Source organism: Amblyomma americanum, chromosome 1 (genome assembly GCF_052857255.1).
Source record: "Amblyomma americanum isolate KBUSLIRL-KWMA chromosome 1, ASM5285725v1, whole genome shotgun sequence".
Taxonomy (NCBI): Eukaryota; Metazoa; Arthropoda; class Arachnida; order Ixodida; family Ixodidae; genus Amblyomma; species Amblyomma americanum.
Genome location: NC_135497.1, coordinates 391,052,377 through 391,124,465, shown reverse-complemented (window position 1 = coordinate 391,124,465; position 72,089 = coordinate 391,052,377). Strand labels below are relative to the sequence as shown.

The following is a 72,089-nucleotide window of genomic DNA, read 5'->3' as shown; positions in this document are numbered from 1 at the left end:
TTGCGCGAACGGAGGCGCGCGGCAGCGGAGCGCCTGAAGTAAAACGCCTCTCCTAGCCGCAAGGGGCGCTACCGCGACTTTTACTAGCTCCGCGCCTCTGCCGCCGTGGTGGTCGGGCTGTAGGGACGGCTTAACACTCGCTTTTTCGCGTCTCACTGGTGGTGTTCTAGGCTCCAATTCTGCATCTGTTGACCGGCTTCATTTATTTCTGTCGCACCTGACTGCCTGGGAAAACCATACTAATGGAATGCACGGCTTTTATAATCAAGCCGACAGCTGCAGGACTGCGTGCGACACTGTTTAGCATGTTGTCACTATTGAAGTACCTAACAGAACGTGCAGATTTCAGTTACCTTATGACATGTAGAGTGAGCCAGGATCCGGCTGGGCACCTTATCAGAATTGCGCGCCAGTCGTCGTTCTGGCTGCAATACCCATACCCAGCGTAGGAGCAGGTACGTTCCTGTAGTTATACTGTACGTAATCTGCCTTGCATTTAAAAACCTTTCAAACTGCGTTTCAGCGGGAGACCTCGAGCCTGGCATCCTCATTGCCATTTTGTACGCAGATGCTGGACCCGTCGCGGTGGCTCAGTGGTTTGGGCTCTCGGCTACTGATCCGGAGTTCCCGGGGTCGAATGCGACCGCGGCGGCTGCGTTTTTATGGAGGCAAAACGCTAAGGCGCCCGTGTGCTGTGCGATGTCAGTGCACGTTAAAGATCCCCATGTCGTCGAAATTATTCCGTAGCCAAACACTACGGCACTTCTTTCTTCCTTTCTTCTTTCACTCCCTCTATCCCTTCCCTTCCGGCGCGGTTCAGTTGCCCAACGATATATGAGACATACTGCGCCATTTCCTTTCCCCCCCCAAAAACAATTATAATTATATACGCAGATGTTGGCCAGCAAAGCTGTCCGGTATATGGAGCTTGTCACCTCCTGTGTGCCAGGGTCAGCAGCCTTTCAGAAACCCTTTCGTTGTTTGTCTTGACTATTTTAATTCATTCTTGGTCTCTGCCTTGTACACACTTTTTGTGTGTAGTTTCTCCGGCACATCTTGAACAGTGTTCCTTTCATCCTTTTTTTAGGATCTTTCTAATGTCCATACGCAAAGCCACTCCTAGGAGTGCGTGGGCTGCTGCTGTAGTCTGTTGGGAGATGTCCTTATCTTTTTTTCTCTCATATGCATTTCATTTTTTGAGTATTCGTTTAGGGGTTTCTCTTAGTGGTTTATTTGTTGCATTTTATTGTTCTGAGCTAGCATATTTTTTCTCTTTCATGGCATCCAACCCTGTGGATGACTGACACTAGTGGAGGGACTGCAGCACGACCGGCTTTAAGTAATAAAGCCGGTCGTGGACTTCAGCAGCCGACCTTGTGTAGCGCAGCAGCGCCACCTGCACCCAGGAAGAAGAAATAAAGTGAACATAGCCTGCGATGAGGTCCGACAGGCGGAGCAATGGTCACAAGCTCAAACCTGGAAACAAGGGCTTCCACGGCTTCTCTCACTCCCGCGGTGCAATCCGTAGGGGATAAAAGAGAGTAGTCGGGAGCGACGGGAAGCAGTAGTCCCCAGGCTGCACGGAAGCATTGGCCTTAAGGCGCGCTCACATTATCGAGAAAACGCGCAACGCAGGACGTTTTCCGCGTGCCGCTTTCCGCGCAAGCCGGTTTTTCTCCCGCGGACAGCCTGCTCTGCCGTCCCGCAGAGCGATGGGTTCGGTACCTATTTTTCCCGTGCCGCTGACGAGAACAGCCAATGGGCGCCGACCGTGAACCGTGACGTCGGTCCCAGTTCAGTGACCCCGTCGGCGGAGGCGGAGGCTGCGCGCGTCCGGCCGGCCGGCCGGCCGGCCGGGCACTCGGCGGCTGCTTTGCCAGGGCGACGGGAGGGGAGCTAGCAGACGATCAAGACGACGACGCGAGAAAAGGGTGCGCTTTCCAGTCTTCTCTGGTGTCACGTGACTATCCCCTTCTCTTTCTGCTCGTTCGGGTCCTCCCTCAGCGCCTCCTCTCTCCACATTCCAAGACAACCGCAGCGAGAAAACGCGCGCAGTGTGAGCGTCATTCTGAGGAGCTGCGAGGCAGCGTCGACGTTGACGCTGTGCCGGTGCGGGAAGCTTCCCGCTAGTGTGAGCGCGCCTTTACCCCTCTCTTCCCGAGCTTGCCGTGGACCGTCGGAGTCAGCGTTGTGGTACTGGTGCCGACCAGAAGCCCTCACTGATCCGATGGTTCCCGGTCGAGGCAGTGTAGATATCGCTTACTCGGACCCGCGGACTTAGCATTGCGGGACCGGTTGAACACCGGAAGCCCTCGTTACTTCCACGCCCCCCACCCTCCGATCAGCTCCAATAATAGTTCACGGCAGCGTCCCGCTGCGTTAGTATTTTATACCCCTGCTGTCGGACCCTCAAGCAAGGTGTTGGAATCTATCGCCGAACCCCCCGGTTCGGTTCCCTGAATTCTACGACTCTCCGTCGCAACCAAGGGTGTTCCCATGCTACTCGCGACAAAGTTGTGGAGGTGCGGGGTGCACTCAACCTGTACCATGGATGAAAAAAAAAATTCGCTAACACTGCAACGTCGCGACCGCCGGAAGCAAACTATGGGAAGCCTGAGTCCGCCACGCATCAACCCGAACAAAAAATGGCAAGACTAATCTGAAAATCAACCGAGGTCTCTAAATGAGGGATTTGACCGGCTGTTCGAAATTGCAACCGCGGCTAAACGGCATCAGATTAAAAAAGCGCCGTAAAATTAATGACAAAAGGTTGTATAGAGCGCGTTCTGCGTACCCGCACAATCAAGATCGCTATGGACGGCCGCACTGATACCGATCAGCAGCAAGGGAGGCTTTATGGTCCCCCTCCGCGTTATGGTCCCCCTCCGCGTTGAATACTGGATTCGTCAGTACAAACGCTATTCGGTCCGACGCGCAGAAGGCGAACAACCTCATTTTCGCTTTCGGCGACGAGACCCGCCGGTGGTACAGTGCCGTGCTACGGGAATCGCCAACACGACAGCTCGAAACATGAGACCAGTGCAAGCAGGCCCTCCGCGAAAGTTTTTCCGGAGAAGTTGTTAGGGACTGGGCTTTCATCCAGCTACAAGAGAGGCGGACGCAGCCCGGTGAAACGCCTCGAGAGTATGTGGCGAGCGTACTGCACCTCTGTGCTCGGGCCAACACATCCATGACAGACTCCGAAAAGGTGCGCTGCCTGTTGCGAGGGCTGCGGCCAGAAATGATGTAAAGGGTAGCCATATCCAACCCCAAAACACCAGCCGAGTTCCTGCAGCACTTGCAACGCCTAACGCACGTAGGCGCTATGGCGCGACACGCCATGGCAGCCATGCCAACTCATACCCTCCCAGGCTTTGCAGCGGCCTCGCCGTTTCTACCAGTGGCACCAAACTATTCAAGAAGAACCACTGCGCCTGAACACAACTGGGGGATGCCTCCGAGTCATGAGGCATTGACTGCACGAGTCGTAACGGCCGAAATGTTCGACGCCCTACAAGAGAGCGTGAAGGCCCTCATCAGAGCCGTCGAACAGTTAGCCCGATCCACACCACGCACGTTTCCAGGACGACATCGCGAAATCAGACGGGGCAGGTTCAATGCTACCGATGTGGCCGGTCGGGACATATAATGCGGCAGTGTAACGCACCGTCTGGGCCCACCGTGCTACAAGGCTACCAGTCATCGGTAAAATAGGACGGCGGGGTCCCTCGAGTTCGTCCAGAGACAAAAAAGGTAACTCCTCAAGAGAAGCTAGCTACGCACACCGGTCGCATCTCATCACCCCTCTCCGTGTCAGTAAAAGACCAGAAGGCCACAATGACAGTGGACACAAGCGCCTCTGTGAATATCGCCTCGCAGCGCTTCATATCCAGGATAGATGCAGAAGTAAGCAGAACCACGGCCACACTCAGGAACGTCAACAGAAAGCTCGTCAGCGCCGCAGGCGAAGTGACACTTAATGTGCGTATTGGCCCGGTCGAGCTGCAAGAATGCTTCTTAGTGCTGGATACACTGCCCGGCGACCTCTTGGGTGGAGTGCCTCTGTGTGGAAACTCGGAAATGGTGATCAGTTTCCCAATGTGAGCAGTCACTCTGCGAGGACATAGCATGAAGCTCCGGCTGGACGACCTCGACACGGATATGGTGAACCCGGAAGTCGTCTACTGCCAGCAACATACGCAGATCCCGCCATCCGCTGAGGTCCTTGTTCCTGTCACGGTCCGCAGAAACGGGGCATGCCTTGTAGAATTCCTTAGCCCTCCGCCAAATAGACCCCATCCAAAGATAGCCCGAGCTCTAACTGATGTACAGGATCACACCACGTATATCCGTGTCGCTAATCCAGGATCGACCACCATGAATGTTGCCAAGGGTACAGCACTCGGGAAGACGACACCTCTCCTGAACGTCGACAGCTGCGTAAGACCCCCGTCATCTGTTGGTCCGGAGTAAATGAAGTCCAGTACGGCAGCCAGTTAGACAAAGATCGGCGTCAGAAGTTCCAGTCGCTGTTGAAAGAATATGAACACCTCTTCGCCAATCCAGCCGCGAGCCCCGGCCATACAGACGTGGTCGAGCACGAGATCAACACTGGCGACGCAATACCTGCTCGGCAGAATCCGTATCGCAGCTCTGTGACGGAAAGGCAAAGAATTCAGGAGCAGGTGACGGAGATGTTAGAAAAGAGGGTCATAAGAGAATCCTGCAGTGCTTGGTCGTCCCCGGTGGTTCTCGTTCGCAAGCGGGATGGAGCTTGGCGCTGCTGCGTGGACAATATGAAGCTCAATGCAGTAACTAAGAAGGACGTACATCCGCTTCCTCGAGTAGACGTTGTCGTTGATTCACTGCAAGGCTCCAATTTCTTCACAACATTGGATATGGCATCTGGGTATTGGCAAGTTCCCATCCAGGAGGCTGACAAAGAGAAAACCGCCTTTCCACGGGGCACAGACTCTACGAGTTCAGTGTTGTCCCCTTTGGCCTCTGTAATGTTCCTGCCACATTTTAACGCATGATTAACAGGGTGTTAACCTGCCAGCTCTGGAAAGTCTGCGTTGCATACCTTGACGACATCATCGTCTTCTCTAAGACCGCTGACGACCACTTAAGGAACCTCTGAGGTGTGCTTGGCGCACTGGATTCAGCGGGTCTCCGCCTACAGCCCAGAAAGTACCACATCGCGGCAAACAGTATTTAGTACCTTGGCCACTGTGAGGGGAAAAGGCCCCCCACCAGGTTCGAGCGTCCTCCGAGGTGGGGCCCCGGAGGATCCAGAAAAGTCGTCCCAGACCGTGTACGTCCGTAGATGTAACAAAAATGGTTTACTTAATATAGGAGAGCAGTCACTGATGAGTATGGAGCTGTGCGGCCGAGGGTCGAGGAGTGGCTCCGGTGTTCGAGGAGTGGCTCCGGTGTGAGGTTCCGCGGCCCGTCGCCGGAAAGGCGCCGGGGCCAGGTACCTCCGCAGGGTTGTTCTTCCTGCGGCCGGAAGCCGGGCGCGGAGCACCAGCACCGGTGGCGCTGACGACGCACCAGAAGGGTGACGGCCGCCCAGGTCTGGGCACCCGGGCACGGCCAGGAAGGCACCCTTTCACGGCAGGGGGTCCCAGCCACGGGACGGCAGGCACGATCCAACAGCAAGGCCGGCAGGATCTCCGGGCAGGCAGCACCGGCCTGTTCCCGGCACGGCGCCCGCACTCCGAGGCAGCGAGCGACAGGCAGGAGACACGAGACAGCAGGCTCCTGGTTGAGCAGAACTGGGCGAGGACGGCTTCCCCAGGCCTGGTCACCCGGGTTCAGGAAGCCGTTCAGCCGTGACCTCGCCTGCTCCGTTGCTCGAGCTCGTCTCCTCGTGCCGTTCGCGCCGCGCCCCGCGTCTCACTTCCTTTTCTTCACCTTGCTTCTCCCGCCTGAGCGAGCGTCAGGCCGCCGCTAGAGCTGAGGGAGCTGGTGGCGCATCACAGCCACATAATCGATGGACAGTCGGCAAGACCCGACTCCAGCAACGTCCATGTGATCATGCAAGCGATGGCACCAAAGAACGTGAAACAAGTACGCAGCTTCCTTGTCCTTTGTAACTACTATAGACGTTTTGTGAAAGATTTTGCTCGCATCTCGCGGCAATCACGGAACTCACCAAAAACAGGTAAAGTCTGGGAATGGAGCGGCGAATGCAAAAATGCATTGGAGGAGTTCAAGCAGTGCCTTACGAGTTCACCGGTGCTACGGCTTTTTAATCCCGGATTGCCGTTTGAGGTCCACACCGACGCCTGCGGGTATGGGATCGGAGCAGTCCTTGTGCAGAACATCACAGAAGAGATCGTGGTCAGTTCCGCCAGCCGACATCTAAATAAGCAAGAAAAGAGCTACAGCGCCACCGAAGAGGAACGCCTCGCCGTAGTATTTGCGGTCAGACAGTTTCGACCGTATTTATTTGGGATTCCATTTACTGTCGTCACCGACCAGGCCAGTCTGACATGGCTCATGACAACCTAAAATCCGAGCGGCCGCCTCACGCGATGGAGCTTACTTCTTCAGGAGTTCAACGTCAGCCTCAAACATCGGCCAGGTATCAAGAACTCGAACGCAGACGCTCTTTCTCGGCTCCCACATAATGCAGATGATACCACCCCTCCCTGTGAAGATATGCCGCTTGTCCTTTCGGACGAACAGAGGCAAAGGACAATTAAACTGCAAGAGGAGGACCACTTCTTAAAGGCAATTATCGACCACCTGAAAACCCCGGAAGAGGCGGTGCAGAGAAGAATCCGCCGGACATCTTGAGCCTTCAGCCTACAAGACGGGGTGTTATTCAGAAGAGCCAAAGGTTTCAGGGAAGACAGACTGGCCTCAGCCGTCCCAAAACCACTACGCTGAGAAATTTTGGTGTCCTAGCTGTCACGACGACATAACGGCAGGGCACCTAGGCATGAAGAGAACTCTGGGGAAAATCAGCCAGCGCTACTTTTCGCCAAAAATGTTCTCCGAGATAACGCGATACGTTTTGTCCTGACGAGTCTGCCAGACGCGTACGACCCCACCGACTAACCATCCGGTCTGTGGCAGCCCGTGCCACCCGCTCGGCGCCATTTTCAGCGGCTTGGGATGGATTTCTTGGGCCCCCTGACGCCGTCCTCAGGCGGAAACCGGCATGTGATTGTACTGATTCACTATCACACTAAGTGGGCGGAAACTGTCGCCGTCCCGGAAGCAACGGCTGCAAACGCCGCGAAGGCATTCCTGCAAACAGTGGTTCTACGGCATGGAGCGCCAGAGCAAGTAATCACAGATCGAGGACAACATTTTGGGGCCGATATGATGGAAGAACTGTTCCGTCTCACTCACACGAACCACACGCGCACAACGTCGTATCACCCTCAAACAAACGGCCTTTGCGAGCGCTTCAACCGGACACTCGCCGAGATGATCAGCCAATACGTCGCGTCCGATCACCGCGACTGGGATCAATTCCTCCCCTTCGTGACGTTCGCATACAACTCATCCGTGCAAGAGACTACTGGTTATCCTCTCTTTTTGCTATACGGCCACGAGCCAACCCTGCCGATTGATGCGGCCCTAGGGGCAGTCCCTGGGGATACAATGGGTCCGACAAACGAGGAGACAGCGCGCCGATGGAATAACGCGAGAGAGTTGATGATATAGAGAGAGTGAAGGGCACAGTAGGCAAATAAGCTGCGGTACGACCAAACACACCGCACGCAACAACTGACCACTGGTGATCTCGTTTATGTACGCATGCCTACATTCAAGCGAGGCCGCACGTCAAAATTTCTACATTCCTACCATGGTCCCTTCCGCCTCGCAGGACAAACCGCGGAAAACGATTGGGAAGTGGAAAATCGCCGTGGACGTCGCGACATTGTCAACATTAACCGGATCAAACCCTACGTTGACCGCGATGACAATTAACGCAGCCACTGGTCCCGAGGAACGCAATTCAGAAGAATGCGCCACCATCCGCACTGAGGTTGCAACGGAGCCATGCCCAGAATCGAGCACAGATGAGCTCCCAGTGACAGTGCCGACGACGAGTTCTTCGATGCATCGGACATGGTCGCATGCGACAATGCCATAACTACAAGTGAAAGGACCCGTCGCCATATAGTGCCTCCACGACGTGATGTCTTTGTCTACTATTAAGCACCGTGTGTACATGTGTGAAGTGCGATACTTTCGTGAGTGCGCGAAAAAAATACAAGCAAGAAAGCAAACTGGACACAGGAACCGCACGACATTTCGTGACAGCCCGATCAGAAAAGACAACAAGAATTTTTGTAGTAACAACAGAAATTTTTGTAGTAACAACAAACATTTTGGTTGTCACAACAAAACGTCTTGTCGTTACTACAAACATTTTTGTTGTCACAACAAAACGTCTTGTCGTTACTACAAACATTTTTGTTATCACAACAAAATGCCTTGTCGTTACTACAAACTTTTTGTTGTCGCAACAAAATCTTTTTTCGTTACTACAAACTTTTTTGTTGTCAACAACAAGTTTTTTTTGTCGTGATAAAAAGTGTGTTGTTACGACAAAAATTATCTTGTAGTCTTCTGTTGTTCACGTGTCTGTTGTTGAAGTTCGTGTAGTGACAACAAATAATTTTGTCGTCGCAACAAACGGGCTTTTCCGCGACAAAAAAAAAGAGACTGTCGTCGCAGCAGATGCTGTTTTCGCAACAGAGTGTATCGATGAGAGAAACCACAACAAAATTCGACACTACATATTCTGTAGCGCGGGAGTGAGCTGAAGCAAACTGAGAAAAGGCACTGTACCACCACTATCAACAGAAGTGCATTCTGCACACGATTTTTGTTTGCATGCGGCTATCGCTATACTCTAGGTCTCGAAACACGAATGGTACGTCCGTGCATATGTATACCAATTCATCGGGCGTGGGTGTTGTCGATCGCGCGCAGCAAACGTTCTGATCTTATTTCAAGCCTCGATCGTTTTGCGCGAAGTCTACACCGCAGCTACATGCATTGTCTCCGAAGATTTCGAATATTTGCTGTCAGCGTTTTGGTGCAGTGCGATATCGGTGCTTGTTGCACAGCAAGTCATCGGTATGCTCTCTTCATATGCTCGTAGTTTAATTGTATCCGCACATCTCACGAACTGCGCGCAGCGTAATTCGGTTGTAGTAGATATTACACGCAGCAGTGGGGCGATCAACGGCCGAGCGCGCTCTTCGCCAGTACTTAAAGCTTGAAGTGTATTATCGTGCGGGTATGTGTCATATGCATGAAAAACCATTGCCGCGGGGTGCATTACAATGCGGCTGAAAGCGTTCTCAATGCGACAGAGCATTTTGTGTACTGTTGCCTTAACTGAGTGTGCCAGCTCGGAGGCAATACAGGTGTTTTGATGGTTCGTAGCTGCAATTAAGACAAGCCGCGCGCGCAACTTTGTCTTTCCCTTTTTCCGGCATATTTGAGCCTATTATGCCATAAACAAGTTTTGCCCTCTATGTCCATACAAGCTAGTCAACCAGCAGTTTTATCTTATTCGTAGAACAAGTATATGCCCTTTTTTTCATGCACTGGGGGAGCTTTTATGAATGAACTAGAGCTTAGAATTGTCTTGTAGACAACTTGCAGCTTGCCATATATGCAAAGAAAACACAATGTGGTATTCAAGAAATTACTGGAAAAGTAATTAAATGCTAGGAATTTCAGTTACAGGCAGCTAGCTAACATGAAATGCTTTCTAAACAGCATCGCTGCCAGAGTTGGGGCACCGCTTTCACAGTTACTGTAATGTTTTCATTAGCAACTGGGCTTATATGTTCTGACACTAAGCAAAGGAAAAACTCGCACAGAAACCTTTCATCACTTCAAGTGAATTTATTCTATGCCATATAACATATATGACACACCACACACTTAAGGCATGGCACGTACAACTAACATTAGTATATGCATCTTTTTATTGATTTCATGATTATAACTAGACAAAAATTTCAAACTCAATACAGACCAGGAGCACAGACTGTTGGGCGAGTTGGTGCATTGCAAACACGTACAAGCGCACAAAAACACAAAGACAAGAAGAAGGAGACTGAGACACCACAAGCACTTACTTCCAATTGAAAACTTTCTTCACAGAAACGCACATTATATTGACCTTGCTGCATGACGTCATCTCACCGCACTACCGACCTCAATTGGCCACACTCAGAAAATTTATTTCTTTGGCTGTCAGTGCAACAGATGGTGCGCTGACGCATGACACACCCGCTTTCCTAATCAGATCTGCTTCTATTATTTCTCTTACATCCTGGCATTTATGCTTGGCTATACTATCTTGCATGCGCTGAAGAACAGTTTACATGGCTTTCTGTTCTTTTCAGCGCAGTCACAGCAATTTACAGACAAATTTTCATCCCTGTAATTGCCTATTTTCCTCCTGTGCTCAAGTACTCTTTCATTTAGGCATCGGCCAGTTTGACCTATGTACCTAGAGCCACACGAAAGGAGAATTTCGTAGACCACACCTGAAGCACGTGCCACAAAAGGATCACGGCGTTTGATAGTGCATGGCTCTTTGGGATTTTGGAACAGATTAGTCATTTTCACCAGCTCTCAGGAGCAGAGAGCACCTCTGACATTACTGACGAAAATCTGTCTGTACATTTCTATGACTGCGCTGAAAAGAACAAAAAGCCATATACACCGTTCTTCAGCACGTTCAACATAGTAGCCAAGCATAAATGCCAGGATGTAAGAGAAATATTAGAAGCAGATCTGATTAGGAAAGCGGGTGTGTCATGCGTCAGCGCACCATCTGTTGCACTGAAAGCCAAAGAAATTAATTTTCTGGGTGTGGCCAATTGAGGTAGGTAGCGCGGTCAGAAGACGCCATGCAACAAGGTTGATATAATGTGTGTTTCTGTCAATAAAGTTTTCAGTTGAAAGTAAGCGCTCGTGGTGTCTCAGTCTCCTTCTTCGTATCTTTGTGTTTTTGTGCGCTTGTACGTGTTTTAATACAGACTTATCATGCATAAATATTGCAGCAGCTAATGCATGAAGGTATGCTACAATGAAATGATAAACCATAAATAAGGAAATGATAAGAAAGCGCACAAAATCGAACAGCCTATTTTGTACGTAGGACAAAATTATAAAGCAGGTAAGGTCCCCGCAAAAGAAGAGGGCATCAATTACTTCGTGTCACAGGTATATGGACTAAGACAGCACAGCACACTGAGCAAAAAAGGCCGTGTAAAGAATACAGAAGGCTCATGCTTGATATCGGCATCATTTCAAGCAACGGAAGGTTATTTTTGTGCAAGCGAGGAGAAATACAAAATGGTGCATAAAATATGCAGCTGCTTGGGCGCTCATGTCCATTTCAGTTGAGACATAGAAACGAAGAGATATTTCTAAGTGGAATAAATTGAAACTTGCAGAGAATGCCAAAGAAATGAGAACAGCTTCTTACCACACAGTACAGTACTAACAGCTTTGCAATCTTCAACATGCTCAACGATTTTTAACATTCCATTAAGGGAATACATGTATTTACAAAAGGTATAAATACACACAGAGGGTGGCAGGAAAAAGAGCTGAAGAGCAAGGACGTTCGTGAACCTTTTTGCCCGTGCAGCAACCAAACATCATGACCTCTGGGTTTCAAAAGCACTACACCATAGAAGTGCTTCCAAGACCTTTATGATGAAGCTGAGCCATACTTACTTAACAGACATGGTACACATATCAATGTCCATTACAAGACTGTGAGTACCAACTACATGCACAAAACATGCCACAACTGACTAGAGATTCTTTCACCCTTTGCATCCCACATGATATCAAGAGCAGCAGGGCTAAAGGCAAAAGTGAAAAGTACAAAATGGCAGTGCAGCAAAGAAAACTTGCAATTCAAGAACACTGAACACACTTAGCCATGAAGCATACGGAAGTTTTCAAGTTTTTCAAACAAGAGCAGCAATTTTCAGTAAAAAAACTTCTTAAAGTTGCCAAAATAGAAAGTAAAAACAGCAAAATCAACTGAACTAGGCACTAATCTAAAGTACAAAAGTACACAGCAAAAGCTTGCTCTAAGCCACTACCACAGCGGTGGCCAAGTGATTTGAGCATCCGCCACGCAAGTGAGAGGCGTGGAGGTTTGGTATCCAGTGCTGCTGGATACCCACCGATGATACAACGGAAGCTTTCCCTATGGCCTAGTCCTCGGTATTTCTGAGGTGGAATGCTTGGAAAATGCTAACTTCTCAAAGCATCTGAGACCACATCAGAATTGACAGCTTTCCTTTGAGCTGAGTTCTGGAGTAAACACTATGATGCGAATAATCTATTCTGCAATTGCTTGGCACGTCAGAAACGAAGCTAACATCAACACCATCAATAAAAACACACTGGGCGGAAACATCATCACTTGAGTAAAGGCGCAGATTTCTCCCTTGTGGAGGGCAGTAGCACTTGTGCATGCAAGTCACTCCTCTGAAGTTGCTGTCAGATGTCATTAGCTCTTGACAAACTAACACTATCTTCCTTGTATCCAGTAATACTGAGCATATATTAGTCACAAGGCAGTAGATATCATCGCTCATTCTCACAAAGGAAGAAAAAGTCTTCTCGGCCCGGGTGTATGAAGTGGTAGTACCTGGTACCTGCCCGTACTTTCGAATGAAAAGTTCTTCCACTGTACTGTCTAGTCGCGCAGACAGCAGTGGAGCTCCAAGAATACAAACTCTCGACTTCACAAAGCGGTGTGCGTTCATTATCTTGATAAGCTTGCTCTCTAGAAACGTGGGCAGGCTGACATATTTGTTTGCGGTCCTTAACCAGTTCCTCATGACATAGCGTTCTTCAACCTGGAGTGGAACTCCCTGTGCTGCTTTTACATGCTTAACAAGCTGGCCGTTGCCATTCTCAAAAGCGAACGTAGATGTGCCCCAAAGTGGGCCCTGCATCTCAACGCTTTTTGAAAGATGGACCAGTTGGTTCTTCCAAGACCTTTATGATAAAGCTGAGCCATACTTATTTAACAGACATGGTATACACATAGATGTCCATTCCAAGAATGCATAAGCACCAACTACACCCTTCTTTGTACATAAAGTTCCGGGACGGAGTCCATTAAAAAATTCGTTAAACATTGAAATCATTTGTGCAGCACCCTTTCGAAGTAGTCTCCATTTGAGTCTATACACAGATTCCAACGCTTTTTGTGGTCTCAGAAACAGTTGGAAAACGCTTCTTATGGCAGGGCTGTCAGCTCCTTTGTCATGGCGTCTTGAATGGCCTGCACGCTCTCCATCCAGCGACTTTTAGTGCTCTCTTCACATGAGGAAACAGGAAAAAATCGCATGGGGAGAGGTAAGGCGAGTATGGCAGATGGGGAAGTACAGTAATGCTGTGCTTGGCGAGAAGTTTTGTCAAGCTGAGAGCAGTGAACGGCGTTGCGTTATCGTAGGGAGGGCTCCATTGTCCAGATACCCATAAGTCAGGGTGACGGCGTCGCAGTGCATCACGCATGTGTTGGAGCATGTGGATATAAAACTCCTGAATCACCGTCTGCCCTTGTGGGACGAACTCGTGGTGTATGACACCTCTAGCTGGCTTCAGAAAAAAAACTATCAGCATCGTCTTTGTTTTGGTCTTTTGAAGCCGCACCTTTCCCGACGCTGGAGAGCTTGTGGACAACCATTCGGCGCTCTGCCTCTTTGTTTGAAGATCGCTTTGAAAGCACCATGTTTCGTCTTCAGCAGTGAAGATGTCGGCAAATGTAGCATCCTTCTCTGCCTCGGGAAGCAAATAAGCGCTCACTGATGCCCGCGTGTCCTTCTGGTCCTGTGTGAGGGAGTGCGGCACAAGTATGACATTCAGCTTTCCTTTCCCCAAGTTCTCAGCAAAAATTTGGTGGCATGTTGTCTTACTAATGTCGAGAGCATCTGATAGCATGAAAACTGTAATGGTGCGGTCTTGCGGTACGATTTTCCTGATCCGAGCCATGTTGTTTTCATTCCGTGAGGTTGAATGGCGCCCCTGCCTTGTGTCGTCTTCCACCGACGTTCTCCCCGAAACGAACCTCTTGAGCCACTCGAAAACTCGCGCCTGCGATAATGTCTCGTTGCCGTAAGCGTCACGAAGGAGCTCATATGTCTATGTAGCTGTCTTCCCAAGCTTCACACAGAATTTTATGTTTACACGGTTTTCTAGGAGGACGTCCATCTCTCTACATTCGCTCACAGTATAGAATGTGCAGACGACTAGAGACAATGTATTTTTCTACATGCAGTGCGATCTAGCGGCTGCCACAGCAATTAACATAAATAGCTCAGGTTAGCCCACAAAGATTGCGCTACACAAACACAGCAACACTTGTTTTGGGGAATCATTTCTAGAGAAGAAAATTAATCAATCTCGAAACTTTACGGACAAAGGTTTTACATGCACACAACATGCCATAACAACTGACTAAAGTTTCTTTCAACCTTTGCATCACATATGATATCGAGAGCGGCAGGGTTAAAGACAAAAGTACAAAATGGCAGTGCAGCTAAGAAAACTTGCAATTCAAGAACACTGAACACACATAGCCAAGAAGCATATGGACCAGTTTTCAAGTGTTTCAAACAAAAACAGCAATTTTCAGTAAAAAAACTTCTTAAAGTTGCCAAAATAGAAAGCAAAAACAGCAAAATCAACTGAACTAGGGACTAATCTAAAGTACAAAAGTACAGAGCAAAACCTTGCTCTAAGCCACTACCACAGCGGTGGCCATGTGATTTGAGCATCCGCCACGCAAGTGAGAGGCGTGGAGTTTTGGTATCCAGTGCTGCTGGATACCCACCGATGATACAACGGAAGCTTTCCCTATAGCCTAGTCCTCGGTATTTCTGAGGTGGAATGCTTGGAAAATGCTAACTTCTCAAAGCATCTGAGACCACATCAGAATTGACAGCTTTCCTTTGAGCTCAGTTCTGGAGTAAACACTGTGATGCGATTAATCTATTCTGTAACTGTTTGGCACATCAGATACGAAGCTAACATCAACACCATCAATAAAAACACACTGGGCGGAAACATCATCACTTGAGTAAAGGCGCAGATTTCTCCCTTGTGGAGGGCAGTAGCACTTGTGCATGTAAGTCACTCCTCTGAGGTTGCTGTCAGATGTCATTAGCCATTGACAAACTAACACTATCTTCCTTGTATCCAGTAATACTGAGCATATATCAGTCACAAGACAGTAGATATCATCGCTCATTCTCACACAGGAAGAAAAAGTCTTCCTGGCCCGGGTGTAAGAAGTGGTAGTAATGGTTAAATTATTAAGCTGAAAGCGTGAATAATGGGTCATGCCTGGTACCTGCCCGTACTTTCTAATAAAAAGTTCTTTCACTTTACTGTCTATTCGCGCAGACACCAGTGGAGCTCCAAGAATACAGACTCTCGACTTCACAAAGCGGTGCGTGTTCATTATCTTGTTAAGCTTGCTCTCCAGAAAAGTGGGCAGGCTGACATATTTTTTTGCTGTCCTTAACCAGTTCCTCATCATATAGCGTTCTGCAACCTGGAGTGGAACTCCCTGTGCTGCTTTTACATGCTTAACAAGCTGGCCGTTGCCATTCTCAAAAGGGAACGTAGATGTGCCCTAAAGTGGGCCCTGCATCTCAACGCTTTTAGAAAGATGGGCCAGTTGATGCACATTAAATGTTGCAGCGGATACCCCATATAGTGTATACACTCTGCTCACAAAGGACGACAAGAGATCATCTGCTTCCTGCAAATCAGCATCATAAACAGAAGCTTGAAGGAGGAGGAACACTCCCTGGCAGAGCATATTTAAGTGATTGAGATATGTAGATGGCAGTACATCTGTCAAACAGGGCAGCGAAAAATACAACAGCCAATAAAGCCATTCAGTGGCCTTCCAGTGAGCTCGTTCAGAGACAAGCCGTGGGAGCCGACAAAATGAACTAGAGGGCTTCATTTTTCGAATACGGCTGTCAAGGTCCCTGATGCGCCGTCCAATATAGTAGGCTTCTCCAGTTGCAGAGAGCCACAGGTCCAGCACCTGTTTTGTGACGCCTTCAAGGACACAGTGCATGACATCTGGTGGCATCATCCACACAAGGTTGAAGCCTTGCAACTGAATAAGAGGCGATGGCCCCTTCATTCCGTGCACTGGCTCCTTGCGCAGGTGAGCTTGACGCATGTCCTCAAGCACGCCCGTGTGTGTGCGTTCTGGCACTGTTGTTCGGCCCGGAACATAGCGAAGGTCCCCTGAGAAAACAGAATTGAGATTAGGCTTCTGCCAAAAACTATGGCTACTCTTGTGTTGAATCAGCTGGCACTATGCAGCATCATAGATCCAAATTTTGTCATAAAGAGTGCATAAAGGTCCTATTAAAAGCTAAGGCCTTCATTTTCAGGTAATTATAGGTTCTGGTCACATGAAAATGAGTAGCCACTACACATGCACAAAAGACACGATGATCCACGAAACCAAAACAAAGAAGACAACATATACGTTCTCCCTTGGAAAGTCAAAACTGCGCAGTTATCCATACAGATGTCTTGAGCGCAGGCGTCACGCTTTCATTGAGTGCATATACGATAATGACGACTGGCTGGCACACATGATACAGCTTTCAAAAGCAACATAATTTAAACATTATTCATGATATGGCCTGGTGCGAGCCGTAGGTCATTTGAAATACTAGATTATATTCCATGGTGCGCCATTTCAGCGCTCTAGACATGTATGTGCATGACTCTATGTGGAAATGAGAAAAAAATCCGATGAACAAGTAGCGTGATAAAAGATACAGTCAAACCTCATTAGAAAGAACACAGATATAGCGAATTGTCGGAAAAAAAGGAAAAAATTCGGTTTGGTTGACCCACGCACTTTTTCTATGGGAATTATATCTGTATAACGGAAAGAAAAATTCAAAACATGATGCTCAATCGTTCATAACGAAGTAGTTTTTTCGCATTCACAAGACTCAAAGCAGCCGAAAAAACTTCAAGGAATAGAAAATTGAGATCGTCTCAATTTGCCCACAGGAAGAATCATGTTTGAATCGCCCGTGCATTCACACACCGCGCTGCACTCTGTTGACTTCATCGAGTTTATACTGTCAAATACCGTGAAGTGCAGCCAAAGATCAAGCCACTTTTAAAATAAATATGTTTGTGCGCATGACCAGAATCCCTAGTTGCGTGCTCATTTCTGCTCTCCAGCATGAAATGAAAGGTTAGGTTTCACATGTCTATACAATAATTTAAATTAAAAAATTGTGCATTTTTGTAATTTTGTGCTTTCCATCTTGGACGCCCCTTGCTTCAGTTTACTGGCAGACTTTTTGTGCTGGAATTTGTAAGTGTACTTTCAAGATGAATATCAGATATAATGAATTTTCGCTTAAAAATTTGACTTTGTTATAACGAGGTTCAACTTGGATTACACCCTTAATTGAACAACTTTCATACCCAAAGACAATTAACATTTGAAACGTATGTACTGTGCGACTGGACAGAAGCAAACATTACAGCTAGCTCCATTCACACACTACTACCTTTACTACTTATCTCCTTTCCATGATGTCTTAATTTCTATCAACCACATTGTAAAGGGACCGTACGACTCGCGGTGTCATTAGAACCGGTCGCCCGATCGTCGTCTCCCTGAGGCGGCCTCCTATTTGAAACTCTCCCACTCTCTTCGGTGGCGGGCGGCGGCGGGGCGCCGCACTGAAAAGGAGAGCCCTTGGGGTCAAGAGCCCCTGACAGCGACGGTCAAGCGCTTTGACCCTCGCATTGTTCGGTCCCCTCGCCAGAACGGCGCCAAACGCGATGCGACCTTGCGACAAGCATCTCGTGAAAAGGGTAAGCTCGTCAAGGAGGGTCGTAAATAAAAACGAGCAGACGGGCTGCACCGCAGAAGCGCCCCGCTGTAGTCCGATGACAGAGCTAATTGCGGAACAGCTTCAGTCAAGGGAAACCGAGAGTCAAAGGAAACCGCTTGCACGTGCGGGTATGATATGTGGTTGTTTGTGTTTTTTTTTCTTCTGAGGGAGAGAGTTCGAATCATACTGTGGAAGTATGGGGCGTGGCACGTAAACCTGGTGGGCCACTCGTTTCGAGGGTTCATTCACGAAATCTACTTTCTTATAGCGATTTTGATGCTCTTTTCCTGCTGTGTATTTTAGGGAGAGGGTTTTGAACCTTGCCGAAACTGGAAGGCGTGCCATGCAGTTTGTAAACCAATCATGAGTTAGTTTGTTGTGATTGGGTGATGCAAGGGATGGGCTGGGCCTTTAGGTCTTTAAAACCAGGGCCCGGAGCCCTGGAAAATGTTCTGGGCTAAGGTCAGATGTAATGCATCTTCGGCTATGCCGAGTAGGGGCCTCCCCTAGTGTTAGCCAGTTCCACCTTTTTGCTCTTTAACCTTTTTACCGTTTTCAATTTGTCTCATGTATATCAAAGTGCTTGCAATGTAAACATTTCGTATAATACAGTCAATTCATACTCCCCTTAACGCCTCCATTCTGAGTCGTCGCAATACCGTCTACGACGGAGCACCCCTGGTGCGGAAAAGAAGTCTGCGGTCATCCAACAAAGCAACCGTCTCGGGCGGTGGGCACCTCTGGTGCGGAGAAGAAGCAACTCAAAGAACCTAGTAAGGTCTGCAGCAAAGGAAGAGACCTTACGACGAAGAACGTTTAGTGGCGCAGTCGACAAGAATCCTGCCGCTATCGGAAGACACCGCAGGAGGAAGACCAAAAGACAAGCAAAGCGCGACGGGGCCGGAACAGCCAGCCAACGGCAGTTCGGGAAGGCCAGGTGCAGGAGCGAGCAGCAGCGTTCAAGGAAGGACCTGCGGAGAGACGGCGGCAAGGGCCAACGCAGCGGACCAGCGAAGCAAGGCAGCCGGCCGGGAAAACAGAGCAGCGACCGGACCGCTAAAGAGCACAACCGAGACGGCAGCAGCGGGCTCGACGCCATCGGCAACACGGAGGTGAACTGGCGTCTGTAATCAAAGGGTGAGTCCCTTCTCGTTGCGCGTTGGCGCGAGCGTTGCTGTCCAGACAAGCTTGAGTGAGGTGTATGGATACGCGCTTCGCCCATTTAAACCCCGATAAGCAAAAAGGAAGAGGGATGAGCACGCAGAGGACGCCGGGATTGTCGGAAGCGGGGCGAGTTATACAGGGACACCGGAGATGCCACAGGTTAAGCAGAGGAACGAGAAAGTGCCGGACGAAGTTCTGGTGTTACAAGAGAGGTGTCGGCTGGCCGAGCTGGAACTGCGGCTTGCTCAGCAGGGACAGCGAGGAGGCGCTGGAGAGAGCTCCAAGGTGGAAAAGAGGCATGGCAACCACAGCGAGTTGTGGCACTACACAAAATTGCTTGCGGGAATACTGCCCAAATTTCCGAGCGACGCAGAAGCGGTGTCAGTATGGTTTGAGGCGGCGGAGAAGAGGCGCCGGAGAACGCACTGAATGCATACGAAATGCCAAAAGATCGGTGGGGCCAAATTGTTTTCCCGCTTGTTGCAGACAAGCTGCAATTTCTGTCAACCCGCTTAGCGCCAGCACAGCACAGGGATTACGAGGCCGTGAAGAAAGCGGTGCTCGAGGAGCTTAAACTCTCTGCGGGAGAGTACCTCAGCAGGTTTCAGGGCGCCAGGAAACGGAGCACTGAAGGATGGAGAGCGTACACGACGCGACTCCACAGTTACTTGCGCTTCTATTTAGATGCGCGCAGCGTCAGCACCTTCCAAGAGCTGTTAGAGCTGTTAGTAGCGGCCCAACTAAAAAACAATATTTCTGAAGCAGCATTAAAGTACGTTACGCTGCAGGAAGGGAACGGCTGGCGGAAGGCCACCGAACTGGCCGCACTACTGCAAACCTTCGAGGACGCAGAGGGGAAAAACAGCACCGGCAAGAGGCCAGAGCAGAAAAGAAAGGACGCTAAGGAAATGCCTAGATACCCTCCAGGGAGGCGGCCACAGGCACCGCAGGCAAAGTCAAAACCTAGAGGTTGCTTCTCCTGCGGAGCAACGGGCACCAAAGAGCGAATTGCCCGCACGCGAAAAACGGGACGCCGCAAACGCTTAACGAAAGTCGGAACGGCCTCTCGGCCCGCGTTGCAATACGGGAGGACTCAGCGGCACACCAGCGCGAGCTAATTACGCTGACGTGTCAGGATAGAGAGATTGAGGCCATTCTAGACACCGGAGCCGTCGTAACAATAGTTCGAGAGAGCGTAGTGCCGCCGGAACTGGTCAAGCCGCACGGAACGATCAATCTCATCTCCGCATTCGGGGAGAAGATACAGGTGAGGCTAGCAATCCTGCCCCTTACGTTAAAGAGAGACACCGGAGTCTTCGCAGACATTCGCGAGGTCGTGCCGGTCTTATGCGCATTGACAGACAGGCTGGTGTCCCAGACCAATTGTTTGCTTTCGGAGGAAGCCTCGGAGTCGCTCACGCAAGAGGGGGAGATGCGAGGGATCGTCGCCGGCAGAGAGAAGCAGGGCGAGAACTACACGCCGCTAGAAAAAGAGGATTATCCGGGGCCCCTATCAGAAGCGGTAGTGACGAAGGGGAAGAAAGAGGCCGCGGTCGCCCAGGTAACAATGCATAGCGAGGGTGACGAGAGCACGAGCTCGGACGGCGGCGACGCGGAAGCCCCGATGGTAGAAAAGAGAAGCGCGTCGGAAATATTCCGGGAGAACCAGATGAGTGACGCGATGTTACAGGGGGCATATAAGGACGCCAGAGCAGGAAAGAAAGGCATGACAGTGGTAGACGGGATCCTGTACCACAAAGATAATCTCCTGGGCCAGACAGTGATGCAGTTGGTGTTGCCAGAATGCCGCCGCGGAGAAGTACTACAGTTGGCGCACGAGTCAAATTGGGGAGGGCATCTGGGCTTCAGGAAAACCAAATCCAGAATTAAAATCAGCTTTTATTAGCCGGGTATGGAGGACGAAGTCAGGCGGTATTGTAATAGCAGTCATAACTGCCAAACGAGATCGGATCTGCGTCGAGCAGACAGCGTGCCCATAGAGCCGTTGGTGAGGCCACGGTATCCGTTCCAGCGGGTGAACGCCGACATCATCGGACCCCTGGAACCAGCCTCGGTTAGGGGCCACAGGTACGCACTATGTGTCATTGACCTGTGCACGCGCTGGCCGGAGGTTGTGTGTCTATGTTCACTCAGTGCTAAAGCAACCTGCGACGCCCTCCTCACGGTGTTCAGTAGGACAGGCATTACAGAGGTTGTATCGTCGGACTGTGGAACAAATTTTACCGCGGAACTCACCCAGGAGTGTTTAGGAAAGCTGGGGTGCTCTCCTCGGTTTTCGACACCTTGCCACCCGGAAAGTAATGGGGCGGTAGAACGCTGGAACAAGACGTTTAAAAACATGCTCTACCATGTTATTCAGGAAGATGGGAGGAACTGGGACAAGTTTGTACCTTATTTGATGTGAGCATACAGAGAAGTGCCTCATGATACGAGGGGGTACCGCCTTTTGAGATGCTTTATGGAAGGCAGCCGACCGGCCGGCTTAGCATACTAAAGAATACCTGGACAGGAGAGAGTTAGTCTCCGGTAAGTTTGGGGCCTTCGCCAGCTCAGTACATGCTAGACCTGAAGGGACGCCTAGAACGAGCGGCTGAAGTCGCAAAGGCCGTAAGCTTGAGGCAGCAAAATGCGTACGCCACGCAATTCAACAGGCGAGCGACCGCCAAAGACTTTGGGGAAGGAGAGACAGTCTTAATATTCGACGGACAGCGCCCAGGCAAGATGTTCCCGAAATGGAGCAGCCTGGAAGCGTAGTTGAAAGGTACCGAGACCACTCTTATTTCGTGCAAATGCCGTACGGCGGAAGGAAACTAGTTCATGCAAGCAAAATGCGGCCCTATATGAGAAGGGTAATGAACGTGGGTGTAATGTTCGAGGGAGACAGCGCGTTCGGAGAGGTTGAGTACGCGCCCCGACGGTCAGCAGCGCGGTCAGTGGAGGGGCGTTTGCCACGAGACGCGGTGGCCCATTTTTCAAAGCATGAGCGAGACCAAATCCTGGGAGCGTTCGCGGAACACGAGGGGCTTTTCAGTGATCGGCCGGGAGTGGCATCGGTAAAGGAACACGAAATTGTGCTGCAGGAGGGGTTTACACCTAAGGGTCTCCACCCTTATCGCGTACCTGGGAGCCTAACGGCCGAAGTGGGAAAGCAGGTAGACGAACTGCTGGCGTTGGGTTTAATCTTTCCTTGCGAAAGCCCATATGCGCACCCGCTGGTTTGCGTGCCTAAAAAGGACGGCACTGTCAGGATGTGCGTAGATATCCGCAGGCTGAACGCCGAGACTGTAGCTGACGCCTACCCGATGGTGCTGCAGCAGGAGCTGATAATGAAAGTAGGGAGAGCGAAATATATTACCTTGCTGCACCTTCGGAGGGGGTATTGGCAGGTTCCGCTAGCTCCATCGGCTCAGCTGCTTACCGCTTTCACCTGTCACCGGGGTCAGTTTGCGTGGAAGGTAATGCCGTTCGGGCTCAAAAACGCCGCGCAGACCTTCCAGAGGGTTATGAACGGGCTGTTGCTCCCACACTCGGACCACTGTTGCGCATACCTTGATGATATCGCCGTGTTTAGCGAGACGCTTGAAGCGCATGTGCGCCATTTGAGAGAGGTGTTCAAGACGCTTGAACAGGTAAATCTCAAGGTAAAGCTGGAAAAGTGCCAAATAGCACGAAAGTCCATTCGATACTTAGGGCACATTGTTGGTTCAGGGCAGCATGCACCCGACCCAGAGAAGCTGGCAGCGATAAGGAGGTTGAAGGCACCGGCAGCGAAACGGGAACTCCGCAGCGTGCTAGGACTGTGCGGGTATTACCGCAGCTACGTACCGAACTATGCAGAGGTGGCGCGGCCGCTCACAGAGCTTACCAGGAAAAGGATTCCGAATAAGATCCCATGGTCGGAAAAAGCTGAAAGTGCGTTTCGACAGCTCAAGGCTGCGCTCTGCGAAGCGGTAGCCTTGGCTACTCCGGACCCCAATAGACCATACTGGCTGCACACAGACGCGTCTGCGTTTGCCGCGGGAGCCTGCCTTTCACAACGAGCCGAGGACGGCTCGGAACGGCTGATTGCATTTGCGAGCCACAAGTTCTCCCCTGCGCAGACCCGCTGGTCTACCATCGAAAGGGAAGCATTTGCAGTGATTTGGGGACTCAATAAGTTCAATCACTGGCTCTTCGGTGCCCCTGTCACTGTTGTCTCTGACCATAATCCCCTTGCGTACCTTACACTTAGCACACCTCACGGCGCGAAGCTGACACGCTGGGCGCTAGCGCTCCAGCGGTACAACATGGTGGTGCAACACCGGAAGGGTAGCGAGCACGCCAACGCTGACGCCTTGTCCCGAGTGAGTAATGATTGCTGGGATCTGGACAGCGGCGCTCCGCTGGCAGCGGAGCGGGAAGGGGCTCCCCTTGCCACTGCTATGTGACAGCCACGAGAGTGAACTCTGTGCGCGAATGTGTGTTGGGCAGAGTGCGTACGTGGTTGTAGGTGGACTGGATACAGCCTAGCAACTTGGACTCCGTTTCAGGGCGCCCGGCAAGCATGCCACCATGTGTATTTGGGTGTGCATGTTTTTTTTCTCTTCCTTTTTGTTACCTGGATATTCATGTTGTTCGGTCCCAGCGAACGGCGAGGGGCCTCTTTACTAACAAAACCAACCCTCCCCCCTTCCGGCGGGCGGTTTCGGGGCTGTTTACGATCCCTTCTTGGGTTATGATTCTACACGTGCCATTTGGGCCCCTGGTAAAATCTTGGGAAGGGCGTGTAAAGGGATCGTACGACTCGCGGTGTCATTAGAACCGGTCGCCCGCTCGTCGTCTCCCTGAGGCGGCCTCCTCTTTGAAACTCTCCCCCTCCCCTTCGGTGGCGGGCGGCGGCGGGGCGCCGCACTGAAAACGAGCGCCCTTGGGGTCAAGAGCCCCTGACAGCGACGGTCAAGCGCTTTGACCCTCGCATTGTTCGGTCCCCTCGCCAGAACGGTGCCAAACGCGATGCGACCTTGCGACAAGCATCTCGTGAAAAGGGGTAAGATCGTCAAGGAGGGTCGTAAATAAAAACGAGCAGACGGGCTGCACCGCGGGAGCGCCCCGCTGTAGTCCGATGACAGAGCTAATTGCGGAACACCTTCAGTCAAGGGAAACCGAGAGTCAAAGGAAACCGCTTGCACGTGCGGGTATGATGTGTGGTTGTTTGTGCTTTTTTTTTCTTCTGAGGGAGAGAGTTCGAATCATATTGTGGAAGTATGGGGCGTGGCGCGTAAACCTGGTGGGCCACTCGTTTCGAGGGTTCATTCACGAAATCTATTTTCTTATAGCGATTTTGATGCTCTTTTTCCTGCTGTGTATTTTAGGGAGAGGGTTTTGAACCTTGCCGAAACTGGAAGGCGTGCCATGCAGTTTGTAAACCAATCATGAGTTAGTTTGTTGTGATTGGGTGATGCACGGGATGGGCTGGGCCTTTAGGTCTTTAAAACTAGGGCCCGGAGCCCTGGAAAATGTTCTGGGCTAAGGTCAGATGTAATGCATCTTCGGCTATGCCGAGTAGGGGCCTCCCCTAGTGTTAGCCAGTTCCACCTTTTTGATCTTTAACCTTTTTACCGTTTTCAATTTGCCTCATGTATATCAAAGTGCTTGCAATGTAAACATTTCGTATAATACAGTCAAATTATACTCTCTTAACGCCTGCATTCTGAGTCGTCGCAATATCGTCTACGACGGAGCACCCCTGGTGCGGAAAAGATGTCTGCGGTCATCCAACAAAGCAACCGTATCGGGCGGTGGGCACCTCTGGTGCGGAGAAGAAGCAACTCAAAGAACCTAGTAAGGTCTGCAGCAAAGGAAGAGACCTTACGAAGAAGAACGTGTAGTCTCATAATATGAACTAGGATAAGAGGCACACTGGAGTTTTAGTTACAAAGAGCTTCGATGATCCTATTTCTCAGGCTGATACTGTAATCAATATTTTCACTCAAGAGATACTCATTGAACAACACAGTTTTACTAACCACTGCTTCTAGATTAGCAGTGCTGCACCTTAATGAAGAAAAATTACATGCCATACACTTACCATCTGTAATAATCCCTCTCTTCAAGGCACCAAGGGCATCCAAAAAGCCATTAAATTGCTTCGTGTTGAGCAAGGCTGCCCTTTCGGGCGAGTCCACAGAGCAGCACGTCGCATACAATTCTGATGCCATTGTTTCCCCGGCGTGCTTTCAGGTGATAACTCCAACTTTGTTGAAGGTGTCAACAAATGCTTTCATAAATAGCAATGCTGGTGTGTGCCGTTTCGCGAACCATAAGGCTCCAATGAGGACGTCTTGAAATCTTAAGTTGAAAGGCATCTCATTGATTAGAAGCTGAATGGGCCATACAGTGGGCTTATTAGAATTGAAACCACTTCATCTTCAGCTGGCGCCTGATGCTCCTGTACATACGACCATGCGTGATGTCACCATAGACCCATAGGCTGCCGAAGAAAGTGCCTTCAAATTGCTGTAGAGTTGTTCAGAATGAAGCTTTATTCTGCCATACAGCTCTCTCCTCAGGTCGAATATTAAGAAGAAGCTCCCTCTTCTTACAAGTTCTTGAACGCTGAAGGAACGCTCACATGGTGCGCAAGTAAAACCTTGAGGGCTTCCGTTGGCATTTTTACGCCAAAGTAAGCCAGACATGTGCTACAGTAAAAATGCATATTCACAGACTCCATTCTGTCTTTCCACAGTTTTCTAAACATGTACTTGCTCTGCGGCAAAACTTCAGTGCCACAGAGTGTGCTAACCAGAATTAGCAGGCCCTCCACTTGCGTCCACGACAGCCCGGAATGCACGCCATAGGTTAAAGCAAGCATCAATGCCTGTGCCTTCGTTAATGTTTGGTTCGGCAATGTTTCGGTGGAGCATCTCTCAAAATAGTCTTTCACCTCGTCGTTTTCAAGACCAGCGCTGTCTTCCGCCTCTGCCTCACTTTGTTCAGAGCTCTCGTCGCAGTCAAAGTAATCATCACGGTCATTCTGTGACGGTGATGAGGTGACATTTGCTGATGAGGTCAGGTGAGCTGGGTCATGAGGACCACTGGAGGTACCGTTTGATGCGCTTTCTCTTTCATTTTCTGACGAATCAGTGCTTCCGTCGTCTTCAAGATGCTGCTGCTCCTGCCTCATGCGTTGATTGCGCACAGTCTGCTTCGGAATCCGGCAAGGCTCTCCTGGCTCCAGATAGCGGCGGCACCTTTTTTTGGTGGCATGTTAGAATTGTTGCAAGTCAGGAAAGCGGCGCGCACAAACTTGCAAAACGCAGACGCAGATAAAAGGCGTAGGTCCGCTAGTCTTCGAAGAGATATAAAACCAATGTCCTGCGCGAAAACATCCAAAGAAAAGAAAGGCCAGAATTCAGACACGCATGCGCTAGGTACCTTGGGAACACTGCCACGCTGCCTGGTGTAGCGCAGGGATTACTGCTGTGAGCTAACAGATTGACGCTTATATATATTATATATATATATATATATATATATATATATATATATATATATATATATATATATATATATATATATATATATATATATATATATATATATATATATATATATAAGCGTCAATTATGGATGCTCAAGGATCACTGTAGCACTCGTGGTTGCGAATATGATGAAATTAAAAAAACAACTAAAACGCAGCTGTTCTTTGATTGTATATTTGTTTTATAAACTCAGTTCAACGGTGCTGGTGTGGATGAGCGGTACCGTGCTCTGCTAAGAAATAGGTGATACGGGTTCGATCCCGCGATAATCTTGTGATTTTTTTAAAGGCTCTTTTTCTACTTTTCCGCGCATACTGTACAGAAATTTCTCGCGTATTTGAAATATTTCGTTCACTTTGTTGCTTTCTATCGATTCATCAAGATGTATGTATACCTACAGTAATCAATATTTTAATATATTAAGTTAGTACTGCTCTAGAGTACTCGAAAACGGCCAGCCGAGGATGCCATGCATTAGAAAATATGTATACAAGATCCCCTGCTTGAACTGCTCGGCGACATGCGCTGGCCAAACCATAAACTTCGCCGAAAGAATGAAGCAGAACAAAGCGAATGTCATATTAACAGGGAACAGATCGGGGCGGCAGAATATTGCGAGGCGTCTGACCACAAGATTGACCTGGAGGGTACCGTTGGTACCATATGCTGGACACCGCGTGGCACCCGCGCAGAAGGTTTTGAGTCATGGTCCATTCAGCTGACGCGGGGCACTGTTCACCGCTCCCTTGGTACCATTTCCCCTTTATACATCCGGTCTGCTTTCTGTGACCCGGCAGATGAATAAACGAGGGCTTAAAATTAGGGCAAGCTGGCTGTAACTCGCCTGCAGTCACACCTGATTAAAGAACTGAGTAGGTGCTTTTTATAAATTTAAGAGCCTTGCTTAGCTGCCTCGATTTTGCCTGCGGGTGGGGGCAGCAGTAATTGAGCAAGGTGCGTAGCGAACACTTCAGAAAGAATTACATTTTAAAATGTGGTCGTATTGATGTGGGGGCATGAAGGTTTGAATTGTTTTTGTAATCCAGTATGATATTCGTGTAGCTAGTGCTCAAACTTATGGTTCCTGACGAAATGTGGAATAATATTTTTGATAGATAATGTGATGACAGATTGAGGCAAGGTAGATCAAACTGATTTTTAAAAAAAATTTTAACGTGCGAATAACTCAAGCATTTTAATCCTCTGGCCTCGTTTCAACTCCCGCAAGAGCATTAGCAAGGTGAATGTAATGTGGATTGTTGAGTATTTTAAATGAAGCTATACGAGCAATGTAAGCCTGTAATTTTGGATATTGTATGGCATTCAACAGTACTTGTGGCTTCTCTAAAATTACATCAAACAACTAAGTACCAGTAGTGTTTGACCAAGTGTTTATTTTGCCCTTTTTATTTTTTGGTGTCATTTGAACCATTTGCAGGTGCAACTCGGGAATGGTGTTCACGTGAGTGCAGACGTGTGGGCGGCACTGATGATGCAGACCGCAGACGCTGCATTTTGCAAGCGCCTCGCTGTTGCTTTGTGGGGTGTAAAGGTGCTTGCAAAACGCAGTGTCTTTGGGAAGCAGAGCAATAAAGATATTGCAAAGGGCAAGACGATGGTGCATCCGCCTCTTTCACCTATGAAGTTGGTAGGAATGTCCTGTGAGTATATGCAGCAGTCTGTTATGATTATCTTTGTTTTTTTTCCGCAGCTGTAGGATGACGAACATTCTAGACATAAAACATGCAGCACAAAAGTACAATCAGTGTCAATGACAAACAGGAGTCCTGAGACCTAAGCAGCGAAACGAAAAAATTTCAATCAAAAATTGATGTGATAATAGTGCACTTTATTCCTACTTCTTTGGTATAAAGTGATGCGTGGAAATGTTATTTCACCTCGTCTATAAAATTTTTCTATTAGTTAAAATTTACATGATATTGCTTTCGCTTTTCATTCGTTCACTGGTGTACATAACATTATATATTAAAACTCAATTTTGTAGCCTATTAGAGTGTGAGAAATTTATCACAGGTACTCTGCTTTGCACTTTTGTTTCACATACATTTCTGGTCAAGTGCGAAATATAAACCTGTTCATTTTCTCTTGTGATGCAGCGACCACTGTTACTAAATATAGAAAGAGGCTAAATGTTGCCATAAATATTATACACAAAGGCCGGAATGTGTCTTCAGCATTGAAGTTTGTCATTTACTTGGTTTATTTTTTGTTTAGCTGCCTTTGCTCACTTCCTTAAGGAGAAAGAGTGCCCCGAGGAGGAGCTTGGAAAACGCCACAAGCAGCTTGTGCGATACTTTGCACAAAAGTTTGCTGATCTGCGGCGCTAATGAGGTACGGTTCATACCAGGAGTTCTCCAACTGGCTTCTGCAGAACCCCCTGGCCTCCAGAGCCCCAGTTGTTCTCGTCAGGAACAACAGGTGCTCTATCCTGGTTTCCTCTCGTGTTGTCTGGTTTTGGCAGTTTCCAACCTTTATTATGCCCTTGGAGCGCTCTGTGGGGTTCCCCATGCATCTATTCCAATGCATACCTCATCCACCACCTTTTCTTTACGCACTTAATACTGGAGCTGGATATACTGCGACTACTTTTAGCCAACTGCTACTATACAACCCAATCTTAATTGATTTTAGCCATCTTTTTGAAGACCTGTTCACCGCATACCCCTTTTTATTCCTTCCATGCGAGGCAAAAAGGAGTGAATGCCAAGATACGGGGTGGCGGGGGTGTTCCTCAACCCATTTTAGAAACCATTAGGGTGAATATAAGTATGCATCTTGTTGGCATGTAATGTTTTGCCTGGGGGTATGCAAGCATGTTCATTTGTGTGTGCTTTAAATAATGCAACATGTAAAGGTATTTTGGGCTTCGAAGCACTCGCAGTATTGATTTCTGGAGCAGCTCAAGTGATTTCTTTTTTTGAGCAACCGACGTTTCCGCTCCTTCAGGACTGACTGGATTTGGAAGAAGGGACGTGCTGCTTTTTAACCTACTTGCGAACTATGTTTGGGGGTTCATCGTGCGAGTCACGTGAGTCACTGTCTATGTCTCCAAAAGACCAATCCCGTCCCCAGAGAGGTGCGACTGCCCTGTGAGATGAGTTTTTGTGTGAACAGTGCCTAATCATGGGGCAGCGAGGGGCAGGCTTTGTGATGTAGTGCAGATCAGGCACATATGCTGGTGATTTACGTTTCAAAAAGTGTTTTGCACTTTGCTCTCAGTCATAGCTCCAAACATGGTTGCTATGCCGATGAAGCCTTTGAGGAAAATTCTCTGTTTTGCCGATGTAGCTGGCAGGAGAGTCAGCACTGGGTTTTTTTGTAGACGATGCCGGATAGTCGTTCCTTTGGTGCACGGTGTTTCGAGTAAGGCATGAAGCGCATAAGGGTTGAAAATATGTGACGAATCTGTATTCCTTGCTAAAGAAATAGGCGGGCCAGCATATTACTTGCACCTTTGACGTATGGGCTGGTGATGTGGGCTGTTTTGTTGACCTGGATGCTCTCCTGTGGTCTTCTTTTTATCGGTCAGCTCACTATATCTGTGCTCGTTATAATGTGGTTTGACTTTATTATCACTAGCACATGTGTTGTAGCAATAGTTATTGTGTGTACCCAGCAACTGAATTTACTTATCAAATCTTATGTCCTATGCAGGCTCACAAGATGAATTCAAGGCAGCGCAACCATCATCATGAAATAAATCATCGAATGTTAAGTAGCTCCTTCCATGCGTGTCATCCTTTCGGTGCTAAGGCAGTTCTGAGGCTGCCTTTTGCATGTTTTATTAAACCATATGTCTGCTGCAGCACAGTGCACAAAGGGAAAAGTTCTCCGTAAATTTAAGGGCCTTCTTTATTACATTGTTATAAAAGAAAATGCAATAGCATTTAGGTTGCCTGCAATAGTGTCCACATTTAACGCGTTTTTGCGATTTTTCTGCCAAGCATCTGGCTGGAATCTATTCCATTGCCCTTATATAGCATGCATGAGTTGTCACCTTATAGAATGTCATTGGATTATATGTAATTGTACTAATCCGACCCACTTATCCACCATAATCTAGTTTCTGGAGTGTGCCTACTTCCAAAATTTTGTAGAGTTTGGAAGTTTTAGTGGTCCTCAGATCTTCAAATTTGGCAGCGCTCTATGATAAGTCGAGACTGGTGGTCACAAGGTGTTGATGACGTCAGAGCCCTCTCAATCGAATTCATAGGTTGTAGGGAGTCGTCGCACCACTGCTGGCATTGTGGTGCAGTGGTTGAGCAGTGCGCCAGTGCCTAGGTAGGTGGCTCAGCCACCAGTGCGGCTTGCGGGAACCAGGTTGCTCTTCTTGACCTTCCATTAAGGCTCATGTGTAGCCCCATGATAGGTTAAAGTGGGAATTGCATTGCATTTATTTGAATTCCTTTCATTGCCATGCACCATGGGGGGAAGGTAGCTCACAACGCACAGTGGACATGAGGTTGGGATGATGTCGCAGTGTCATGTGACTTCTTTCGAACGCCTGAGGAATTTTGTGACAGAGAAACCGGAAATTTTTTGTGAGAACAACCTAAATGCTGCCGTTTTAATATGCATGGCATAACAGCACTGAATGCAAGGTGATAGGAGGGTGAGAGACATGTGCAACAGGATTTTGTGGGCTCCATACTGCTGCAAATGACACTACTACAAACTACCCAGCACGACAAGCAACAATACGACAAGCAACAACACGACAAACAACAACACGACAAACTACAACACGACAAACAACAACACGACAAACAACAACACGACAAACAACAACACAACAAACAACAACACAACAAAAAACAACACAATACTACAAACTACAGAACATTATAAGACAAGGTCCCATTATACGACAGGTTTGTTTCTTGTTGTATATATTTGTTGTTTTTTTACTGGGAGCAGACATTGTGACATCGTGACGACATTTTTTGTGTGCGCGTACGTGCGTGAACAAGTGTAGAGTGTGCGTGGATGCGTCCGTTTTCCAAAGGAACAGTCTATTTCGGCCCCACTTTTTTTCCCCTGTATCCCAAAGCTGTGTAACCATAACGAACATGCGCGTATAACAGATGATCACGTGAACGAATGTGACTGCGCCACAACGCGCTGTGAAACAATTCCAAGAACTACCGCCTTATCTACCGTGTATTTCAGCGTTGTGTATTACGTTGCCAGTGCAATAAGCATTGTTTTGTGATCGCATTATTTTTGTATCGAGAACTAGCGAGTGAGGACACTCGCCGCTTTTTTGTACAGGGGAGGAATGTAGCGCAGCTGCGCCACCTGCACCCTGGAAGAATAAATAAAGTGAACATTGCCTGCGATGAGGTCCGACAGCTGAGCAACAGTCACAAGCTTCCGCAGCTTCTCACTCCCGTGGTGCAATCCGTAGGGTACAAAAAAGGGCAGTCGGGAGCGACGGGAGGCAGTAGTCCCAGGGTTGCACGGAAGCATTGGCCTTACCGCTCTCTTCCCGAGCTTGCCGTGGACCGTCAGAGTCAGCGTTGCGGTACTGGTGCCCACCAGAAGCCCTCACTGATCCGATGGTTCCCGGTCGAGGCAGTGTAGATATCCCTTACTCGGTCCCGCGGACTTAGCGTTGCGGCACCGGTTGAACACCGGAAGCCCTCGTTACTTCCACGCCCCCCCTTCCCCGATCAGCTCCCCTAAGCGTTCACGGCAGCGTCCCGCTGCGTTCGTATTTTATACCCCTGCTGTCGGACCCTCGAGCAAGGTGTTGGAATTAATCGGCAAACCCCCCGGTCCGGATCTCTGAATTCTACGACTCTCCGTCGCAACCAAGGGTGTTCCCATTCTACTCGCGACACTCGCATGGGATGGCATTCTCTGGTCTCAGGCACCTATTCCCCTTTCCAGGCTACTGGCTCAAGATTGTGCCAAGTCGGCACCTTGGCCTACAGGCAGTGTCGCATTAGGCCCACGTCGGCCAGGACTTCCGTGCCAAATAAAGTATTCCTACCGACACGCCTTGTCACTAATTAATGAAGCGTATGAATAAATTAGTAACAACTTCGTTGGCAGTATAGAAAAACCGCGTTACAAAGCCGTTTCCCAGTAAAAAAAAGCATTCAGAATTCCCATTGGAACCAATTGATTTTTGGACACCTTTGCAACCACTTTGGTTAAAACAAATTAAAGCCAATTGGCTTTACATTCAGTAGGTTTAAGTTGGTCTTAATGGTGTCCAAAACTCAACTGAACCCGATTGGAACCAATTTTTTTCTCAGGGCTGCAGAAGACACTACTTTGTGCTAAAATTTTTACAAGGGAATTCAAATCATGCGAATTTCACGCTATTAGAGAAATGAAGTGAAGCAAGCAAGGCTGCATCCCAAAAACACACTTTTCCTCCCACTTATATCCCTTTGCACCCCAAATTTTTTGTGAGTTTGGCGTCACGAATGACATTCGGTTCGAAGGGATTTGAAACGCTCGTGTAGCAGTGGTATAATACGCCACTACAGTGGACATAAAACATTATCGCATTGCAAATATACCATTCATAACTAGGGCAAGCTTTTTACCACATTGTTTCAAATGCAGTTTAACTCCCACAAATTTATTTATTTGAACTGCGTGAAAAGTAAACTTTAAAAGAAATAACTTACTATAGGACGTCGCGCATAGCGTTCTGTTAGCGAACAAAACCGTTTAGCCGTTACAACTCTGTGCTGCCCTCCTAATAATATGCGGCCGAGAGAGGAACTACCATGATTGAGATATTCCTCGTCGCTTCCAGAAGCAGTGGAAATGGTTTCGGTTTTGATTTTGGCTTTGTTTGCTTTCTTCGGTTTCTTTTTTTCTTATGTACAGTGCACTGGTCGCTGGGTCTGAAAGGGATATACTCCAAGCGCAGGACTCTCCTGCTGGAGCCTGTGGCGCTTGTTAGTTGAGCGAAATTATTTTTTATTCACGCTCATGTGATGGTGGAAATGATCAAAACAACTGCAGCGGATAAAGGTGCGCTTATAACTTTCTTACAAAAACCCTGTTTTAGAGCAGGGTTTTCAAAATCTCCTTTCTTGCAGGATTGTTCATTACTTATCTATCACTTCATTACTTATATATCACATATCTTCGTGGGTTTATTACTTTATTTCACAGTGAACATTTAATGGGAAGAATAATACCTTTAAGCTGAACTGAGAGTGGAACGTTTTCACTTATGGGCTTTTAAATGCTTATTTAATGCTCCCTTCTGTGTGAAGATCTTCGCAGTGATCAAAGTGATTAACGTCACTATGCCTATAATGTCCCCCGCATGATATCAGTTGTCCATCTGATCCTCATAGATGTTCATATCTTCATGAAGATCATATACAATCTTCGCTTTCACGAAAGTAGACGTCCATATAACACTGTTATTACACCCACATGTGATGATCATGAGGCATTACAGCAATCTATCTTTTTGTTTGTGGTGAAATCCTGAAGACTTTTGCGCCCTGTCTTATGCGTCCGAGCTCGTAGCTGATGCCCTGCTATATTTACTACAGGCTCGCTTGCATTCGAGAAATTGCAAAGCGTCGAGGAAGTAATAGTAAATCTTACTATGGCAGAACAGAGAGATTCAGCAAAACTGTTGATTTTAACCTAGAGTAATGAAGCAGTAAACATAAGCCGATGCAACTATGCGCATATGTGAAATGTAAACAGAGCAGATGTGTAACAACCAATGACAAAAAGTAGAAATAGTCACTCCCCAATGATTTTTACGATCGAATACAAACGTTGAGATGACATTTTATAACGTGCAAAACAAAGATGATGCAGATAGCTTCACAGTGGAAAGCAATATTAAGGCTGAAACGTTTAAATAAACCTCTCAAGAAATCGTTCCCACAATATTAAAACTCCATAGCATTCCATCCTAGGGCACAATTCAAATTCCTTTGTGCACGTGACCATGGCCATGCAAAATAAATAGTCACCAGCCTGTGGTTGTAACTAATGCATTCAAACCTCATTAAATGTTGAACGAGCGCTGGAGTATTTATATCCAGGAAAAGTACCTGGGAGCAGAATTTTATTTTCCCAAGGAAGGCAAATCATCAGTGGCAAATGTTTCCATGATTGGAGAAAGGCCAGGTACCCCATCTAAAGAAAAGCTGCAACCAATTAAAACCAACTGGTTTACCATATGGTCTGCTTGGACAACCACTTAAAAACCAACTGATGTACCATTTGGACTGCTAGGGCAACCAATTAAATCTAACTGGTGCACCATTTCACCTCAGTTGGAGAACCAATTCATCCCAACTGGTTGGGGCCCAATGGGTGGCATAAACACAATTGGTTGACCAATTGGTTTCAATAGAAAAATTTTCAATTCAACCCATTGGTTATTTTTGACTGGGTTTTTTTAAGACCATACCCAGCCACCACATTGTTTCCGTTGAGTAACCTACTCATCTTTGTCTTGTGTCGCATCACAGTCTGAAGTGTTGCTGCAGAACCGCATATTGCCTTCCTGTTTATGCCATTGCAGCAGAAAATGCTACACAAGGCTAATGAAAAAATTTCACAACATACTGCTTTGAGGCAACTGCTAAAACGGTGATGAAGCCCACTGAAAATGTAAATCAGGTAATGAACAGGATGTTTGTGGGAACTGCACGTGCTCACCCATGGGAGGGGGCGGTTTCAACTTTTTTACAGCTGGGTAGCGCCTTTTCTAATTCCATCACCACTGAGTGTGGGATGCTTGTACCCATACCACCGCCTCACTCGGCAATTGAGCATTGACCGTGCTAGAGAAGCTCTTGCTGAACCAATTGTAATCGAGGCCCTTTGAATTGAGTGTTCCTTGTAGGTATTTTACAAAGGCAAGGTAACTGTCCTAGCAGTGCTACTGGGATTGCAACACGCTGCAAACGAGGCGTATTCTATAGCACTGGGCCCTTGCTGGCAGTTTGTGAAATTGGTATCACCCGAAACTGCACTGTAAAAGAGCATAAAGAAAACGATGTCTTCCACCGTAATTCATGCCATGCAACATGACATGGAAATCATCACATGGCCTGTTTATACAGTAATGCCTTCAGGTTCAAGACATCTGCCAGATTCTATAGGGACGTAGCTTCAGACTGTTTCACTGGAAAACTACATTAATTTCTCTTGAAGGCACTTTTTGAGCAGAATTGGGTTTAACCTGGTTTTCATGATTTATGCGTCGGGTGCACAAACTGGGTAATATCGGGCTTTAACTGCTAACAAAAGGCCCTAAATGTTTGGTAAATTTGCTTTATAATCTTCTCTTACTGTTGTGACATATCTTTTCTCAAGCAGAACAGTGGCCTGAGCTAGGTGTCTGAGTGATTAATTCGCATCACCTCTTAATGTCAGATTAAATTTTTTTCTTGATTCTAACTATTCTCAGCTGCTAAGGGCCATTATTGCCAGATAGCTATGTAATTAAGCTGCGTACTGTACACAGACAGGGAAATCGCTTAATTCAAGCCTGCAGTATTTACAAACTGGCACTTCGCTCCCGTCAGAATCGCGTATTTCAGTGCAACAAAGCTGCCGGTAACAAAAGCGTACGCAACGGCCGTACAGATTATTACCTGTCCTGATCACCGATGAAGCATGGCAATGCCTGCAGCGTTCTGCATGCGCGGCCATCGTGGAGAACCACTCGTCTACTGCCCCCTGGCACACGGTGCTTTCGAAGTGCAGTTTCTCTCCCCAGATGCGCTCCTGTTCCTGTCACGACGTAATACCAGTTCATTTTAGCACATGCGGGGCTTAGAGAGTGGAATCTATGAGGCGCCGTTATTATATAATTCTGTCAGTGCTGATGAGCTGTCGCATAAAATTAAAAGACCCGTACCAACCCTTGGTCGGGCTCTCAAATTTATTCCGAACTCTGCTTAAAGAACTATTTTTAGGTCCCTTACCCGTCGTTTCTAATCAGCATAGTTTAAACAAATTTTCGGTCCCTTAATAGTTTGAAATATCGAGGCGCCGAATGCCTCACCATTTGTATGTGGCCATATATATATATTTCCCATCCAATTTGTCCCTAAACGTAATGACCATTCAATGTATTACCGCATGCAAGAAGACACCAAAGATGCAGACTTGGACTATGCTCTTGGTTTATGCTCGGCATCAGCAACATTTCAGAGGCTGATGGACACTGTGCTCTCAGGACTCAAGTGGTAAACATGCCTGGTGTATCTTGAGGACGTGATCGTGTTTTCGGCAACCTTCGAGGAGCATCTACGCCGTTTGGTAGCTGTTTTTCAGGCCATACGATCTGCGGGCCTCACACTAAAACCCGAGAAGTGCCACTTTGGTTACGAGGAGCTGCAATTCTTAGGACACGTTGTTAGCCAAGAAGGTGTCCGGCCTGATCCCGAAAAGCTCTCCGCAGTCGCCAAGTTCCCAACACCTACGGACAAAAAGACGCTTAGGCGCTTCCTGGGGCTTTGCGCCTATTACCGTCGATTTATTGCTGGCTTCTCACGAATTGCCTGGCCATTAACTTCACTGACACGCGACAACGCTGTCTTTCGCTGAGGTGAAGAAGAGCACCAAGCTTTTAATGAACTCCGGAGACGCCTACAGACGCCACCTGTCCTGGCGCACTTTGATGACGACGCCCCTACAGTGCTTCATACCGATGCAAGCAATGTGGGTTCAGGTGCTGTATTGGTGCAGCGCCAGGATGGTGTGGAAAAAGTGATTGCTTATGCCAGCAGGACTCTGTCTAAAGCTGAAGCGAACTACTCGGCAAAAGAAAAAGAATGCCTTGCAGTTGTATGGGCGGTTATGAAATTCCGACCTTACTTGTACGCTCGCCCCTTTCAAGTCGTTAGCGACCATTATTCTCTCTGTTGGCTGACGAACTTAAAGGACCCTTCAGGGAAACTCGCGCGTTGGAGCCTTCGGTAGTTCGATATGACGATTATTTACAAATCCGGAAAGAAGCATGCGGATGCTGACTGCCTTTCGCGAGCACCAGTCGAACCCTACACAATGAGCGATGAAGACTGCTTTTTTAGGAGTCATAGATGATGCAACTTTTGCCCAACAGCACAGAGAGGACCAGCAATTGCTCCCTCTTATTGGTTTCTTGGAGAAACGAACTACGGATATGCCTAAGATTTTCGCCCGCAGCCTCTCGTCATTCTTTCTTCGCAACGACGTAATTTACTAGAAGAACTTCCGTCCTGGGGAGAACAGTCATCGTAAAGCGACGGCCTATCACCCCCAAACCAATGGATTGACGGAACGCCTCAATAAGACGATCACAGACATGCTCTGTATGTACGTGTACGTAGACCACAAGAATTGGGACGAAATTCTTCCCTACGTCACGTTCGATTACAATACGGCACAACAAGACACCACTCGCATGACGCCTTTCAGCCTTCTTCATGGCCGACCAGTGACAACTATGCTAGGTGCAATGCTGCTCATGAATGCCGACGGCGACGATGTCGATCAGGACGCCGAGGAATTCCCACAGCGCGCAGAGGAAGCTCGCCAACTAGCGCGTGTGCGCATCATAACTCAGCAGGAGGCTGACGCACGACGCTACAATCTTCGCCACAGACATGTCATGTATGAACCTGGCGACAAAGTGTGGGTCTGGACGCCTATTCGCCGCCGTGGACTCTTCGAAAAATTATTACGGCGGTACTTCGGGCCCTATGTTGTGCTGCGACGTTTAACCGACGTCACGTATGAGGTAGTGCCGGACGGGTTATCGACATCCAAGCGACGCCAGCAACACGTCGACGTCGTCCATGTTGTACGTATGAAGCCGTACTACACGGACCGATCTTGACCTCCTACTTCCTTTTGTTACCATCGAGATGATGCTTCCTGAGGAGGGGGGAAAATGGCGCATGCAAGAAGATGCCAAAGATGAAGATTGGTTTATGGTTTATGGGGATTTAACGTCCCAAAGCGACTCAGGCTATGAGAGACGCCGTAGTGAACGACTCCGGAAATTTCGACCACCTGAGGTTCTTTAACGTGCACTGACATCGCACAGTACACGGGCCTCTAGAATTTCGCCTCCATCGAAATTCGACCGCCGCGGCCGGGATCGAACCCGCATCTTTCCGGCCGGCAGCTGTGCGCCGTAACCACTCAGCCACCGCGGCGGCTCCAAAGATGAAGACTTGGTCTACGGGCGCGAGGCAAGAAGAATAAGAAGCTGAAGTGTGCAGGGACTTTTTCTGGTTAACCAGTAAACCGTTTTACCTTCAGCTCTTTTCGGGGTTCTACCGAGTCCTGACAATATTGTCTGCATCTTCAAAATACTTGTCGCAAATCTCAAAAGTTTATTATAGCGACAAATTTATATAAAATACTGCTCAAGGGGAGCACGGCTACAAAACCAAACCGCCGCACACACGTGCGTCCACTCTTGGCGCTCTTGATTCAGTTCCAATAGATTGACCGAAGGTTTTAGCTATATAAAAGCGAGCACGAAACAACGAGAGTTCACTGGGTGAGCATTTGTTTGAGGAAGGATCGAGCATAAAAGGTTTTACCACTAAACGCACTGATCATATGGTGCTTGCATGCGGCACAGCGAAACGGTGATAGAGATATACGAGATGGAATTCCGCAGCTGGCTCTTCTAGCCCTCGCAATAAAAAGAGGCAGGATTGACTTTTCCCTTAGCAAAACAAAGATCCAGCAGAACCCCGCTGTTACGTTGGCGGTTGCTTCGTTTTTCCCGGTGCTACGTTTTTTTTTCATGCCAGAAAGCCCAGCTCCCACAGAAGCTTCTACAACAGAAACTCGACCGCCTATATCTGTTACATAATGCAATTGTTGCATAGTTTCCTTGTCGTACATCGCCAAAATCATCTCACGATGGTAGTTTACACCGTGCCGGAATTCGTTCAATGCCCGCGTAATGGCGACGCCGGCTAGAAAAAGCGAGACTATGCACGTAATCTATGTAGGCGCTTAATTTTTGTTCGCCGCTGCTTTCGGCGACTTCTGGAAGGAAGCACCCAGGCCAACGCCAACACACTTACAGACGATGTGGCTTTTGGTGCGTCTGTTTTCACAGTTACATCACCGCTGTGACGCTAGCGCGAACGACAGCACAAAAACTGAACTATGTCGCGGCAGACGGCACAAGCAGCGCTGTACGAAATGCGGTTGCGTGGGTTGGCTCCGACAATTTTGTTTCTGCCATCCGCTTTATTCTTGTCACCTGCACCTTAAAATGCACGATTTCTAGATTCCATGCAATAGGCGATGATTCTATGACATGCGGCCACCGCGAAAGCAGCGAAGAAGTTCAGCCGGTGTCAAAGAGATCTCTTTAAGAGCTATTCCTTATATCAAAAAGAACTAACAAAAACTGGGACACATCCCGCACACGAAGATTACAGCAGAAGCCTTAACACAGCTGTAATGCATGCCCTCAGGCTTTTAACTGGTACCCACTGAAAAGTAGACAGTTTAATCTGACATATCCGAGCTGAGACCACATAGAACCCTGTGGTTTCCATATCTGGAGACCATTGGAAACCTGCCGTGCTTATGAAGTTGACCTCCTGTTGGTCCAAGACAGAAGCGTCTAGCTTCGATTAAGTCGATAACTGGAACTATTTGCTGTTATGTTTCAGGGGCGCCTGTTTTTATTATAGTTTCACTTAGTTCTAACTGGAACAATGCTTTGGAAGACAAGGTGTGCCATTGCCTATAAGCAAACAACTATGATTCTTTGTTTAAACTGTGGGCTACAGGTTTCTGGTTGAGACTGGGTGATCTTTGTTCATGTGAGCTGCATGCGACTATGCAAATTCTCAATTTAGGATATTTCTATTGCGTGTATGTAAATCCAGATGGCAATTAGCAAGCGAAGTCAAATTATATTTCACCTAAACTAGTTGACATTATATCTTCTCAACCGCAGAAAAAAAATAGGTTTAAAGCTCCTTCATGTTAGTGCTGTAGCAATATAAGACCCATTTAATTTTCAATGAAAGATATGAAATTTTTATCAAGCACAAAGATACAATAGGGATTAAACTGTAATGCGGGACATAGGTCATATGATTACTTGGGCATTACAAAGTCGAACTTTTCTCATTAAATAGAAGCAGAAATAATCTGCTTACTATTAAGATGTCAGGTTGAAAGCTCTTGACATTTGTTCTTATCAAAGCTGCTGAGGTAGAAAACTATGTAAAGCATACAATGTACCACATTAAAGGTGAAGCATGGAGGAATATACACCAGATGAGCCTGTGCTTAGTGCAAAAATGATGCACACAGCACAAAAATTGCCAGCAGCCTTTTTAGAAGAATTTAAATGCCCAGATTGCAGTATAAATCAATCATAAATCAATATGTTTGGAGCAGTGCCTGAATACAAAGTTTCAAATCAAATCATATATTGAGCAGAACAAAATAAAATGTACTTCACTTGTCCTGTCTATACACTGATGGAAAGGCATGAATGCCTGTTAATGTACCAGACCTCTTTCCTATTTGTCTCCCAGACTGACAATTCTAGACCCATCAGATAAGCCAGACTATATAATTACTGCAACAGGAAGCAAAACAAGAATGAAAAGAAGCAAAAGCTGCCAGGAACAATTCTCCCAGGCAAAACAAAGTTTTTTTTCTTTTTGTAACATTGCAGCCAAACTGATCATAGTGCACTCACAGTGGAAATGTGATTTTGCAAGAAGTGTGCTTTCAACTAGAATTGCTTTTACATGACATGGTTTGTATTGTGCCATGGTTAAACATTTTCAGTCCCACCTTATCTATGCTCTTTCCGAAGATACCGTCTGGGAAAGGCACTTTCATTTACCTTCCACACACACATGCACACAGACAACAGTGGCTTTTTCACTGCCAGAAGACTGCGAGTGGTAATGCAGTAAAACGTTAAAAATTAATAGAGCAATTTTAGTTGCACCTTCAGGCTGTGCACACATGTCACAGTAAAGAGCTCATTGGGTGACCCATCAACGTTGTCAGGTACGTATAAGCCAGAATGTTGCCTTCCTGTGCCTAGCTAAACTTTGCAGTTCCACAACTTTCGATGAGAAGTAGATCTTTTTTTAAGTTTGATTTCTATAAGCGCTGATGAGTAACTATTTGTAAAAAGACAATGAAAAGATGTAAGACCTAGAAACAGGAAAATGTGACCAATGGATGACATAAGATAGCTATTAAAAACACATATCAAATATTCTTCAAGCTATATTGTACACATGGCAATATCAACATGAAAAAATTGAAACAAATTTTGTAATACCTTATCTAACAGTGGTATGTCTGAATTTTTGCGTTTCATTTAATGAACACTAGCCAATGACTTCACATTAAAGAGCAACCATGGAATCTTCCGTAATGTGATGTAAACACAAATGAAGTTGTCACGTCATAATAAACTAGTACTTCAGTATCAAAGAATATGCCAGGATATTGGATTCAGTTCACATGTTCTATTAGTATACCGCTGCAGGAGAGAGAACCATGGCTAAGTAAAAATACCACTCTATCTATAAGCCTTCCTGAAAAAGACCATTTTCTTGTGTTAACTGAACTTCTATTGTCAGAAGACTATTTAATCACACAATTCACGTTTTCCTGCGACTAATGCATTGCTGTCTCAAAGTGTGCTTGATCTGTGAGAAAAACTGTGCTCTAGATGCACTGGAAGACCAAGCACCTTACGTTATCGAGCTGAAACCATTAGTTATTAAATTTTTTAAAAGAATACGGGCGGTGAAATAGAATCCAGTGGTTTACCAGCCTTTATGTATTGGCAGTTTATCACCAGGTTCGGTTTGGTTATTTAATCTAATAATAAACGGTCATGCAAAAAATTCTTAACGATAGCGAAAAAGGGACCTCAAAAGCCAAGTGAGTACAGTTTGCTTGGTAAAATCTCATAGCTCACCGCATCAATGATTTTCTGAACATTGAGAAAGAAAGCGCAGTCAAGCAATTTCTCAAATGACGAATACAGCGCATCTGCAAATTGGCCAAGAATTAATGCAATGCTCTTTCCTGTAATATAGCCATATTGACAATTCGAAAGAACAGTGGATGTGGAAAAGTTTTGTCATGCATTAAAAAAGCATTTTTCTAGTATTTGTGATGGAATCAACAACAGCTAGGTTATTTTATTAGTTGTTCTCAATGCATTCTTTTGCATTCCCTTGAATAGTGACCCATATAGAAGCTTTAAAGATCATATTAAAGCATTTTCCTGAACCTCATCAATCAAAAATATCAGAATGTTTGCAAAAGCACGATGATTTTATGGTAACAGTGAAGTGGGCTTATTTCACCAGAAACTGCACTCACCTGGCCAGATTCCCTTTCGAGAGCCTCAGAAGACAGGTTGAAGCAGGTAAATGTTCTTTTTAGTGTGCAGATGTTGTTGAGTTATTCCCATTCCCGCTGCAAGCCTGAAACATTAACTGAAATTATCAAATTTTTATGGAGGATCATGCAGCAAACCATCGGTGCAAGGCGATATCTCTTCTGTGAAGGAGCTAATGTGTGACATCTTTGCAGGGGTTTTTTCTTCAATTAATAATAACAGTAACCATAATAATAATGCCTTATAAGCATTAAAGCAATATTATGTCTAAGAAAGGCTTCTAAAATACTTCAGATGAAACTGCGGCACAAGCACCCAGATTCACATCAAGCCGACACAAAAGAATCGTCTAGTGGCAACATAGAGGACCTCTTTTGTAGCTTTCCTGTTCCAGACAAACCTTTCACTGCCCTCCAACTTCGTATTCTTCAGTGCATCCTTTTCAAGATACACAACTTACCCGTGGCCATTGTATCGTCTACCAATCTCAGAGCCTTCCCTGCTTGCCCCATTAGCACCAATTTCTATGCTAACCTGGAAAGTTCGCTTTCCTTCTGCCCCATTGCCTTCCAATTACAGCATTGCCCACAGCCTCAGACGAGCTGATATTGAACAGCTGGCTTTGGTGACCCTGGCACAGGATGTCCATGGCGCTTCGTGTTGTGTCATAATAAAGCTGTTTCTCTCGCTCTTACACACACACACACGGCTGCTGCAGCATTAATCTATGCGTGTCTTCCTTAATTGGAATGTGGATGTTTGTGCTGCAGTTACACCCAAAGTATCAAAAAACTTGCCTGAAACATCGTTCTCCTCATAATATATTTTGTTTACTTTGATTATATTGCAGTGCTTTCTATTTTTTGGCTTGGTGGGTGCCATTTATCAAACTTTCTTCCTTCTGTATAAATTAAATGGATGATTTGTTGCTTTGTCTGATGTCATTAAATAATGCTCCTCATCCACCTACTTCCTTTTTTGTACCGTATATAGGACAGTTGGCCACATGCTTTTTTTCTGGTGTTCAATATGCAGGCAGTGAGTATGCGCGCTGTTTATGTCCAAGTTGAACGAGCCTACGCTTGTCTATGGTTTGGCTTTATGGGGTTTATCCACCCAAAGCGACTCAGGGTGTGAGAGAAACTGTAGTGGTGGGCTCCGGATAATTTCGATCACCTGGGGTTGTTTATGACTTATTGCACAACAAAGGCCTGTAGCATTCCATCTTCATTGAAATGAGGCCTACAGGGACAGGATCAAAGCTATGCCTTTCAGGTAAGCAGCTGAGCACCATAACCACTAAGAAACTTCGGCGGCTTGCCCATGATTTTAATTTAGTGTTTTGGTGTAGACATTGCATTCGTCATCACCTTTTGGGTCACCTCATCAAGCCACTAAGAGCAATAGCTTTTTGAGGCTGCTCCCTCCTTGCACGAGAAGAAAATTCAATTTGATTTTGAAAAAAATTATGTATTAAAATATTTTGTTTCATCATCTTGCTTATTTACTCTCAAGGTTCAAGGGCATTATTAAGAGAAATGGCTTAATGGAACAAATTATTAACACAACAAATCAGTTAGTTTTCCTTAAGGTGATGCTATTGATGATCACAGCGATGAAGGGAAAAAAGGTGCTTGCAATCATTACTTGTGTGTTGAAAAAATGAACTAGAATATATATGAGTATGACATGAGAGAGCGCAGTCTTTAAACATTTGATCATTACGGGATAAAATGTAGGGCTCATTATAGTGCTCATGAAAAGCTGAACATCAGTGGACAAGCGGAAATAAGTAAATGTAAAACAGAAAACAAGACTGACTGTAGTGTTCAAAACTGAATGGTAAAAAACAGGCAAAAATGTATATTAAAGAAAAAGAAATATACACATTCAGTCATTACAAATTTGGCGTCACAGGACATTTGTAATGTTTAAAACATTTTGGCATCCTAATATCTCCTCCAAATTTCAGCAGGAATTGTGGACAATTTTAGAATGTGCTATAAAATAATTATTTTGATCCAAGTTTAATATATGTCTCTGCTGCTTTGCTAATGCCAAAGACTTAAAATTTTTCTCAAAACTTGTAATAACTTTAAGTACAGTTTGAAACACTTTATGTATACCATGACCATACCTCTTAATTGTCAAGTTGAGACTCTAGCTAGGGCATTGCCAAACGTGTCTACCACTCATACTAATAAGAGAGCAAGAGCTGCATTACAACTATCCAACAATAAAATAATCACTAAAATGCAAAATCAAATGGTCCCAGTTGAAGGATGCATTCTGCGTCTGTAAATTCCAGTGGTTCCCGTTAAGCTGGTCCTCAGATGTGATCCCAGCTCTTTTAACAGCACTTCAACAAACCTTAACAGAAGCTCAAACTTAATGCCATGAAATTGTGGCTGGTCATGTGCATGCCGAGGACCTCATTCCTATAGCAAGTACCATATAAAATATCGACACAGTAGCAAGATTTTTTAAAATGAACAAAAGTTTTTCCTCGATGCCCACCTATATGAGTTTGCCAATTTTGAGTCTCTTTGTGACACTTATGGCAAAGTGAAACATGCCTTCACAATTACTTCTGCTTATATACATTTCTTACAATGTGACTTATAGCGAAAGTTGGCTTACATCTGAAGAAAGGATATCAGTCTGAGCAGTTAAGGCACACAAACAAGGAAAGAAAATATGATAAATAAGCTGCAACAAGCCAATTGATTTCATATTGAGACTGAGCGCTCGTGTCTCGTGGTATTCCTATGTGATGTTCTTCCCTTGTCTAGAATCTAGCGCTCCCCAATCTCAGTATGCACGACCAGCTGCCCCTCTACAAAGTTTTACTGGCAATTTATTTCCTGCTCATATTATTACACTATTGTACCCAGTATCCTAATCTCTTAAAAGACGTTCAGTCTCATAGGCAAGTGAATGTGCTTTAAGGGGGGGGGGGAATACTCCACTGTAATGCCATCTAGCATGAACTAATGACAGAAGTATCCCCACAGAACACCACTGCAGTACATGAAATGTCTGGAATGGTTTTTCTGCCACCCTTGCTTCCTGCCAACACAAAAAGTGCATGGATTCAGGTAGGACAGCTTAAGAGAAGTGGTACAAAACGAATTCCTAAACTCCTTTTTGACATCAGTTGTGGAATATATTGTGGGAGCAGTGCACAACTCCTGTTAGCTTAGGTGCATAGGACACACTTTGTCGCGGAGTTCCCATTTTCTATTAAAGGTAGAACGAAACTTGGGTAATGCACTGACCATGCCGAACACATTGATTTACATTTCGGAACCCTTACAGGTTTCCTGTTCACAATGAAGGACCGATCATGAAAGAAGAAGTTTATGTAGCCTTAACATATCGGCGCAACGACTTTACATAGGCCTGGTAAAGGATTCTCTTTGTTCTGTTGAGTGTATTCAGCATGGTCTGTATTATTAAGGATTCCAGGTCCAGCTACACTTACGAATTTCTTTCAGTGGCAACAATTTCCACATTATCGCGAGCAATCTCAGGCCCTGTTTGCACATGTTCTCACACAGCCCTTGAGGTTGTTTGACTTGTGCCAAAATCATTGCAGTGCTTTTAGCCGCCTTGGTAGATTTCCTGTCTCCCCGATGTAGACTGAATTACGATTCTCGCAAGGTATCTTGTAAACGAATCCAGGAACTTCTAATGAGGCAGAGCATCTTTAACATTTGCAAGATCCCCGCGCAATTTAATAGTTGGCACGTGGGCAATATTCCCCTTGTGCCTTTCGAAGACTCGTGCGCTTCGCTTATGTCTAGAATGTACAGGGCCGTCCATCATTAGTATGAATACAATGGATGGATGGATGGATGGATGGATGGATGGATGGATGGATGGATGGATGGATGGATGGATGGATGGATGGATGGATGGATGGACGGACGGACGGACGGACGGACGGACGGACGGACGGACGGACGGACGGACGGATGGATGGATGGATGGATGGATGGATGGATGGATGGATGGATGGATGGATGGATGGATGGATGGATGGATGGATGGATGGATGGATGGATGGATGGATGGATGGATGGATGGATGGATGGATGGATGGATGGATGGATGGATGGATGGATGGATGGATGGATGGATGGATGGATGGATGGATGGATAAGGCTGAACTCTGAAAATCGTGTGGTGGTTCAAGCCACCTCGCCATGACATGTGAAGTTTTACTCTTGTCTTGATTTTAGCCATCAGCCAGATAACCTTCGCTTGGTTACTTCAACACGCTTAAAATATACTTTTCCGTCACTGTCCTTAAACTGCAATGCTTTGAATGAGTCAGCCCCGCTGCTTTCCACTGCAGGGTGAAGCCCTTTACAGAGAAGTATCAAGTGTTCAGACGTTTCATTCTCGTCTCCGCACACAATGCACAACATTTCTATCCCGTGCTACCTCACTCTATATGTCTTAGTCCGCAAAACTCCCGTCCTGGCCTCAAACTACAAAGAGCTTCCCCTACAGTTATCATAGAAATTTTCTTTGGAAATTTCCTGCTTAAAAATCCTGTATGTTCCCAGTGTCGATTTCGTCAACATCCCTGTTTTCCAAAGAGCTCTCTCTGTTTCTTTAACATTTTTCTTAACCGATAATTGCTGATTTTCTCCCCGACTGCTGTCCAGATATGTGCTTGTCAATTTTCTAGTTCGCTTTCTTCATTTCGTGTCCACATTCCTTATGCACAGGTATCTGAAAACTTTCCACTTATCCCCCAATTTTCTCAATCGCTCCTCAAATGCTATCTTAATGCTAGCATATCTGCTGTGTTATCTCAGCTCTTGAACGATGCCCATCCCATATCGCTCTGTATTCCCTGATTTGGTGTATCGCCATGTGCTCCCAAAGCTAGCCTCCCTATGCCGCGTTGTTTGATTTCAAACCTTGCTTGAACTTCTGGTATCATGCACAGTACCGCATTGCCAAAAGTCAGGTCAAAAACCATCACCTCTTTCCAGATCCCTCTTACCACTTCATACCTATTTTAATTCCACAGAGCTCTATTTTGCATGAGAGCTGCGTTGCTATTATCTGTATTCATTACATATTTTTCATGCTCTGTCAGATACTCAACACCGTTATTTATCCACACCTCAAGATACGTGCACTCACCAACCACTTCTAGCGTGAACTCCTGTATTCTATGCCCGCCGTCCTCATCAAATATCATGACTGCAGATTTTTCCGTACTAAAATCGAAACCTAATCTATCTCACTCTGCACCAAAAATGTCTATCAACTTCTGAAAAAATCTTCCTTGTTCTCAGCCGTTAGCACTACATCATCCGTATACATAAGTCCCGGTAATGAACGTTTAATCTATTCTCTTAGCTTGAAAAAAGAAGAGTTGAAGCCTAGTCCGCTCCTCTCTAGTTTGGTCTCTAACCCTTGCAGGTACAAAATGAACAAGAAAGGAGACAGACGACATTCGTGCCTATGCACCCTCTGTATCTCTAGAGGCCCCAATACATTTTTTTTAGATTTTATAAGCACTCTGTTACTGTTATGTATACCTTTAAAAAGATTAATTACTCCATCTTCCACATCCAATATGCCCCGTATGTCCCACAAATCCTCTCGAATAACGTTGTCGTAGGCTCCCCTGATATCTAGAAATGCTACCCATAGGGGCCTGTCTTCCTTTTCAGCCATCTATATACACTGTGTCAGTAAACAGATTGTCCTCTAACCTCCTCTGTTTCCGGAACCCTATCTGTAGCTCCCCTAGCACCCCTTCATTCTCCTCCCAAGCTTGCAGTCTGTCCTTTATACTCTGCATCACAGCCATATAAACACCAAATGTCACTGTTATGGGACGGCATTCGCTTTTGTCAGCTTTGTCCCCCTTTTCTTTATATATCATCTTCATTCCGCTTGATCGCCATTCATTCTCGGCTTTGCCATCCACGACCATTTTGTTCACTACCTCTATTATTGTTTGCTTGGATTTTGGTCCAAGCTTCTTCATTAATATAATCGGAATACAATCTGGTCCTGTCGACGTGCCTCTAATAACCTTCTCTTGTCGCAACGCGAGAGCATGTTTGCGCTCTCTTGAGGGCCACTGCGTCCGACACGGCCAGGCCGGGCGTCGAAGGCAAAACGCTAAGATGCCCGTGTGCCGTGCGATGTCAGTGCGCGTTGAAGATCCCCAGGTGGTCGAAATTATTCCATAGCCCTCCACTGCGGCACCTCTTTCTTCCTTTCTTCTTTCACTCCCTCCTTTATCCCTTCCCTTACGGTGCGGTTCAGGTGTCCAACGATATATGAGACAGATCCTACGCCACTTCCTTTCCCCAAAAACCTATTAATTTTTGCTTCTGACGTGCACTGCACTTATGACATTTCATTGTTATCTATATGTAGTGCTGAAATGAATGAGCGCGTTGTTCTGTCTGTGTAAAAAAACTAATGCACGCCAAGAATATTTAGAAAACAGGTCAGTAGCGTTTAGCACGACAATTGCATTAAGTGCTAAGCACAGAATAGACTCAGAACAAGGAAAGTTTGTAGGTAGCTTAATTACCATTGCGCGATGACACTGCGATAGCACGGAGTCTTCTGAATTTTGCTGTTTCTAATCTCCCGCCATTTCTTGCGGTTTGCTGCATGCTTGTTTGATGACGCTTCCATGCGCACGGAAGGAAGATAATGAAGACCACGCTTTCAAACTACAGCGTGAGAGACAGGCAGTTTAAGAACACGACGACATTGCGAGCACAGCTCGAGAGCTTGGCAGTTCGTGCAGGGCAGGATGTCAAGATTTCTCCGAACTAATTGTTCATCTGGGCGAAGTGTATGAACCGACAGACTTTAACCGACCGGAGTGTCACTCAATCAAAATTGCCGTTTCCGCGCTGGTCTTTTCGGAGTGTCACTCCTTTTTGGTGATGTGCGCAGACTTACCTCGTGTCTAGTGCTCTGTCGCTCTGTCTTTTTGCGATGTGTTTCGTGGTGTTTCCTAAAATGTTTTTGTGTCGTTTGCTGCAGTCTGCTCAAGCGATAATTTCATATATTTCGTTTTTTCTTCTCGTAACTGTCAACCTAAAACCATACCCTCAAACCTTTAGCCTTGCGTACACATAGCAAGCCTAAGAATCTGAAAGGTTCCACCGAGAAAAAAATTTCGTGTCGTTGTAGGAAAGTTTTCATAAATAATGTGTCGCGTTCCTACCTCCATATTCGCATCTGCTCTACAGGTATTTCCGGCGCCTGTTTCGTGAGGAAAGCATGGGGCAGGAAAAACTTTGTGCTTTCTTTCTCACTTGCGCTTCAGTGGTTTCAATCAAGCGCAAGAAAATAACGTCGTTTTGCAGTATGGGGCTCAAACTCTGCATTTGTAAGTTAAGTAAACAAGTTTAAGTAGGCTTTCTAGCTTATATAATATCGCTTCACTGTGATGAACAACACCGTACTTAAACGGGTTTTTCACTCAAGGACGGCAATAGCGACGTTGTTCAAACGTCCGACTCAGTATCATTCTCGAATTATCTTTCCTTCGACGCTGGTTGTTTACGCGACGCCAGATGCACATCATTAAAATTCTTAGTGCCTTCTTTCACTGTCCTTGATGTTATCTCGCGCAGCAATCTCTTACTCGGGTTTCCTCGCCCCTCTTAAATAGTGTGCACGTATAACTAAGTAGGCCAACAGTGAATTTTGTTTTGTGAAAATGCTAATATTTAAGGAGAAAAAAATTGCAGACGACGTCCTGGCAAAGGCATCGTTTTCCTGCATAGCTCAATTTCGCAAATTTGCAACGACGTAAAAATCAAGACGTGAAAGCCATGACGGATATATATTGCATGCTAAAAGTACAGGTGATAATGAATACGTCATGCTTATTTTTGTCATTGTGAATAAGTTGTCGCTGACTAAACATTTCCAAAGTGACGCAACTCTCAAATGAGGCTATTTCCAGGAATCTTTTCAACGGAAATATCAACCACATGTCCTTCAAATTTGCACAATAGATAAGAATCAAGGTGCTAAAAGAGTGTACCGACTTTAATTGCTACTTAGAATAGGAACGTGCAAGAATTATCGTCCTATATCTGGCATTTTTGAGCAGAGTAGTGCTTTTCAAAAATCAAAGTAAAAAACCAATCCCCAATTTATTTTATTCCTGAAACAAATCTATTGAAGGGCCCGAAAAAAGAATATGAAAGAATATGTTGCATTATTTTGTTTCTAACAATGTTATCCAAGCTCAAACTTTGGCTTCTTGAGCATTAGCAGGAACGCCTAAATGAAGGGGCAGAAGCAGTAAAGACAACCTACGTTCCTCTAAATTCTCCCCAAATCCCAAGACTGAGACATGTTCTGTCGAAAGAGTACATACCTAATTACATTATTGTGGACAAACACGCATCTGTGACGTAAGCAGGATTTGGTGGCATTGCTATTGGCAAGCGCGGGTTAACAGCTAGGAGTGCGGCCCTTAAACTAATACATCTCTCGTGGAATTACCCAGTGATGAGTACGGTGCCATAACATTTCGGTTGAACACCAGAACCCCTTCTGCTGTAGTGGGTGGACTTCCGAGTTGCTTACTCAGCATCATCGCCACCAGCTCCGGTGAACTGTGCACATGTGAGCTCCGTTGCCTGTCAGAGCTTCCAGAGATTTTCACTTCATGAGATTTTCACGCCATAGAATAGTGCATGCGTTTGAGAGGATTGCACAGGTTATCCGAATTAAGCAGCTATTGAAGTAACAGGGTCAAATCAATTACAATCATATAAATTAAGGCACGCTGGTATAGGTAGGCGTGATGTCCATATCACTCGGTGACTGTATCACGGGTTCTCTGGCATCAACATCGGGCAGTTGTCAAGTCCTCCAGCCAGCACTCGGCTCGCATATCATGGCTGCGAAAGGCGGTCAAGTTCTTCCATGAGCTGTTGCTTCTTCAAATGAAGTTGATTGAGCACTCCTTGTTGTCTCTCGCCTTCTCCTCTAAAGATCTGGCTGCGAAGTGAAGACAGAAATATTGTACGAGAAAAGTCAATATGTGTCTAGCTAAAAAACTCGCACAACAGTCAAGCTGCAGAATTCACAGGGCTTATTTTTCTATGAGAAAGTATTCCATTATTCCAGCCAGCTGGTGCCAGGTGCTTCAGGTAAGTTGCTTTTATTTTTGTGTATCACCAATAACTACAGTTGAACCTCGATATAATGAAGTTGAGGGGGCCAGGCGATTTATAGCCTGTATTGACCAAGCTTCAAAGGGGAAGCGTTATTCCTTCGTTACATTCATTATTTTGTTATAACCCATTTCAATCTAACGAGGTTCGACTATTTCCCGACACTGTTCAATGGTTTTCTAGAAAAGCAGCGCTGAACAGACGAGGACAGAGACGAGGCGACAAGGACGGGCGCTGAACTGACAACAATTTTTTATTGAAGGAATTCACATTTATAAACGTAGTGCAGCTACCGTTCGCGCATGCTCAGGAAAGTCAGCTCTTTTGGTGAAAGGGCGATAGAGGCTGTGCTGACGCAGCCGTCTCCCAGGCTATATATCTGATTTGATTCAGATATTTCTCTGGTCATACGTACACTGCTCTTTCTGATTATGGAGGTGTCACCGAGTGCAGGAGTACAATCTAGGCAAGTGATACAGTGACTTGCGAGGAAGCCTTCAAAATCTTTTCCCTCGCGTGCATTTTTCACGTTCAAGGCATGCTCTCTTAACCTCTCGTTCACGCATCTCCCAGTTTGGCCAACATACGTCTTTCCACAACTTAACGGAATTTTGTAAACTACACCTTCTGTGCAATCAACATAAGGCCGCCTATGTTTTTTGCCACAGCCACGCTTCTGGGTCGCCTCCGGATTAGTGATCCTGCAAAGCTTGGACAGCTTGTGAGGGGCAGAGAAGACCACTTTCACGTCGTAACGCTGGGCTACCTTTTTCAGATTGTGCGAAAGTGAGTGTATGTAAGGTATAACAGCTACCTTCTGCCTGCGCTGTGCGCGGCTATCGCACGTATGCCTAGATTGTACTCCTGCACTCGGTGACACCTCCATAATCAGAAAGAGCAGTGTACGTATGACCAGAGAAATATCTGAATCAAATCAGATATATAGCCTGGGAGAGGGCTGCGTCAGCACAGCCTCTATCGCCCTTTCACCAAAAGAGCTGACTTTCCTGAGCATGCGCGAACGGTAGCTGCACTACGTTTATAAATGTGAATTCCTTCAATAAAAAATTGTTGTCAACGCATTAACGAATAAAAAATTGTTGTCAGTTCAGCGCCCGTCCTTGTCGCCTCGTCTCTGTCCTTGTCTGTTCAGCGCTGCTTTTCTAGAAAACTATGTACCAACACGCCCAACTCGCCGCATTAACTGTTCAATGGCTTTTAATGAATTGTCAAACACTGACCCAAGTTTTTTCAGACAACTAGTGTGTCCCACATTCCATATTTCAGAAACTACTTTCCCAGTTTTGCTCGAATTAAATGGTTTCTACTGAGTAGCGGAGGCAGGAAAAAAATTTGCCTGGAGGTTGCAACTTCAACTGCCAATCACAGTGTTCAGGACACATTATAAAAGGAAAAACCCCAGAACACAAACTTTAAATGCACAAGTTCTCATGGTCAGAACAGCAGCAAAGACCTAGTAAGTTGTACTGTGCCAATTTATTTCTGAGAACAATGCTTCAATATGGAAGACGGGGACTGCAACACATGCAAGGATGTCTTTACTAACATGGTGCACAAAGTACATTTTTCATCTTTACCGTCGCTACAATTGAACACGATAATTTGCGGAATGTGTATTGTGGCACCCTTAGTGTGACAAACACACAGAGCTCAGACTGTACAGACAGCTCCTGGCATCTTTTCTATGAATCTTGATGACAAAATCACGGCCGACATGACTTTGGGTACGATATAAATTTGTAAAATTCCATGGCCGCAGTGTATTGTGTACAACATGCAGAATTTCGGGTGTTCCAACACGCTCCTGTGCTGATGTGGAAAATATGAATCCAGGAGCTGCAACCGTTGGCTGCAATGTAAGGAGGCCACAACAGCTCAGATTTTGGTGGTGGCAGCATGGAAAGCTCTAAACGGTGCAGCCAGAGTGCAGGAGTAGCAAGAACACTGGGTGGTTAGGATATTGTGGGCTCTACGCACAAATGCTGCGAGCGTGCCAGCCAAACATTATGCATCCGTGAGCACCACGCACTGCCCTCACATTGCTGATCCTGCGATCGCAAATCACACAGTATGCAACTGCAAGCATTGAGCCATGGAATCCTTGCTACTGCATCGGCATAGAAGGATGTGTGTATGCTCATGGGTTCAACTTCACAACCACTGAAAATGTTTGAGGATCTGCATCAGCCCTGCATTACGGCTTCCAGGATTCCTCACAGCCATGTATTAATGCATGTGAATGCATTTCCAGTGCTTCAACATACTGATTTTTTTCATATTCTGACAATAATAATTTTGGCTGATACAATAATTTTTCATGAAATTTGCATCACAAAAATTTTATTGTACATACAATGCTCCCAATCATTTTCTCGTTAATGATCAAATTCGTTTTCTCTGAAACATATTGGAAAGGGTGCCTGTAATTTTAAAGCCAGCCAAAGGCCCCAAGTTAGCCCAGCCTGCTTTCACAGGGAAACTAATTTGACAGAATGCCAATCTTGACAAATGCAACACCATTTTGCCTCCCGAGTCGGTGCAAAATAAGCTCTACAAAGGTATAGAGGACGAGGAACTGCCACCTTTGCTTCGAGAAAATTAAAGTGCAGCATAAAGCCATTGGGTCTTTGAATGGGGTGTACCAGTGCACTTTCACAACTAGAGTATTTGTAATATGTACATCGTGGACCTGACACCATTCTATGTCATGGATGATGCTCACTCGCCCAGGAGTTCCATGCAATGTTTATCCCACTGGTGGCATGCAACTGTATTTTTTCTACTTTCTAAACAGTTATCTGAGAGGCAAAGTATGTTGACACTACTAATTTCTCGCTGCTCAACACGCAATCACGCATGCACATACAAAACATTCCCCTATGCTTTCCGCGGTTTCAACGACTATTGGCTTCCTTCATATGTATGCGTCAGAACTAGTAAGTCATCGTCTACGCTTGTTAATTTAGAAAGGCACAATCTTTGGATTGCACAGTAGCAACCACAAATGGTGTATTCTTGCCATAAATTTAGCGTAAGCTGCAGCTCCCGACACCTGATCAGCGCAATGCAGACGGCCAAATTTGTTGGTTCTCTACTTGACAATATTGAAATGGCATCCTTCATGAAGCTTAAAGGAAATGGAAGTTGAGATGGAATCAAGGATGAGGAAAATATGGAGAATTTAATACAGTCTACTCACAATATATAAAACTCAGATAATTCACACTGTTGCTTAATTAAAACACTCAAACTTTTGCTTGCCCAACCACACTGTACCATGATTTCACTTCATTAAAACTTTGTCTTGCTTCAACACTCCCGGTCAGCTGAACAGTATGTGGCCAAGGGTACATACATGAGGTTAGTGGTGCCGCATCAGCTGAAAATTAACCGGTTGTACCTTGACACTGCAAGCTATCATTCAGACATCCCTCCTCAAGCCCGAAATGAAAGACATATTGTTGGCCATACAAGCTTTCATATGCGTGCAATGGCAGGCATGGTGACAATCGAAGGCCACTCGTTGCTGCATAGCTTTGTTTCCCGAGCTTCGTTAGCAGCTCGTGGCGAAAATGCCTATAGGCCTGCATCAACCAGCCAAGCGTGTCTGTAGTCGTTCTGGTGCCAATTTGCATTCTCGAGCTCGTGTTTGTCCGTGTGGTTCCTCCCGTGCACTGAAACTGCGTGCTCATCACGAGCTGTTCGCAGTTTGTGTGGTGGACGCCACCACATGTGCCAACCGCTACCACGGCTGCCAACCAGTACCGTGGATACCAACCGCAACCCCGTTGCAGAGAGAAAGAAGCCGCGGAGGCTCCTACCATATTGGAGCTGTTCTGTTTCAACACTCCTTACACTGTGCACACATGTGAAAAAATCTTGGTTTAATGAATAATCCAAAGTTGATTACAGCTCCTATCGAATGGCTTCAGCTGGAATGAATCGAGTTTCTTAAGCCAGTTTGATCAGTCAGGACAAGTTATGAATTTTCATAGCATATACGAAACTGTGAAAATCACTGTTACACAATTTTTCCACAGGAGCAGACGACCATAGCCCATCTTTTAATCCCTTAAATTTTCGATGATGCGAGATGACTTTTGGCACTGTTTCTAAGAGTCATTTGATCATTCGAGTTTCGGATAATTTGGACTTTTTTCAGCCACTTGAATTTAGTTAGGGTGGTTTTACTCGACTGGGTTACCAGCAAATTACTGATAGCTTTTTGCCTTTTCAAATACACAACCATTAGAGACTGCTGGCAAGCCAACAGCTCGTTCTATTCTAGAATAAACAAATCTGCCTTTTACCCATATTTTATATATCGTGCTAAAACTTTAAGGTCTTTTTTCACAGAGCAAAGGTTCAAAACTACAACCGGTATGCATAGATATACACAGTGAAAATTACATTCAGTCTTGAATAATATTAAGGTACACAATTAAATTCAAACAACAATGTCTGGTCTATTGAACTTTAAATCCTTGAGAGTCTACTGTACCATATATTGTCATTAGGCGACAACAACGGGAGTGAAAGCATGCATCTTTTGATGGTAATGAATGCAGTGGAGCAAGTGTGGTCTTTATTCAGAGATTGTGTCATAATAAAAAGCGTCATAATCTGCCGCGGTGGCCACACCCGATTAGTCGAAACGTTGGACGTGGATGGGGTGGTTTGATACACTGAAAAGGGTTGAAGAAACCAGGCGGTGACGTCAAACAAAGCGCATACTGCTCAAGGACGGCCAACATTGCGGCGTGCTCTGAAGCGGAGCCTCTCGCTTTGAAGTGAGCTCATCGGTGTTACTGCGTCTTTTGGCACGTGAACTGGCTATAAACTGGGTACGGGGCTTTCGCTTCGTCCTACCTTGTCTATAACAAATCGGATAGACGATAAATTTGGCCCGTTTTTTATTTCGTTGGACGATTCTGTAGCTAATAGGCATAACGAGCACTGGTTTATTCTAGAACATGCCCTCTTCATTCGTCATCTCGTCAGCGTACGTAGATTGATGTAACATAAACCATATCGTCCCACAGAATGCTTGCATTTACTGTAGTTTACTGCACGAAAACATGCATTTCCTATTCTAGAACTCTCTAGCTGTTGAAGGGTGCTGCATCATGAACGTGGCAGCATGAAACCGCTCATGTGCACGGATGTTGCCAATGACGCGCTTCTACATCGATGCGTTTGACATGGCATAGGCAGTTTTTCGGCTTCCCTTAGTGTTTTCGATAGCCGCGGTGGTGTGGTTCTGCAATGAGCTCACGGTTTAGCTTGCAAGGAAGTTTTTGGGCGTCAGTGTGGCCATCAATAAAACTTCTTTTTGGGCTAGTTAGTGCATTTTGAAACTAAGAAAAGGAGCAGCACCAAAGAATGCAACCGCAGATGAAGAAAGCGTTTATATCTTGTCCTTTCTTTCTTGGGCATGCGTGCGCTTCGTACCATGGCGAAGCTACGAAAACTTCGTCTGTGAACTCTCTCAACGCATATATGAAGAGTAATACAGCAAGAAGATCTTTTAACTTATCCCTTTTATTTATTTGCTGCAGAAAAATTAAAACCCAAACGTGGCATCTCGCGGTTCTTGCAGTGCCTGCATAAAAAGAATGAAAAACGCTAATTACCATCTGCACAACCATCCGATCACAGCACCGGATTACGTTCGGCGATGCTGCAGACTGCAAGTCGTCACGGCGTCTTGGTTCAGCACGGCGCGAAGTGCACATTGTGCAGCGAGTGAGTGCATGCCTCAAATTTTCCTCTCCGTACCCTTTTACCCTCAAGATAAATGTAAAACCTCGTGTTGCGTGAACAAGGTAGCTGCCTTTTAATGTAACATCAGTGATCGACGGATGTAGCGGCCGCCTTCTGTCACTGCAAAGCCATGCGTAGTTGTGTACAATATTTTCTTCATTAAGTACACCTCCGGCCTTTTATCGGCGCAGAAAAGAGTATCTGAACTATTGTTTCTATTTGTCGAAGGCCATTGGGTTAACAAAGCAGCTTTGATATTACACCTTAACAGTGGAATCTGATGCGCAACTAAACTTGCGGCTGAATGTTTCTTCGGTCACATTGATCGCGTACAATTTGTCTGCAAGGAGCAATTGCACAGATGGACAGTTTTGCTGCGGCAACCGTAACGCAGTGACATTTTGCCGCCGCTCACAGTCGCAACCGAACCGTCATCCGCTTCCGGCGTTTCAACCAATCAGGCGTGGCCGCTGCGGCAGATTATGACCTTTTTATTATGACACAAACTCGGAATATGGCCCTTGGTTTTGAAAGACACTGTTGCATTTCCCGATAGGTCCCCAACTATCTGGTCAGTACACCAGGCTGGATATATCAGTGCTCATGCTGTGTGCCAGTGGTTTGGAAGATAAAGTAGTGATGAGCACTGCTAGACAGAATGCCTATGGCTGCCTCGTAGAGCTGACTCGGCCATCAGCTGGCCGCCGTTTTCTTCACCAGACATTGTGCGGCTCCTTCAATAAACGAGAACAACTCTCCACACTTGGTGACCGCATTTTCCAGGACATTCGACACAAGCAACCAAGCCGACTTCGCCACAGAACCCATTCCTTTGTTACGTGCTTCGCCATGGCCACGTCAAAATGGGCCCCATCCAACCAATGCAAGTCCATCCTAATGCTGTGCAGCAAGACTGATTTTCCTGGGCTGCATGAATTAGCACCTTCTTACGACAACAATCCATCACTCTGGTTTGAGACGCTCGAGTCCATTTTTTCATTCATGGCATCTCCAGACAAGCCATCGGTTCTACATCACCAAGACGCTCCTTCCTGGCGGCCTGTTCCAGTGCCTCATCTTGCCACCTCTAGCGCACACCCCATATGATGACCTCAACGCAGCCGTCATCAGGCACTACGGTTTCCAGCTCGCATGACAGCTAGATTTTGAGCAAGTCAAGAGAGAGCAAGCAGAGCCACTGCTGTCTCATGAGCAGTATTTTTTGTGCCATGACGCCACTGGCACTATCGCTGCGGACTCGCTGCCTAGAACGTCTCAGGACTTGGCTCCACCAGATACGCACCAATATCCCAATCCATCACCACGCCGATGTGTCTCAACGGTTGAGGTTCTCCTGCACAACGGTGAGGCGTCCACGGATTCCTGCATCCCATCGTCAGCTGCCTTCAGTCGTAGATGCGATATTGAATGTTTACCACAAGGAGGGGAGCTCATCGTGCTCGCCCAGGTTGCTATGGAGGACAATTACGCCATGCAGCCATATCCACAGCTACGCCAAAGGCCCGACTCAAATTTTATCATCTGCATCGTACAGCACCCGACGTCGCAGCCTATGACCAGTGACACTATGTTGCAACAGATTTCGTGTGCATGGTGCCCACCAACAGCCTTCATTATTCATGACCACAGCAATCGAAGGGCGCCAATCATTCGTAGCCATGCGCATGTAGTGTTCGTTTCTCTTCCTCAAGAACCTCCACTGCTGCAAAGCTATCCGACATTCAGGCACCGCGGCATCGCTACCAACAACGCAGACTCAATGCAGCCAGCAAACCAGACTTGCAACAGTCTCACCAGCCTTTCTCCATCTACCTTTGCCAAAGACGTTAAGGTATGTGCATGCCGAGTTCCCAGAAAAAATAAAGCACACATCAGCAACTGCCAACTCCGCTGTGTCTTGCCATGTGCCTTGTGCAATGACGATAAAGGTCATGCGCTCTCCACACGTGGGTCAATGGGGTCATCAGCGCCGGCAGTTTAAAATGCATCAGTTGACCCATTCATTTCATTTGGAGCAGCAATGCTGCACCAAGCCATAGTTCTCAGGATGCGCTGGTGAAACTTCAGTTTCTTAACCATACCTCGAGGATCTCCGAGTCGACGCAGCTATGCTTCACTTTTATCCACTGATACAAATTCGATGCCTTTTTAACTCCGCCTTAAGGGTATTATGCAATAGAGTCAACGGGTCCCTTCTGTGGCCTGGGGCACTCTTTTCACATCACTTTGCAGACACAGACACTGTTCTTAACTTTATTTAATTAAAATAAAATTTTTCTTTTTATTTCTCACAAGGCCTCCCTTTAATGAAGTCGAATGAACATTTAAACATCCATGAAGTCATGAAGGACAGGGACTGCAATGATGAAACTGTGTCACTGTTTTGAAATCTAACGCAATGAAAAAATTTGGAATGTTCACTGCCAGCTAAGAGTGCTGCAGTTTTGCAATAATCACCTGACTTGTATTCCCACACCTTTGAAGGCAATAAAGAAAGATCTCCAGCGGTCATGAGGTAGCGCACAACTCAAGGCTCGATCGTTTTTCTTTTCAACGCAATTGCTTTTCTTACTTCAGGGCACTATGTAATGAATGCCCCTGTAGATCAATGAGAAGTTCTGTAGTGACGTCACCAATTTTGTACTGTGTGGTCAATATAGGGTGTTTTAATTACCTGCGTGAGGTCATGTGGTTGTGGCATCATGACCTTCTCGACTAATCCAGAATTTCTCATCACGCCAGCACCAGAAATGGCAGTTTCTCAACTGAACGAGACCCTTAATGCTGTTGCATTAAAAACCAGCTTCATAACATACGACGTGCTCGTGTGCTCATGTATACAGAGGCTTTTTTCATTTGCTTCGCTTGAAGCACGGCTGAATCACGAGGCTCTTTCGGACTAATGTTTTTCAGGAAATTCTGTTACTACTGTTAAGTAAAAAAAATGTCTAAACAACAGAGTTTACCAAGATATGCTATGCCTAAAAAAAACTTTAAGCTCTTTTTTTTTGATAGCGTTATTTATTGCCCCTGGGCATAAGGGGAGTTGGGAAGAAAAGAGCAAGAAACGAGTGGCTGGGTGTTAAATGGAAGAGAAAAGGTGGGCCAATCTAATGAAGGCGAGGAGGGAGCGGTGATGTGGCCCCTGCGTCCAAGCGATATATGTGGACGGGTTGTCCGGCGGGAAACCCGCCACTACCCCGTGGCGAATTCTGGTTGGCTTCAGCGCCGGGCAAACCCACAACAAGTGAACATCAGCCTCTGTATCTTGCTCTTTGCTTATTCTTTGTCGTTTTCATTCTAGCCTTTAACGAAGAATGTTCAACTTCAAATGCCTATTAAACATAGTGCTGGGAATAACTATTCGGTTTTCAGAAGCGCAAGAAATTTGCACTTTTAGCATAGCGCAAAAGTATAGGCAACTGGTAAATACTGTAGAAACAAACCAAGAGCATTAGAAACAGTTTTCAGTTTATTCGTATGTAGTCAAGTGCTCAGAGATTGGTTCGCATGAAGACCGTTAACTTCAAAAAGATTTTGCTATGCTGCCTAGGAAGTGATTGTTTCAACGTCATCATCGCTTCATTCCAATGCTAAAGTTCTAACGAAACCAGCTGCGCCGACAGTGGAGCCCAAAGAAATTGGAGAAATCTGCGCTGCCAGATTTGTTTAAACCCTTTAATATACAGTGCACTACTATACAGATACACTAAAAATTCCAGAAGCCATGAAGATATTTTTTAACTTGCAGATGATATTACCCGCTTTATTAATATTTTTGATTTCAGTTTAGGTAAGTATTGATGGTACAGTATTGGGTATCTGCATCAGAAATCAACTTTTGAGGGTATTGGTATCGAAGATACTTTCTTCAAGAATCGTGCCTAGCCCCGATATCTACCAGAGCATAAATACCAAGCGTGTGTTCTTCGACAATTCCTGAAGCATGAACTAATTTCACAGTGCAGTATGCCCAGAACATGTGCTTCTTAATTCACATCCAACCATTTCAGTAAGTAAGGTGTTAATGTATTTATTGTGCCTAAAGGGGAGATGCTGATCTTGAAATTATCAAAAAATGCAAAAATTTAGATTTTGCAAAAATGGCACATTCGGCATCGATACCCTCTAAAGTTCCTGCCGAAAAAGTTTGAAGGTCTAAATTTGACCTCCAACTAGTAAATATCTATTTCGCGCCTACGAAGCCTCGAAATGGCGATTTCGGAGACAAATGCAGCAAGATTCCATGCCTGTCGCTTCCCACGACCATGTTCCGATGGCCACTATCCTGGTTTTGTTTGAAAGCTTAGCCCCTACCCAACTACCTGGTTTTACTCACTACGGTGAAATATTTTGGAACCTCCGCATTCTGCTGTTTTTAGGCCTCCAGAACGACCTCTGAATGGCTGGCGCGCGTGCACTTTAAATGAGATTTTCTCGGCTTCATGTTTTTTGCCAACATGACTATGTTTTCATAGCACAATTTCAATTATTCTCATACTGTTGAATTCACGAAGAACTAAACTGTGGAGCTATGTTGTTTTCTTTGGCTGAGTCAAACATTTAAAATTTTGTGAACCATAATGTCGCCTCTCTATACTTCATAATTATGAAGCTTGGACAAAATTCAACATTTTTATATGATGTACTTCAACAACAATATAATTTGCATAGCTCCAGATGGCAGGCCTTTGGCTACAACTCATTTCAATCAAAACTCCTAAGTTTATTTAGGCCTCAGTCATTTTGCGAGCTAATTGAGATATACTGAAACTAATTATATTTGGAAAACAAGATGTAAACCATAGACACACTTAATTTCATTAAGGCACCTTTAATAATAAAAATGTTCATTTCAAGATCCGCATCTTCCTTAAGAAAGCTATTAATTAATGTCTATTATTGCCACTCACAGAGCCATCTCCTGCTCTTCAGGCTCCAAGAAGACCTCCTGTGCTGCAATATGTTCAGCACCCTGCATCCGTACTTGTAGTAGCTCAGCTTTCTTGCTCTCAAGGACCACATCCATATCTTTGCCTGCAAGAATCCAAAGCTGAGCAATACGAATGCAGTATGCTGTTTATCCCAATACAACAGACACATAATATTTAAGAGCAGAGCAGATGCATGACTGGCTTAGTTTTTTATTAAATTTCAAGCAAAATAAGCATGGAGCAACTTGAAGCAATGAATGGTCACTGGTACACTGGCACTTCTGGATACAGCAGGCACTAAAAATCAAAAATGAATCAGCAGTAGTCCAAAGGCAATGAAAATCTTTCATTCTTAGCCCAGTGCTGTCAACAGGGCTAAAAAACATCAAAATCTAAAATAGCCATTGCACGTAAAAACATCACTGATTTGTTTATTGTCCAACAAAGGGGTCGTGAACAAATAGCCATCGAAACCAATTTTCAAGTGTTCCAGCTAATGACCTCCTGAGAGGAACTATGCTTCAAGACCACAATAAAGATTGTATGTATAGAATGACACTGTTAACATTTCAGCTAAGAAGCAAGTATGACAAGAAAAATTTTTTCCATAAACACTTTTAATGCACACATTTGCAGTTGCTCGTGGGATGAGATGGCAAGTGTGTAACCATTTGAATTAGGCAGTGAGGAAGTATCATGTGTGATTTGTGCTAAAAGCGTCCGTGGCCATTGCTTTCTATTACTACAGGGACTGATACTTTGAAAGAAGTAAGCATGCCTACAGCTCACGGACTAGAATGCTGAACTTTCAGGACCTTGTTTTGTCTCGGTTTTATGGGGTTCAACATTCCAAAGCGACTCAGGCTATGAGGGATGCCATAGCAGATGGCTCCAGATAATTTTGTTCTTCTGGGGTTCTTAAATGTGCACTAACGTCACACATTACACAGGTCTCCAGCATTTCACCTACATCAAAATGCGACCGCTGCGGCCGGGATCGAACCCATATCTTTCGGGTCAGCAGCTGAGCACCATAATCACTGAGCCACTGCGGCCTCTACTTTCAATGCCCTGTGTTTTTGAAAATTGGGATAGTAAAGCCTGCGTACCTTTTTCCAAACAGATATTCTGTAAAGAACTCGGTTGTTTTGTGCACTGCATTAAAGAAATTATCTGTTCTTCATTCACCGCAGCTTCGCTGCACAGATAACGGCATACTTAAAGCATCTTGCTGAACAGTTTTAATACTGTCCGATAATGAATGCTTGGTTTGGTTGGTTTATGGGGGTTCAACGTCCCAAAGCGACTCAGGCTATGAAAGACGCCGTAGTGATTGGCTCCGGGAATTTCGACCACCTGGGGTGCTTTAACGTGCACTGACATCTAACAGAACAAGGGCTTCTAGAATTTCGCCTCCATCGAAACTCGATAATGAATGCATTAAAACTAACGAGTTCATTGAAATTCACACTGGGAGGACAAAATGTGCAGTATCAAAGAGATATCGGAGAGATGAGACATACAGTTGGTTAGATATTGATTAATCAGGCCCACCTATAAGTATTCCTTTTCAGTAAAAGTACCTCTCTCACAACAGGCCCCTTCTCTTTGAAAATGTCGAAATGTCAATACCAGTGACAATAATGGTCAGCCAAAATGCCTGCTGCCATTTCATTCAAAGAGGAAATGCATAATACACTAGCACACTCACACATCGATTAATACCTTACAAATATAGAGCATCAGCTACACCAAATGTACTAAAAAACAATTTATCAGCCACCTTGCTTAACTTTTTAAGAAATAATGCTTAGAGGAGAACATCAAGAAAAAACAGTGGCTGTATATTGCTATGCTTAAAAGAACTGACTTTTTTTAACAATACGCTTGAAAATAATGTACAATAATTTTGGAAGTAATATGGGTGCAAACAGCATGTTGCCTAGAAACTCTGAAATAGCACTACAAACCAAGAAAATATCTGCACTAACTATGAAATCAAAAAGAAATGTCACAGAGTTGCACAAATTTAAAATGACCAACCTAATAGGAAAACTGCCACTATGCATGCCATTGCATGACTATTTGTTTTACAAGCTTTGATTCAAAGACTGAACAGCTAGAACAGCCCAGTGCCATACACACTTCTCTTTTTGTTTCTTGTAGGCTGTTACTATCTCTGAGCTATATGATGAGCTACTCCTTTGTTAGCATTACTTTCAAACAATCTTTTCTTGGCCCCTTCTGACTGACTATAGTGTCTGCCTAAACCTCAACAATGTGGTGCACACTTGTCAAGCAGATAAAAAAGTAATGACAGCTGTAAGCTACACCTTGAAGGCTACTTACATTCCTGCTCAACCTTTTGCACCTCGGCTCTTAAACCCTCGGCCATTCTGTCCAGGGCCTCTGGAGCCTAAAAGTCATTTAAAAATACACACATTTGTTAACTCCTTACGATCGAAGACTTGTCAAAAAAACAAGTGTATCCTGTACAAGACGGATACAAACATTGTGGACTCATGCAAAACTGAATTACAGAAACGTGCAGCTTGGTACATCTTATCCATACTGTTTCTGCCAAAGAGTCATAAAGCTGCTGCACATGCTGCTCTAAAGTGATTCTGCAAAAAAGAAAAACGAATAGAAAGAGTAACTAAAATGCGCGAGCCGCCTCTAATGTCAACACACCACTTACAATTCTTCAAGTTTTGATGATTTTTCCTCACGTATTCATGCTGTAAGGTTATTAATCCCAGCAGCAATTTCGTTTCTTGTCTTCTGATACCTGAAAAGCGGGGATCAAGGAAGGCCCCTTCTCAAAACACGCGCGAGTGAAAATAGGCACCCGCACTCACTCTTCGCGCCGGGTCTGAAGATCGGCTGCGCTTGTTTGTAGCACACGAAGCTCATCTAAATTGCCTAAATGCCGCGTGCAACGAAAAAGCTCCGTGAAAATCACGCATACACGGCCCGACTTAAACGGCATCAAGACGGAAAGTATGAATGCAAGCGCACGGCCTTACCTTCAACACTGCTGTAACGCTGTTGCAAAGAGATGAGATCAAGTTCTGCTGCTGAAAGAAAGAACCAGTGACACAGAAAACGGCTACACGAAAAATGACAAGCAGTAGCATTCCAGAAGACAATACACTGTTGACAACTTCACCATTCAGCGCACTTGAACGGTTTGATTCCAGCGTCTCATCTTGGGCCGTGGCAGCGCGCTCTGAAGGTTAAAATAAGGGTGAAAAAGATATCACACCAAGTAACAAAGCAAAGGCCGAAAAAAGACTGAGAAGGCGTGTAATCTGCTCAAGACAAATGTAAGCACGAAAGCACCTGTTTCAGTTCCTTCCGTAGCCTCCAAATTTCTGGAAGACGGGGTAGTACTAGTGAAATTGCTCCTTTCTGAAGACATGAAAGAAACGTAAACTCTAGTGACTGGAAGTTCACAACGAACCCTTGTCAAATTACTGTCTGCTTCAGTGAAGTTGCTACCACCAAGCGACGCCAACGAAACAACGCATGCCGCGTCGGTGGTGTCGGTAGGCGCGCCCGCGGGTATGATGTCAGGGAGATTTGGATTTGAATTTGGATCTGTGGCTTGTGGTCTTCCCATTTGTAGACGCTGTTATTTAAATTTTTATTTATTTAGTGACTTTAGTTAGAACCAGTTGGAACGCTGTCGTAGAGTTTCTAAATATTGCTAGAGTGAACTAGCACCAAGACCTACCGAACTAGAGACCTGCAGATTTGGCGTGGTCCTATGGGACTACGTGCGCCAACTTTCGTTAACTTCTTGGCCGCTGAGGGCGCTCGGTTGATCTGTTCGTTTGTCACTATCATCATCATCGTATGATGTCAGGGAGATTTGGATTTGAATTTGGATCTGTGGCTTGTGGTCTTCCCATTTGTAGACGCTGTTATTTAAATTTTTATTTATTTAGTGACTTTAGTTAGAACCAGTTGGAACGCTGTCGTAGAGTTTCTAAATATTGCTAGAGTGAACTAGCACCAAGACCTACCGAACTAGAGACCTGCAGATTTGGCGTGGTCCTATGGGACTACGTGCGCCAACTTTCGTTAACTTCTTGGCCGCTGAGGGCGCTCGGTTGATCTGTTCGTTTGTCACTATCATCATCATCGTCTGCTTTCTACAAATGATTTTTCTTTTCTCACTGCCTCCCTGCTCATTTGTCCCGTCTTATTTTGAAACATAGTAATGAACAATGCAAACATGACATTTTTTCATATCCTAACGGGGAATATTTTGTTGCGCACATGCCAGGCGTGAGACTTTCTGGCATGGAGGAAGGAAAACTCAGGAGAAGCCCTTTCCGTACAACAACATGGGAGAAGTGAGTGAGTGAATAAACTTTATTGCTCTAATAAAGGAGTCTTGCTGCTTGCCCGAAGATTGCAGATGTCTTCTAGGCTGAGCGTGGTTGGTGCCCCTTGTCCAAGGCACCACTGACCCTGGCCATCCGGCATGCGTGGCTCACTTGGTGTCTTCGGACCTTGAGCTGGCTGCTGGTTAGCCGGTCCTCCCACTGCTCCGCATTTGGCTCTTTGTTACCCCGGAAAGCCACAATGTGTAGGCATTCCCATGTGATATGATACAGCGCGGGGGTTGCCCCGCACCACGGAGATGTATCCCTATACTGCTCCGGATACATCTTATGTAGAATATGAAGGTTGTGGAAGGATCCTGTTTGGAGTCTGCAACATGTCGCTTCATATTGTGTTGGGAGAAAAGTGTGAAGGAAGTCACGTGGTTTTTCTCGCTCGGGAGGCCATCTTGTCCGGGCAGCTTAGCAACGGTGTCGTAGTTGCTGTTTACAATCCGGGTGGCAGCAGCCGGCCGCTGCGTACCGTTTGAGGTGCGGCGTAGGCGACTTTCTTTAACTGCTCGAGTTTATGTGTTTGGTGGTGCTCACAGGCTGACGTGGACGGCGTTGAACCAAAATTCTTGTTGCGTGTCCGGATTTGAAAGCTTTCGGCGACAACCATTCAACGACAGCGTCTACTGCAGCGCAGCTCGGAGCCGTCGGGAGATCGCCGCTGTTCACTAAAAAGAGCATTCGCGCTGTTCGTTCACCAGTGATTCGAAACGGCGTGCACTACAAAGCGGTCGTCGGCGTCTTGTGCGTGCCGTGCGCTATTCGCGTTCCCGTTTCGCTCAGCAGTGAAACCTCGTTGCTAGTTATGCGTGTTCTTGCAACGCTCCAGCGATTCTGTGGTATTTTTATTTTTCGACGATTGCGCTTGTGTGAGCGGCGGGGTTCATGACATGAGCTGAGAGCGATAATGTAAAGGAAGCAGCTGCGCTCGCTTTGTTCTTAGTATATAGAAACTTTGTTACATGCCCGTTTGAACTGTCGTGCGAGCTTTTTGCCTTTGGGACGTGCCGGGCTCATGTGTATTCGTTCATATTGAGATCAAGTATTTCTGGTCGCGCGCTGTTTTTAGATCCGTTTCCTGTAGCAGGTTTAGCAATTGCTTTGTTGAGGTCATGGAAAAGAAGTGCGAAAAAGGCGAGGCATTTTCGCACTCAAGACAGCGAAAATGTTTCACCTCCCCATATGGTTTCGTTTGCCACCCTTCGGGTATTAATAGTATGAACGTTATTGCTCTGAGCTTTCACTGTGCAATTAAGCTCGAACTGAATTTGGACGCCTTTTCTCACGTGTGTTTATTTTGCCCATGTCCTATGATAGTGTCCATTGTGGTAAAAAATACTCAGTGAAATGAGAATGCAAATTTGCATTCAATTTCAATGATGCCTGTGGTTATGCTGAAGAAAAATAACTTGAGGTGTTCAATACACTGACTTTCATTTTCTGTATGGTGGACCACAAGTAAAGTGCGCTACTCTGCAGGGACATTCCAAGCTAGTATTTCAACAACTAGAGAAAATTTATGTGTACAGCTGCAGCTGTGCACGTTAAACATGATACACAGCATTGAAATAATGCCCAACACTGTGAAGCCTATACTAAAGCCACTAGGTACTCCGAAGCAGTCTGAAAAGGTACGGTCACGTATATTAATTATCACGCGCTGAACTAGATGTGTGGATGTAAAACCTGCCACGTGGCAATGCTAGAAGGGTGGATTTATGGATCATTCCTAAAGAGGGGGGGAGGGGGGCTGTCTCATTTGAAACATGTATTTCTTGGATTTTTTGTTGAGAAATAGGGGTTCGGTACAGTTTTCCTATGCAAAATTTCAGGCTTTGGGATGGGGAGGACATCCTCCCCCATAAATCCCCCCTTCCGTGGTACTATAGGCACTGTCAGCCCTCTCTGTTTCTGTCACCTCTCTGAGTGGCTCTTGAAGTTGTGAATCAAACGTCATTGCTGGCACGGTCATCATTATGAATATGTTATGACGCTAAGTTTTGCATTCAGGGTCAAGAACTCAGACTTCTTAGTATATTTGCCCATCCTCGCTGCTGTATGAGAAAGCATTCCTGGCATGGCCAGCCCCACGAAAACTGATTATAACGATAAATACGCTATTCAAAATCAAAAACAAAATGCTGCAGCATTATTTTTGTCCTCACTGCTGCAGCAGCAGACATCGTTGACACAGCCAGCTGCCAAACATATGCAATATAGAGATTGCAATATTCATCAACAAGAGCAGCATTAAAAGGCAGGTTGAGCACTAAGCTGCGGTATGACCATGCATGGAAGCATTGTTCACAGCTTAACCGAAAACAGGAACGTGCACAGTTATTCAGCGTAAATCGGAGAGGGTTGTGCTATCCACCAGAGAGCGTGATTGAAGTGTGGCCAGTATATGGATCACTTTTATGCGAGCACAGCATGAAAACAACCCGACATCAAAAAAAAAACCTTGGTCAGTGATCTCAGGCATGAAGCTCTAAATTCATTCCAGCAAAGAAAGATTTTTTACAACCTCATGAGCACATTTGACAGCTGTCAAATCGAAAATAATGATGCTCTCATGTACAAAGTGTTGCAGAGAGCCGTTTAAATATAAGCCTCGTGCTGGCAAGCTGGACACGGAAAGCTGGTAGCCATGTACTAAAACTTCTCAGGCAGCTTATATTTAAAGGCAGTACTTTACATTGCATTAAAGTGGGATAGTTCTTTCAGAAGTATCATGAAATAAACAGTGCAATCCAAGGCACACAGCATTAAAAAAAGAATGAAAGATAATACACGGCACAGAGTAACAAGTTCTATTTCAGTGGCACCATGTGTAACAGTTCATATAAAAAAAGAGAACACTAACAAGCATGCTCTTCAAAGTATATATACGCAAGATTTGGTTTTGTTTTCTTCTGCTATATTTTGGCAGCAGCTGTGTATTTATACACAATTTCACTGAACTAATTTTTTTGTCGTTCACCTTATCTGGTGAAATTAACCTTGTAGCCCTGCTATTAACACATACGTGGCTAGGATGAACCGGATGTAAGTATACCAGTATATTTCTCCAAGTTCAGCCTGGAAGCAACCCGGGGACACATATCTCCGTCGTCGCAAAACGACGCAGGCGAAAGCGGCGAAAGACACAACGTACCGTGGTGGGCCACCACAATAAGTGAAAGTTCCTTCCCGCGCTTACCTCAGTTGCGATAAGTGCGTTCGCCGAATGCTATTTGATTATGACCATGCAAGCTGGACTGTTTCGTTCGAACGAGAGAGCGGGAACGGCGCGGAGACCACGCGGCAAAGAGCAATAACTGGAAGGAGCTGGATGTCCCGCACGAACATTTCCGACGTCTCCCGTACATGAACAACGGCCAGAAACCAAGCGCCACTCGCACTGGAGTCTCTTTAGGCCAGCTCATTCACGTCATATGAAACGCGCGCGCGGAGAAACGTAAACAAGAGCGCGCCCGGACAATATGGCGCCGAGCTCGTTTCCGGCTTCAAAAAATGTCATGTGATAGCCCTTCCTTAAATTTTCCTTCCTCCAGGCTTTCTGGCATCTTTGCTAGGAAATGGATGAATGATGAATATTCATAACGTAGACAAATGACAAAACTATTGCATCCTTAAAGTAAAATAACTGACGTCATCTTGCTCAACAGGTTAAATGTAGCGCCAAGCCGCCCGTAGCTGCCGTTCCCGCGCGGCAAAAGGCATGAACTAGAAGGTGCGCGCTAGAGCAGTGCCACATGTGCAGGTCTCCAGTTCAGCAGGCCATGAATAGCACACTCTAATACCTAGAGAAGGCGAAGACGAAGTTGTTCTGTATCACAACGCTGCCTTCACGTCTCTGCAGTTTTTTGGTAATTTGTGCTATAATCAGGGAGGCGCCGCTCTCTTTTTGCCACGGCGATGGAAGTGGAGGCTGCTGTGCCTCTATTGGAACCCGGTGGGTCGGCAGCAGCCGCCCAGAGGAAGCGCCTGCACCGCCAGAGTGCCTCGAGCAGCCAGGGCACTGTTCTGTACTCGGTGCCAAGTGAAGACTCCTCGTCCTCGGCCGACGACGGTTTCATACCGGTTGTTGGCAAGAAGGCCAAGAGCAGACTGCGTAGACAAGCCGAATCATCTTCATCAAGCACGTCAACGGTGTCCTCATCAAGAACGCCAACGATCATCACGACGCGAAGTTCCTTTTTTTTTTATTCGAGAAGTGTGCCATGAGGCATAAGTTGAAAAAGGAAAGGGGGGAAGGAATGCACGGGATTGAAAGTTAAAAGAAGGAGTGAAGAACCGTTGCGCTGAGGTAGTCGCAGAGGTTGTTAATGAAACGGTTGTCCATTGTCCACTTCACGAAGTCACTTTCGCGGTTCCACCGCAGGCCAACCTCCCTGAGGAGCCGTTTTCTGATAGCAGTCGTCGCTGGGCACGTCCACAACAAGTGCCGCACATCACATATGTCCGGTGCAGCGCCACAGTGAGGGCACCTGTCAGGTAGTGGTAGATCTTTGGCACGCCACCGATGACGGACAGATGGTGTCAGAGCCGCCCCCGCCCCAATCCGGCGCACGGATACCTCCTCCTGCCGAGTAAGACTACGGGGGAGAGGGTGCGAACACGGAGGAATTAGAGCGCGTGTTCGCTGGCGCAGAACTTCGGAATCGGAAACGTGGGACAGGAACGGATCTGGGGGAAGAGGGGAAGGTGGCGGATCGTCTAATGTATGAA

The 72,089-nt window shown here is 46.0% G+C and overlaps 1 protein-coding gene across 1 annotated transcript; it reads left to right on the top strand.

The window, feature by feature from the left end:
- The first annotated feature begins 27,648 nt into the window (after positions 1–27,648).
- Positions 27,649–28,980, top strand: LOC144123240 (BEN domain-containing protein 5-like). Its single transcript, XM_077656104.1, has 3 exons — positions 27,649–27,654; positions 28,071–28,293; positions 28,868–28,980. The coding sequence occupies exons 1-3, from the start codon at positions 27,649–27,651 to the stop codon at positions 28,978–28,980; spliced, it is 342 nt and encodes a 113-aa protein (XP_077512230.1).
- The last annotated feature ends 43,109 nt before the right edge of the window (positions 28,981–72,089 follow it).

What these genes read in the sequence shown, in the direction of transcription:
- LOC144123240 (XM_077656104.1), top strand. An exon ending in GAAGTTGGTAGGAATGTCCT is followed by an intron (nt 28,294 to 28,867) that starts GTGAGTATATGC and finishes TTTTTTGTTTAG; the next exon opens with CTGCCTTTGCTCACTTCCTT.